General features: G+C 42.4%; 1 protein-coding gene and 1 pseudogene across 2 annotated transcripts; both read left to right on the forward strand.

Moving 5' to 3' along the window:
* The first annotated feature begins 3,024 nt into the window (after positions 1 to 3,024).
* Positions 3,025 to 29,123, forward strand: sparc (secreted protein acidic and cysteine rich). Of its 2 annotated transcripts, none has more exons than XM_033029912.1 (10): positions 3,025 to 3,181; positions 14,499 to 14,572; positions 15,230 to 15,277; positions 16,607 to 16,697; positions 17,775 to 17,896; positions 18,815 to 18,935; positions 19,966 to 20,102; positions 23,530 to 23,678; positions 25,252 to 25,400; positions 28,293 to 29,123. In XM_033029912.1, the coding sequence occupies exons 2-10, from the start codon at positions 14,516 to 14,518 to the stop codon at positions 28,319 to 28,321; spliced, it is 903 nt and encodes a 300-aa protein (XP_032885803.1). In that variant the 5' UTR covers positions 3,025 to 3,181; positions 14,499 to 14,515; the 3' UTR covers positions 28,322 to 29,123. The 2 variants fall into 2 exon arrangements, with proteins under 2 accessions (XP_032885803.1, XP_032885805.1); XM_033029914.1 differs by having other exon boundaries at positions 15,233 to 15,277.
* Positions 29,124 to 42,730: 13,607 nt separating this feature from the next.
* Positions 42,731 to 54,891, forward strand: LOC116978412 (annotated as a pseudogene).
* The last annotated feature ends 7,098 nt before the right edge of the window (positions 54,892 to 61,989 follow it).

Below are 61,989 nucleotides of genomic sequence, written 5' to 3' on the forward strand. Positions count from 1 at the left end.
ATAAAACTGTTCCTGAGTCTGGAGGTTCGGGCGTAGAAGGCCTTGTAACGTCTGCCGGAGGGAAGTAGTTGAAACAGACCGTGGCAGGGGTGTGATGAGTCCTTATGGATGCTGAGGGCCTTCCTGAGGCACCGCGTGTGGTAGATGCCCTCCAAGGCTGGTAGCTCTGTCCCGATGATCCGCTGCGCTCTGTTGACGATGCGCTGAAGAGCTCTCCTCTCCGCCTCCGTGCAACTGAGATACCACACAGAGATGCCATACGTTAGTATGCTCTCTGTGGTGCAGCGGTAGAACGTTGTCAGCAGCTGTTGGGGCAGACCAGTCTTTTTTAATGTCCTCAGGAAGAACAGTCGTTGCTGTGCCTTCTTGACCAGCGCGGCGGTGTTCGTGGACCATGTGAGGTCTTCTGAAAAGTGAGTGCCCAGAAACTTAAAGCTGGACACTCTCTCCACACTTTCCCCGTAAATGGAGATTGGGGCGTATTCTCCAGAATGGGACCTCCTGAAGTCAATAATCAGCTCCTTGGTCTTGGAGGTGTTTAGTGCCAAGCTGTTATTGGCGCACCAGTCCGCCAGGTTCTGCACCTCCGCTCTGTAGTTTGTTTCATCACCGTTGGTGATCAGCCCAATCACTGTTGTGTCATCTGCAAACTTCACGATGGTGTTGGTGTCGAATGCAGGGACACAGTCGTGAGTGAAGAGGGAGTAGAGCATGGGGCTTAGTACACAACCCTGTGGTGTGCCGGTGCTCAGGGTGATGGTGGAGGACAGGTGCGGGCACAGTCTCACTGCCTGCGGTCGCTCCGTGAGAAAGTTCAGGATCCAAGCGCATATCGGTGAGCTGAGGCCTAGCTGGTGGAGTTTGGTGATGAGCTTGGTGGGGATGACCGTATTGAATGCAGAGCTATAGTCAATGTAATAGTCAATGGGACCCTTCTTCAGTCAGATGCTGCACAACCTGCTGTTACTCCAGCACTGTGTTTTAGCCAAAATTCCAACATCTGCAGTTCCTTGTTTCAGCATGAATAAAGGACCCACTAGTTATGAAAAGTAGAATTTTGTTAAATGGGTAATTTTCAAGTTGACAATGTGTAACTAGTTGGATGCCATAGAGATCAGTGATGGGGCTTCAGCTGGTTTTCAAGTCATATTAATGAATGTATTATAGGGACATTTGCTCCTGATACAAAAATGCATTGGAGACCAGGTTTTGAGGAGGACATGAAGAATTTGCAAAGAGGTGCCATAATCTAGAACAAGGAGGTATGGCATTAAAGACTTGTCCCTTTGAGATGGAGATGAACAGGAATTTCTTCTCTCAAAGGGTCAAGAATCTTTGGAATTTTCAGCTCTAGAGATCTACTGTGGTGAGTTTGGAGTCAGAAAATCACAGTCATACATAACAGAAGCAGGCCATTCGGCCCAACTCACCTATGCTGACCAAGATGCCCCCAAATGACTTAGTTCCATTTGCCCACCTTTAACCCAATCCCCCTGGAACATTCCTATCCATGTACCTGTGCAAGTGTAATTTAAATTGTAATACCTGCCTCAACCATCTCCTCTGGCAGCTCATTCAATATACCTACCCATCCTTGAGTGATATGCTGCCCCTCAGGTTTCTATTAAATCTTTCTCTTTTCACCCTAAACCTCTGTCCTCTGTTTCTTGATTTCCATACCCTGCGTAAAAGACTGTGCATTCACCCAATCAATTACCCTCGTGAATTTATTCAAACTATTCATGGATGAGATGGGTAGATTTTTAAAAAAAGACACAAAGTGCTGGAGTAACTCAGCAGGTCATGCAACGTCTCTGGATCAATGGTCCCGAACCAAAAACGTCATCTGTCCACGTTCTGCAGAGTTGCTGCCGGAGCCAGAGTTACTCCAGCACTTTGTGTCTTTTTGTTGCAAACCAGTATCTGCAGTTCCTTGTATGAATAGATGATGATGATTAACCTACTCATTTGAGATGAGTAGATGTTTTGTCTCGGGAGGGATCAAGAGAATGGGGAATAAGCACAAAGTATATCTGAGACCCCATTCAGAACAGTAGTGATTTTATTGAATGTTGGAGCAAGCTCAAAATGTCATATGGATCATTTCAGCTCCTGTTTCTTATGTTCTTAATAAAACACTTCTGAAAAGTAATCCCTGTTGTAATGTTGGGAAATGCACCAACCATCTCAACACAGAATTATCACTCAGAAGGCAAGATGGTCATGCCAACATATATTTCTATGATGTTAGTTAAGGGATTAATATTGGCCAGAAAATGTGTAGAATCCATCAGCTCTTGTTAGTGCAGATAAATGGAGTATACTGTTGAATTTGATTTTAGTAGAAATGCAACCATGAGCTCAGCATATTCTAAAGAAGAAATAATCAGCCAAGAATCCAGGCTAAATATTAAGCAAAATCATTTTACAATCGATTAACTCCTTTATCGACATAAATTGATTTGGAACATTTCCCAATTTTTGATTTTACAACCCATACAGATATTTATTAAATATGTGTCTTTATTATCGAAATAGATAAAACCAATATTAATATTTAATTTCAATTAAAAAATCTAAATTTTTCTTGTCAATCATGAATGCTTTCCATTACTAGAAGGACACAGATGAGGGTGTACATATATCGAGATGGACTGTGCTAATTATCGGCAGGCCATCATCATTTGACTTTAAAAAAATAACTTGCCACGTAGACAGGTTTTTTCGCCTTACAAAACAAACCCAGATGTCTAGATAATCAGTCAAGGCACAAAGAACCGATTGCTGAACTAAAGGATGAACCTTTGCTAACAAATCAATACTTGCACATCTAACTTGCACATATAACTAAATGGAGTTAATTAAAGGCATCCACGCTTTTTCTTAAGGCCATGTCCAGTTTTAAACCTAGTGGGATAAATCTGTGCAGATAATGCTGCCGATAGATTGTTCTGGTCTGCGACTGAGGATGCATTCCACTAGTAAACTGTGCATTTGATTTTCCATCCAGAACAATTTGAAGAGGAGGGGGGTGGGGGGAGAGACTGCGACTGAAAGAGAGCCAACCCACCAGGGATAGCATTGCTTCATTTCCTGCGAGCTAGCTCTAAAGACTGGAACACTTGCACTGCCTCAGACAGCCCGGTGCTCTCTCCCTGCCGTTCAGACGTGTCCTTCTCTGGTATGAGTCTCATCTTGTCGTTTTCCTAATCTATTAAATTAGCTGTAAATGTGTATGTATGCAGGCGCGTTGCTAAAGTTAGTGTGCCGCGTGTTTCATTTTTTATAGCCTTTTTTTTGTTTTATTCTTTACTCAGTTTTGTTATTCATCTATTCTTACTGATGCTCAATACCTAACTATCACTCCTGCATTTCACCATTGCGTTTGCTTTCATAATCTTCGGTTATTTTTAAATGCCTTGTAACTGTTACCATTACTTATTACTGCTGCTCTTTATTTTTTATTAATGTATAAAGAAATTTGCTTCTAGGAAGGACATAACATTCCTTGTCCTTTGGTAGACTGGACATTGGGACCACATAGTTTTACGGATCTTTTATGAGTTTAATTGTTTATTTTTACAGCTCTGAAGAATCCCGTTAGGAAGCAGGTGGTTTAATTTATTGGAGAATCTGTGGTTCTTTTGTTTAGGGGGGGAAAAGGAACAAAAACTCTCAGAAGTGAGTTTTGTTCTACGACGAATAGAGAGAGTAAATCAGTGTGGATTCCAGGGCTGGGTCCGAGTGGGGGTGGAATCTGTAAATGAGATTGGGGTTGTGGATGGGGGCAGATCGACGAAGGGTCAATTGTAATCTGTTGCCACATAGACAAACAAGAGACCGGGGACGAGGAGAATGACGGACTCTTGTTCCTTACCTCCAACAACAAAGAGCCCCTCCCATTGTATCTTTGTAGAGACCGTCGGCTGCAATTAAAACTTCTTTTGATGTGTTTCTAGGCTTTCATTAGTGGCAGCGAACTCGGTAATCGCAATGGATCACCAGTCTTGCATTCAACTTTTTTTTTGTTATCGAATATTTCAATTTCCAACGCTTTGACTTTCCAACAAAATGCAGCGGTTTCTCGGCCACTGCTCCTTGTCAATGTTGAATTACTTAGATGCGCACGTTTAGAGAGAGATTAGGCTTTAAACGCAAGGAAGATTTCTAAAATGTCTCTGCAAAGCAGCTTTTAAATCTACGCCTTGTACGATGTAAAAGAAAGACGTGGTTCAGATGCATGGAAGCTCGGGTTCGCTCTGCACTGATGTGTCTGGCCGGTGGACGGGGACAGGGGGAGATTGTTGTTGAGCCCAGTGGCTTTGGGGTGCAATGTGGTTTGCTTGAGGCATGGAGGGGTCGCAGCAGGTGGGGCTTCCGCAGCTGGCGACCGGGACTCGTCGACATCACTAAATGGCATGAAAGGGTTGGGAAAAGATTCGCCTTATTCAGTTCATCGCGTCGCCTCTTATAAAGAGAGCCGCGAATCAGTCCAGTCCTTTGCTTCTCCCCCCCTCCTCTCCCTCTCCCTCCCCCTCCCTCCGCTTTGAAAGCCATATCCAATTTCCCTTTGACAAGCTAGTAGTGAATATTGAAAAGACACAAAACACTGGAAGACGGTGTATGGGTAATAGATGCGAATGTAATGGGAATGACCGAATGTTAAACCAAAATAGTCAACGCCCGGGTCAAACGCGCATTTACCACACTGACTGGGAATATCTGGAGTAGCTGTGAAGGAAGGAACTGCAGATGCTGGATCATGACACCGAAGATAGGCATAAAATGCTGGAGTGACTCAGCCGGTCAGACAGCATCTCTGGAGAAAAGGAATAGGTGACATTTCGGGTCGAGCCCCGTCTTCAGACCCAATTTTCAGTCTCGACCAGAGATGCTGTCTGTCCCGCTAGGTTACTCCATCATTTTGTACCTATCTTCGGTGCCATCCAGCATCTGTAGTTCCTTCCTTCACTACAAATGTACTCAACAACTGAATTCGCTTGGATATCGGTGCATCTCTAGGACATACAGCGTAGGATAGGGGAGGGGCACTACACAGTTGTTGAAGGTTAACTGATCGACGTGCGGTGCGAAAATGCAGGAGATGAGTTTCTGTAAAGGGATGGGGGGGGGAGAGAAGCACCAAATCCCGGTCTCAAAATTCGCAAGCTTGCTTTTTGTTGTTGTGCATTTGCTGTTAATTAGACAATATAATATAACGAGGTGGGACGAAGAGGAAATCAGGCTGAGACACGGGGAGATCATATGAGCCGACGGATGCTGCATTGCCGACAGCACAACAAAACGGAACTACTGTGAGAGGCGTTTCATGGCTTAATTCCTCTCCAATGAGCTCATCCATTTGCTCCTGTTGAGAATGGGAGATCCCAACTCTCTCTGCGAAAGAAGGAATTGCACAAGACGGCGTTTGCAATCTGTGAACTCTTGCAATGTCCTTAGCAGAACACAAAGTGCTGGAATAACTTGGTTACAACATCAGGCAACATCTGGCCGTGGGAAGTGGGCAGGCACAGAGAACCTTGCATAGGAAGGTACTGTAGATGATGGTTTACACCGAAGATAGACACAAAATGCTGGGGTAACTCAGCGGGTCAGACAGCATCTCTGGAGAAAATAAATAGGCGACGTTTCAGGTCGAGGCCCATCTTCAGACTGGTGTTTTGCTCAAGATTCCAGCATCTGCAGTTCCTTGTGCCTTGCAGTGTTTCTCTGTGTACTCAATCTGCCGAGCGGAACTACCAGCAGGGGTGGAAAATTTGTTCCCGAATCCCACGGGGTGAATGGGTTGCTTACTTTGGATTTGTATTATTGAAGTTTCCCTGTAATTCAGGCAGCATTTTGCTCTATCAGAGGTTGCAAGAACACGGCTGAATTTAACTTCTGTTCACATCGTGCCCTTGACTTCCGAAAGCAGCCAGGTTCATGTTAGCTCTGGGAGGGGGTGAGAGGAAATCAGCGGGCAAGGAGCGTTTCCTGTACCTTTCCGAAACTCTATTTTCACAAGTCAGAGGATAGTGTTTACTCAGTCCTTGATCTCAGACACGCTGTAGCCCGAGACTCGCGAATAAAAGCATGTGTGTCCATCCGTGGCGAAAGGGTTTGGACCTGAACGTATTAACTGTTTCTCTCCCCCCCCCCCCCCCCCCCCCCCCCCCAGATCTGTCTGACCTGATGAATGTTTGCAGAATTTTCAGATTTTTGTTTCAGATTTCCTACAGCTGCAGTTCTTTAAAACATTTTCATTTCTTCTCCCAACATTGTGCTCGCTTAATTCTTCAGAAGCGTTTGCAAATGAATTGACTCCATACAAAATGTCCTGTATGCTGGAGTATTTGCTTTGCACCTCTCGGTCTGAGAAAGTACAGGCAGTTACAGCCAATGCTCAATGACCTATCCTTGTTAAAAGGCTCTGAACTCAAATAAAGAACGATGTAAAGACGAGGATATCTCTGACCTTCGCTGTAAACTTGACAAGAACGTTTATGGCCCTTTCATTGGGATGCAAGGCACCGTGCCCACTTTCTTAAGTGTTGAGTCTAGGGTTGTCAACTATCCTGTATTAGATGGGACATCCCGTATATTGGGCAAAATTGGTTTGTCCCATACGGGACCGCCCTTGTGCCATGTTTAACTGCTGCTACTACTCGGGTCGAGGGGACAGTCGGGTCGGAGCGCCGAGTCCGGCCCCGCCTCACCCGTCCCGATGTAGTGCAGCCCATGGAGTGCAGCAGCAGCGCATCGCCCGTGGCCCCATCGGTCGGCAGCCCGGCCAGCTGTCTGACCTTCAGACCTTTGCTTACCACCGACACCACCACCCCTCCTTCTCAAGGCCGATCATCGGTTCATGAGTTGGATTGGGCGCTGGACTTTGCGCACGGCCCAGGCCAAAACTCCCTAACTGGCCTGCCGGCTGGGCTTTGTGTGCAGTCCAGTGCCTGGGCCAACTCATCATTCACCCAGCCTCGGTCGAGTCGGTCAATGAATTGCTGCCAGGACTTTTTCCCCTTATTTTGACCTTTTGTCCCTTATTTGGGAGTGAGAAAGTTGTCAACCCTAGTTGTGTCTCTTGGTGCCCCTGGTCTGGGAACACATAAGGAGATGCCTCTTTTGCTGTCCCGCACAATTAGTCTGGAAACTATATATTTTAAATTTAAAACTGTATTTTGTGTGGAAGTGGGAATTTGTTTTTGACATAATTATACCAGACAAGAGGATGTTCAAAGCATTGCATTATAGTTCTGCAGCTGCCACTGATGCATATAATTATGCTACACACAGCTGATTATTATAATCTTAAATACAAAACATGTCTTCATTGAGGCCATTGAACACAACAAACAAATAAACGCATTCATTGTGATTAATGATTTAACATTAGTAGACAGAAGTTATCTCTGAAACGTGACATTGTTCACTTTTATGAGGTGGCATTGTAGTTTGTGTTTATGCAAATTAAGGGCATGCATTAATCAAAAGGGCCAGAATAACTCAAACTCACCAATACCCCTGGTAGATTGGACTTTTGTGGCAAATGTTTATGCTTCATAATTTATATAGTCAGTGTGCCAAATATCCTCACTAACATCCACAGCAACATCATTGAATGGAGACACAGAGAACTGCAGATGCTGGGATCTTGAACAAAACACAAAGAGCTGGACTAACTCAATGAGTCAGGCAGCATCTGCGGAGGGGATGGACAGGCGACATTTCGGACCGGAGCCCTTCTTCAGACTATATCCGACATTAAAATGTTGTGTTAACATGAATATTAAAATCATGGCCATGCAGCGAAGTAAACATAGGCATTATCTTAATTTGAACAGTGAAATGATTTTGGGCTTTTCAATTCTTTCAACCCAGTAAAAAAATATTTTTGCCGTTTATGCATGACAATAAATCAAATCATTGAGCTTGTTGCTTCTGATGCTCAAATATTTCAAGTAAAATTACAGTACATCTGCCGAGTAAAAATGTGGACATGTTAGTGCATTCTCTTATGATTCTGCAAGTACAGGCCAGTTCTGTATAGAACTGCTAAAAGCAAACATTTCAGTTTAATTTGACTTATTGAATGTTACCTTTCCACTTGCAATGTGTTATTTTCACTCATGAATTAATCATCCAACATTGTTCGAATTCAGCTCACCGTGGATTTCTATGTTGATTTCCAAGACAAAATAGTTGTTCATCAACAGAAAAACTGAGATTTTCTTTAGCACTGGGTGGTGTGGACATTGTTCATGCTAAAGCAGCTTTCTACAGTTTTGGTGATAGCTATGAATTGGAATTGGTATCCGCTACATCTGTGGGGAAAGATCCATAGCTGTCAACGTTGGTTCATAAATATATTAATGGATAATGTAACAAGAGTTGATTGTCAAGTCACAATAACACCAATGCTAATGGAATTTCCACTTTTGAGATTCTTGTTCAATTCCCAAAGCGTATCTCCAGATACTGTGAATGCATTAATGAAACCTTAAGTATTACTGATTTTCATAGATTTAAAGTGCTGTAGCTGACAGTGGGCAGCAAGAGTCCAAATGGCAGTGTTTGTAATTGCTGCTTAGTAATAGTCTCCCATATGAAAAAAAAATCATATTTCCCAATATATTTCCTTTTATTTCTCATTTTCAATAATAATTTTATATTAAACCAACCACTGAGGAAAAGTGTGCCCTTACAGAATACCTTCCACATCATTGGATTGTTGCCAAAGTGCTTCAGAGAACTATACGGGCATTCAGATGGGCAAGGGTTGATTAGGGATTAGGTTGATCAGCATGGTTTTGTACGTGGGAGGTCATGCCTCACAAATCTGATTGATTTTTTTTTTTTGAAGACATGACCTAAAAGGTTGATGAGGGCAGAGCTGTAGCTGTTGTGTACATGGACTTCAGTAAGGCGTTCAACAAGGTTCCACATAGTAGGCTGCTCTGGAAGGTTAGATCGCATGGGATCCAAGGAGAGATAGTTGAATGGATAGCAAATTGGCTCCATGGAAGGAAGCAGAGGGTAATGGTGGAAGGTTGCTTCTCAGACTGGATGCCTGTGACTAGTGGTGTGCCTCGGGGTACGATGCTGGGCCCATTACTGTTTGTCATCTACATCAATGATTTGGATGAGAACATACAGGACAAGATTAGCAAGTTTGCTGATGATACAAAAGTTAGTGGTTTTGCAGATAGTGAAGATGGTTGTGAATGATTGCAGCAGGATCTGGATCGATTGGCCTGATGGGCGGAGGAATGGTTGATGGAATTTAATACAGAGAAGTGTGTGGTGTTGCATTTTGGGACATTGAACAAGGGCAGGACTTACACTGTGAATGGTAGGCCACTGGGTAGTGTTGTAGAGCAGAGGGATCCATCTGCATGGATCCTTGAAGGTCGAGTCGCAGTTAGATCAGGTGGTCAAAAAGGCTTTTGGCACTTTGGCCTTCATCAGTCAGAGTATTGAGTATAGAGGTTGGGAGGTCATGTTGCAGTTATATAAGACGTTGGTGTGACCGCATTTAAAATATTGTGTTCAGTTCTGGGCACCATGTTATAGGAAAGATAATGGCAAACTTGAAAGGATTCAGAAAAGATTTAAGAGGATGTTGCCAGGGCTAGAGGGTGTGATCTACAGGGAAAGGTTGAGTAGGCTGGGTCTCTATTCCATGGAGTGCAGGAGGATGAGGGTAGATCTTATAGAGGTATACAAAATCATAAGAGGAATAGATCAGGTAAATGCACAGAGTCTTTTAACCAGAGTAGGAGAATCGAGGACCAGAGGACATGGGTTCAAGATGAAGGGGGATAAGATTTAATAGGAATCCGAGGGGTAACTTTTTCACACAAAGGGTGGTGGGTGTATGGAACAAACTGCCAGAGGAGGTAGTTGAGGCTGGGTCTATTACATTGTTTAAGACACAGTTAGACAGGTACATGGATAGGACAGATTTGGAGGGATATGGCACAGCGCAGGCAAGTGGGACTAGTGTAGCTGGGACATTGTTGGCCAGTGTGGGCGAGTTGGGCCGAAGTGCCTGTTTCCACACTGTATCACTCTATGACTAAAAAAACATTAATGGTCAAATTTTGTGAGGAAAATGCATTTTAACCTTTTCAGCAATATTTCAAAAAATATATTGAGAAACTAAAATATTTTGATCTATTTGGTTAATGAATGTTAATTAAAAGATCAAATCAAAAGATTTCTCCCAGTTGCAAAGGGAGATGTGCCTCAAATGGCTAAGTTGAAAAATGGTCCTGCAGTAGCTGTCTAGCTTCTGTGACCAAATCCTGAACTGTGCTTAGAATTTATAGTTTAGGAACACAGTTTGGAAATGGACCCTTCGGCCCACCGAATCAGCGCTGACCAGCAATCCCCACACATTAATACCATCCTACACACAGTAGCAACAATTTACAATTTTACCAAGCTAAGTAGCCTACAAACTTTGGAATGTGGGAGGAAACAGGAGCTCCCGGAAAACTTACACAGGTCACAGGGAGAATGTACAAACTCCATACAGATAGCCCCCCACAGTCAGGATCGAACCCTATTCTCTGGGACTGTAAGGCAGCAACTCTACCGCTGCACTACCATCTTGCCCTGTTTACTATTTGAGGAAAGAATTAGGCTTCGTTATTAATTGGCCAGTTCAAGTCAGTTAATTACACATTTTATAAAACGGTTCCTGTAGGAGGGAGACTATTGAAATGATATGATTTAATCTTGACCTAAAATACTGCCAAGAAACTTATAAATCACCACACCATGTAACCCATTGTATGAAGATAATATGCAGTGTTTCCATCTCTTTCAGCTCCTTGATATAAGAAACTCTCTTTAATAAGTCACAATTAAGTTAAATATCAATAGGCTATATGAATAATTTGCTCTGAAGAGGAATTGACTTGGAAATATTGACTGCTTGTATTGACTGCAGGAGCTGCTTGATTTGCTGAGCATCTTCTGTTCCTATTCTATATTTATAGCGTCTGTAGTATTTTGATTTTGCCTCGATGTGCTACAAACATTTTTGTCTATTTTATTTTAAATAATTGAGAGTTTGTGGATGAGAGTTTAATCACAAAAGAAAATAAATAAGTAGAGATATCGATGTGAGTTTGAAGTTCATATAAGTTAAGGAGCTTGGACTCGGGGAGGGAATTTTATAATAGGACCCAAACAGCTCGGGTTCAGATCGAATGGACTAGCTCTAAATGTTTGCCTTGAAAGGATTTTCTGAAACCAGTGAAGTTGTAGATGTGGCGGAGTTTACCAGCCTATACAGCAACAGCTGGTGGGGAATTCATTTGATGTACTGGTCTGTAAACTCACTCTGACATTTTGTTATTCCAAGGTAAATACACCCAGATCTTGTTTTTGTGACTGCAGTAATCCTGTTAGGGTGGACCATTCTTGCATGTAAAATGCTGAAATAACACTCCAATGGTCAGCAGGAGAAGTTGTATAACTGAAAATAAACATGTCTGATCTGAACTGCTAAAACAACTGAAGTGCCTGGGTCTGGTCCACAATAAGCAACAAATCACATCCATCTGCATTATATGATTTTTCTTAACCAATCAATCATTAAAATTGTATTGATCTCAAGGAAGTCATTGGTCCAGTCCATGAGTCACCTTTGCATCTGAAAATATCAAATATGTCCCACCACATCCTGTGAATGTAATTTATCCACCGTTCTTGTATGTGTCTAGCTCTGCAATTATTAGATAGTCATACACTATGGAAACAGACCCTTCAGACCAACAGGTAGACACAAAATGCTGTAGTAACTCAGCGGGACAGGCAGCATCTCTGGAGAGAAGGAATGGGTGACGTTTCGGGTTGAGACCCTTCTTCAGACTTCAACTGCTCCCCTTCAGACCAACACGCCCTTGCCGACCAAGGTGCCTCATCTAAGCTAGTCCCACATGGCCAACATTTAGCCCATATCCCTCTAAACATTTCCAAGCCATGTACCTGTCCAAGTGTCTCATAAATGCTGTTAAAGTACCTGCCTTAACTACCTCTTCTCGCAGCTCGTTCCACATACCCACCAACATCTGAGTGAAAAAGTGGTCGCTCAGATCAGGTTCTATTAAATCTTACCCCTCTCACCTTAAATCTCTTTCTCACTGAGACCTATATCTGCTGGTTCTTGATTCCCTTCCCCTGCCCTGGGTAAAAGTCTTTATGCATTCACCATATATATTCCTCTCATGATTTTACACATCTCAGATGGTAAACCATTTCTGATATTTTAGATCGCAAATTATTTCTACCTCCTTTTGAAATGAGTTCATTTTTACACTTTTACACTTAACCGGTGAAAGCAAAATCATATAGGAATCAAGTACAAGGAACGTCTTAATCTGATTAATACCAGAATTACTCAAAATAGTCATGAAGGAAACATTGACCAGATGACATTCTGGGCTGCAAGCCATTTTATATGCCTCTGGATATCATGCATGGTGCCATTACTGTTAACTGTTTGGACTCTAGTGCCCTTAATTCCCCTTATGTCCCAGACTGCTTCTCTTGCATCACAAAACCTGCATTATGAATGTAAAACAAGCCATTTTTTTTAAAAGTAGGCAGACAAAACAGAGCAGAAATGGCCCCAGAGACACTCTGTGAATTCTGCCCTGAGGCAGTCTCTATTTAAACAGCTGATTCCAGGCTGAAAGAAGTGACCTTGCAATGACCCCCTGAAAAACCTTTAAATCACATAAAGAACCCATCAAAGTGCCAGTGCGCAGTGAGTTTATCCAAAAAGCTGATTTTATCGCATTGTATCTCCAGAGTTCCATCACTGAAGGGCTTTCCAAATCATTCACTTTGCTTCATATGGTCACTTTTTAATTTCTAAGGAATATTTTCCAAAACTCTTGCATGGAATGCATTCTAGGGGGATAAATCTTTTCTCCTCCCTTTTGTTTTGCTGGTGAAATTGCGAGCTACGCTTGTCCTGCTTAACATAATGCAAGTTTAAAAACTTGCCATCGAGGAGCTTGCCGCTGCTGCACTGTGGCGATTCATAAGTTCATATCATAGGAGCAGAATTGGGCCATTCAGCCCATCGAGACTACTCTGCCATTCAATCATGGCTGATCTATCTTTCCCTCTCAACCCCATCCTCCTGCCTTCTCCCCATAACCCTTTGACAGCCTTACTGATCAAGAATCTCTCAATCTCCACTGTAAAAATATCCAATGACTTGGCCTCCACAGCGGTCTTTGGCAATGAATTCTATCGACTCGCCACCGAAAACTTGTCTATCTTTGTAGACAGACACAAAAGACTGGAGTAGCTCAGCAGGCCGGGCAGTATCACTGGAGAAAAGGAAAAGGTGACATTTCGGATTGAGACCTTTCCTCAGATTGAGAGTCAGGGGAAAGGGGAACGAGGGATAAAACACCGTCGTAGATATGGAGAGCAGGAGGAATCACGGGGGGGGGGGGGGGGGGGGGGTGCAGCATGAGAGAGTGTCGCAGAACTCTTGTTGGAGAGAGGAGGAGAACTTCTTCAAAGTAAGCATGAAATGGTGTGCCATGAAAGACTGCAACAATATATGTTGCCTTCATTATTTCATAGTGTTTAAAAGCATTTAATGGAAAATTAAGATAATTATTTTGGTAAGAGAGTCTGGGAACTAAATTTGCTTGCTGTATGGCTCTGCAGATGTTAATGGGGGAAGTGGCTCAGTAACCAGTGTTATTGCTGTTGGCTGTAGGATAAATGATGGCTGGACCACTGAGGAATTCTTCAGTTATCCTTCAAATAGTGCAGCTTTATATCAACTTGACAGAACAGGCGTGGCCTTAAATTAGCCTTCATCTTAGTGACAATTACTCATTACTGCATGCATCTTCATTCTCTTCCCCCAGTAAGTAGTGCAAATTGAACCTTTGACTTTCTGACTCGGAGGCAAAATTACTTGTTCTCTATCATAGGTTGTCATCTGCCTTAAACAAGGTAATTGAAGGAAGAGATTAAGATTTAATAGTTCATTTGAAAGTGACACTAGGGCAGAAATTACATGTAGTGCATAGTGAAGGATTAACAGCAGAGATTTAAATCAGTATGTTTGACGTACATTGTGATTTGCCACAAACTTTAGAGCTTTGGAAAATTTAATCCTCTCCAAATAGAACTATTTCCCAAATCTATGAAAAAAGACCATCTCCTCAACTTGTTCTTGAACCGCGTCCGCATCTCACTCTCCAAATAATGTTTGGATATGTGCCACTGGCTATCCCAACTTCACCAGCCAATTTTTTTCCACTCTTCCAGGAAATAAATCTAACAATTTCTGAAATTTAGAATCAAGCCATAATTAAGCAAGGAAAATATAGAGCGATGGAAACATGCAAGATCCAAATTGTGACACATTTCCTCTTGTATTGCATTGCATAATAACATTTTTAACTGGCACGCATTGAAACCTAATATCTGTTTTTATTTCTCCTCAGATTTCTAAACCACCAAAATGAGGGCCTGGATCATTCTTTATCTATGCCTTGCAGGCAAGGCACTGGCTGCTCCTGTAAGTACCTGCAATACAGGACAAGTTCAGAACTGTTGTAATCAGGAATGCAGCACGTAGGATAAAAGATTGTGCAGTGCCAGCAAAGAGCATGTATCCAACAATGTAACCAATGGTTGGACACGCCAATTAACTAAATCATTATCTGTTTTCACTCCAACTGTAAAATCTAAACATTATGAGCTCCTTGTGCAACTTAGCAGGCATTCAGAACGACACCACAAGATAGTTCCAGATAGCTATACTCAATGCACTCTGACAGGAATTGCAGATGCTGGTTTATACCAATGATTGGTGCAAAATCCTGGAGTAACTCAATGGGTCAGGCAGCATCTCTGGAGAAGGTGGATAGGTGACATTTCGGAGTTGGGTCCCAACCCAAAATGTCACCGATCCATGTTCTCCAGAGAAGCTGCCTGACGCACTGAGTTACTCCAGCACTTTATGTATCTCCAATACACTCCATGTTTCTTTCCTTTTTCACCAGGAGAAAGGCAAGTAATGCACGTCTTCTTCTTCTTGAACTCTGCAATCCATTAAAGACATGGAAAGGCACATTAATTGGCATGTTGAGTGCAAGCAATAGAGAGGGTTTTGAAAGTTGCATATTATAGCTCTGACATGACAGTACTCTTTTTAATCTTCCTAATTTCACAGCAGGAACCTGCGGCTGAAGTGGAGGTCATTGAGGAAACTGAACCAGAGGTAAGACAATATTTAATGAAATGATGAGCTTGATAGTAAGTAATTCCCCAGAGGAAGGCAAAACATAGCCAGTAAACACTGAATAACTGAAGTATCTCATGAACAAATAGCTGTCATTAATCTGTTGCACCATGATGCAGTGAAACCTGTAATACAGTAGGTGTTTATAGGATAAGAACCTAATTTACACTACTTAAAGAAAACCCACTACTGCTTTTGTTATTGCTTGTTCAAATATAATTGACTTTAACTTCCTACCAAGTACCTTGCTATGCTTGATATATCTTAGTAGGTGGGATGTTAATACTAATCTCATGGTTCTGAAGTATTAATTTCAGACATTCAGTAAGTAATAAACATTGTAGAAGTTCCCTCCTTGGTTCTGGGAGAACACTTTATTCCTAAACAAAACAAGACCTTAAGAAAATCCCCACAATACAAAAATGAATGTCAATATTTTTGCCATCATTTAACTTTTTAAAAAACTTTTAAAACTTTGCATTTAACATTGAACTAATTGGAATATGGATTTTAAGAACATTCTGACCTCATTTCTCCTTGTGGGGAGACAGGGAATTTTTCTAAATCACGGTTGATTAATCTCATTTACTTGTGTTATCTCGAGGTTTCCTTTTAAGTTAGGTTTTTCTTTTACAGTTTACTGATTGGAGTTGCACAGTTACGTGCTTCAATTTCAAGTAGACAGTATCCAATAAAGTAAAAATGTAAGCACGCTGATTGAAGAAGAAGGCTGAATTGAAAGTGAGCAAATGGGAGAAAGAAGGAACTCTCAGATAAGAGTTTGCAAAAGGCTTGATTAATCTTCAACAGTGAACTTCATGAATAGATGTTGACAGTTTCTGGCATCCGTCCTGTGACTTTCAAGTAGCAAATGCAAAGTTGCACTTGAATGAACCACACAGAAAACTATTTATAACAGCTGATTTTCATTCCCTGTGCTTTCTAAAGTAGTCAAGAAGCTTCATGTTTGTAACTAAACAAGTCAACAACTGCCCCCCCAGAGTGAAAAATGAGCAGGGATTTATTTCATTTCATAAAACAAATGAAACATTCATTTCATTTATTTTATATACATATTTATGTATATGTAGCTGGTCTATAGTTTTACAATAACAGTTTTGCATCCTTTCCAAGTTCTATATTTCTGATCTTAAATCTTAGCTAATCATCCATGATCAACATTTAATGCAAAATTGGATGGATATTGTGTACTGATTTTATTTTTCTCTGCATTCTGAAAACTTTCCTCCCTTATTAAAGCGGGATGATAAAATCAAGTTTATTAACAAGCAATGTCTATTCAAATAGGCATTGCCAGTAGGAGCGAATCCAGTCCTGATATCCACAGGAGATTTTGAAGAAACTGAAGATGATACCAAGCAGGAGATTGATACTGAAAGTAAGTAAGGTTGTTTCCAATATCCACTCGTTGTGATGTTGCTTGTGTTGTTTCTGAAATTTAATTTTCAAACATTCCGACCTGGTCTCTGCTGGCTAACAAAATCTAAATTGACCAGATCGCATTGGATTTGAGGCTTGAGATTCAGAATATAGGGTAACACTGCATGAGTATCACTACACTTTACTATTGACACCGACCCACTTCCAACTCCTTTATCTGTATCTTTCCATATATTTAACCGCATAGTGCATAACTCTGCACATTACTTCTCTAGTTATTTTATAATGTGTTTAGTTTAGAGATACAGTGAGGAAACAGGCCCTTCGGCCCACCGGGTCTGCGCCGACCAGCGATCCCCGCACACTAACGCTAGTTCTGGATGCACTAGGGACAATTTACAATTATACCAAGCCAATTAACCTACAAACCTGTGCGTCTTTGGAGTGTGAGAGGAAACCGGAGATCCCGGAGAAAACCCACGCAGGTCACATGAAGAACCTACAAATACCGTACAGACAAGTACCAGGAGAAAGGGTCGAACCCGGGTCTCTGGCGCTGTAAGGCAGCAATTCTACCGCTGCATCATTGTGCTGCCCAAGTTTAAGTGTAATTTATTTACGCACTGATGGGAAAGGGAGAAGTGGAAGAAAGGAGAAGAAATAAAATGAAATTAAGTCAGAAATCTGCTCAAGGGCCACAAACCACTTTGATTCATCAGAGTAATGCCCCTGTCCCACTTAGGAAACCTGAACGGAAACCTCTGGAGACTTTTCGCCCCACCCAAGGTTTCCGTGCAGTTCCCGGAGGTTGCAGGTGGTTGTCGGAGGTTGCAGGTAGTGGAAGCAGGTGGTGAGACTGACAAAAACCTCCGGGAACCACACGGAAACCTTGGGTGGGGCGCAAAGTCTCCAGAAGTTTCCGTTCAGGTTTCCTAAATGGGACAGGGGCATTAGACACAACGTGCTGGATTAATGTAGTGGGTCAGCCAGTATCTCTGGAGAACGTATATATGTGACACTTCGGGTTGGCATTCATCCTTTATCAGTGTTTATTTAGTGTAATGTGATTTCCTAGATCCATGTGAAAACATCCACTGCAAGCGAGGAAAGGTTTGCGAGCCTGATGAGAACAATGAGCCCATGTGTGTCTGCCAGAATCCAGCAACTTGTCCACCCAGCACAGTTGAATTTGAGAAGGTCAGTTTCAAACTATTCCCAACAGAATAATGTTATAGTCACTGAGAAAGCTGTCAAAGAGGTTCGGCAGGGTGCAACACAATTGATAAGGGAGAATCAAAATAGCCCACATGTCAGAGGGAATTACAAAATGGGACGTTACTGAAGTTGTTTGCTACAATGAGCTGGAGATCGTAAAGGGGTATTGAGGACAAATGACAGAATAATTATCGGCAGAACAGATCTTCCATAATGTATCTAACTATTCAAAGCTAGACATTTTGCTTCTCGTCAGCAACGGTGAAGACATTGATGGTTGTGCAAGTCTGCATGATGGACAAGTTTAAATAGTCAGCTTATATAGTCAGTCTTTAGTTGAATAGTATACCGTTTCTGTCATTAAATCTAAAAGCTTGACAATATTTTACGAAGTATATCAGTAGCAACATTTGGGAAGAGTAAACATAAATGGACATGAGTGATGATTATTGGAATGTCAAAACATAAAACTGCACGATTCACTTAATAGCCATTAATTATATTTGTGTCTACTGTGCCCATCTCATTTATACATGGATTCCTAAAGAGCATGTGAAGTAATTTACAGCCAGTAATTCTTCACCACTTGATTAACTGTAACATTTAGGCACTGCCACTGATGGTATATTTTGTATGGGAAAGGAGTAATCATTTAAATCAACAACCAGTTGAAATGAAGCAAGATCATGTTGGATCACGGTTATGCATCCCAGCCTATAATTTATTTACTGCAATGAAATCAAAATGCAAGATTAATATTTGCATCATTCATTTTGTAAGGTATGGATTAGCGATGCAGAAATCATGAAAGCATAAAAAGGATGTGTTTTGAAGCAGAGGGGATTAATTTTATATTCTATTAAAACCAGTAATATTTTTATATTTCTACCCTTTCCCCAGGTGTGTGGTACTGATAACAGCACCTACGACAGTGCCTGCCAGCTCTTTGCCACCAAGTGTGCATTGGAAGGCACCAAGAAGGGCCATAAGCTGCACTTGGACTACATTGGACCATGCAAATGTATGTGAAGTGGATACTTTCAGTGAATAAATAGAAGAGGGAGATAACAATGTGCAGAAAGTGAAACGCATTTCTTAGCCGTGTTATTCTTCATTATAACTGTACAAACCCGTCATTAATACCGTCATCTAATTTAGCTTGTTTATTCCATGCTGCATTCACATGGCTAATTATATCTTGCACTTTGCTCTATTATACTTGAGTTTGAATAGATTGTACCCCGGTACATGTGACAATAATAAACCTAAACCAAAACAGAGAACGAAGGAGAAGATCACACTTAAACTGAGGAGAGAGCAATAGCATTCACCGGATGCTCAATTTCACCCTTTCACCCACAATACTTTTTTTAAAGAAAAGGGTTAGATTCATCTTTTAAAGGAGCGCTGCTTAGATCAGAAGATGTTTTATTTTCATTAGTTATTGTTAGTACGAACTAAACTTTAAAGCATCTTTTATTTCACAATTGGGGTATACAATTGTTGTTAATGGTTTATAACCCCATAAGACATAGGAGCAGAATTAGGTCACTCAGCCCATCCAATGTACTCCACCATTCATTCATGACTGATCTATTTTTCCATCTTAACCAAATTCTCTCGCCTTCTCCCCGTAACCTTTGATGCTCTTCCTAATCAAGAACCTGTCAATCTCCGTCTTTAATTATATCCAATGTCTTGGCCCTTTACAGCATCTGTGTTCAAAAGTTTATTTTGTGTTATGTATACAGAGATAGTGAAATGCTGTTATCCATCAAATAATACCGTACAATAAATCCACTTCTAGTACAGCACGCAGAGAGTCACCACATTCTGGCGCCATCTTGCAACTTCAAAGTCTCTGAAACATCCGCTCTAGGCCTAAGGAGACCTTTGATTCGTTAATATCTCACTTCAAGGCCCAGTGTCTTGGTTGTCCAGGTTTAGGCAGCATGGGAAAATAAATATTCTCCGAGTGAATGCTTTGAAGCAACATGCCGAAAGAATATTTCTAACATCTCTAAATGAGCACTTTTGTGATTACTTTGCAGTCATCCAAGTATGCCAGGACAGTGAACTGACTGAGTTCCCACTGCGCATGCGCGACTGGTTGAAGAATGTCCTGGTTACCCTTTACGAGCGCGACAACGAGGAAAACAATCTCCTGACTGAGAAACAAAAGATGAAGGCAAGAAGCATACAACCTTTTCAATCCATTAGAAAAAGATTGAGTAATAAGACAATGTCAAAATTGATTTTGTTTATTTCCTCTTCGGCCTTTAATCACTAGAAGGTTTTATTTTTGTTATTTTGGCTTCTACTCTTTATATATCTTTTCAAGACAGTAAAAATGGAGTCCAACACAACAGTCCAAGTAGCATCTCTGGAGAACATGGATATGTGACGTTTCTTCAGACTGGGATAGATACATAGAGAACAGGTGCAGGAGTAGGCCATTCGACCCTTCGAGCCAGTACCACCAATCAATGTGATCATGGCTGATCATCCACAATCAGCACCCCGTTCCTGCCTTCTCCCCAAATACCTTGATCCCACTAGCCCTAAGAGCTCTATCTAACTCTCTTTTGAATGCATCCAGTGAATCAGCCTCCACTGCCTTCTGAGGCAGAGAATTCCACAAATTCACAACTCTCTGGGTGAAAACGTTTTTCTTCGTCTCAGTTCTAAATGGCCTACCCCTTATTCTTAAAATGTGACCCCTGGTTCTGGATTCCCCCAACATCGGGAACATGTTTCCTGCATCTAGCTTGTCCAATCCTTTAATAATTTTATATGTTTCTATAAGATTCCCTCTCATCCTTCTAAATTCCAGTGAATACAAACCTAGTCATTCCATACTTTCATCATATAACAGTCCCGCCATCCTGGGAATTAACCCAGTGAACCTACGCTGCACTCCCTCAATAACAAGAATGTCCTTCCTCGAATTAGGAGACCAAAACTGCACACAATACTCCAAGTGTGGTCTCACCAGGGCCCTGTACAACTGCAGAAGGGCCTATTTGCTCTTATACTTAAATCCTCTCGTTATGAGGGCCAACATGCCATTAGCTTTCTTCATTGCCTGCTGTACCTGCATGCTTACTTTCAGTGACTGGTGTACAAGGACACCCAGGTCTGGCTGCACTTCCCCTTTCCCTAATCTGACACCATTCAGATAATAATCTGCCTTCTTGTTCTTGCCATAAAAGTGGATAACCTCACATATTTTCAGTAGGTCAGGCAGCATCTGTGGAGAGAGTAATATGTATTGACAATCCAGGTCAGCAGAAAGGATGGCACTTGGCCCAACTCGTTTCTATCTGAGTGTGTGTTATTCTTTCAACATGTTCTATTATCCTATTAGAAACAGAATTAGCAATCACTTGCATGTGAGTGAAGTAATTAAAAATCATTTGAATAGATTTATTCTAAGGCAAAGTGACAATGGAAATAATTGAAGTGAAATAATCCATATAGAAAATGCAGTTTATGTGAATCAATGAACTTTCAAGAGACCTGACTTCAGAGGCAAAGCATGGAAACAGGCCTTTCGGCCCACCGGGTCCACGCTGACCAGCGATCATTCCCGTACACTAAAACTATCCTACACACTAGGGATAATTTACAATTTTTACCGAAGCCAATTAACCTACAAAACTGTACGTCTTTGTGTGTGAGTGTGAGAGGAAGCGGAGCACCCAGAGAAATCTCACGAGGTCACAGGGAGAATGCCCGAAATTCCATACAGACAGCACCCATAGTCAGGATCAAACCATAGTCAGTCTCTGGTGCTGTAAGGCAACAACTGTACCAAATGAACCACTGTGTGCCACTGTGCAGGCATCTAATAAAATGGCACATAATGGGTTTGTCATTGAGATTGAAGCCAGCAGAATAAAAAGGGCTTTCATAACATCGATGGAAATTGGCAAAATAACAAGAAACAGAGAAACGTTGAAAGGTTGTTTTTCAGTCTGGAGTGAAGCACACAGAGGAGCCCTATTGTGATTGTACCGACGAGTTGCTTTTTTTTTAATAAACTGGGTATGGAGATGACAACTGCCCAGTTTGCAGCTAACACAAAACACAGAGGACTATAACTATTGTGAACTATGAAGTGAATAATAATAGACAAGATATTGGCAGGCTGGTGGATGGGGTGATTTTCACTTCCTTCCTACAGATAAATGTAATGTTGAGAAATATAACGTTATATTTTGGTTGGAAAAAAGACAATATAAATGAGAGGGTACAATTCTAAAGTGGATACAGCAGATGAAGGTATATATATATATATGAAAGTGGTAGGGCAGTATGAAGAAGATGAGATACTGGGCTTTATAAATGAATGCACTGAGTGAAATGACAAGGATGTCACAATGAAACCTTATAACATTGTTTTATAACATCAGCTTAGCCATGGTGTGTTTCCAGCTCAGGGCACTGCATTTAGGGTTTAGGTTTAATATTGGCACAGGTACAGTTGAGGAAAGATCACAGTGGCGCAGCAGTAGAGTTGCTGCCTTACAGCGCCAGAGACCTGGGTTGAATCCTGGCCACAGGTGCTCAGTCTGTACATAGTTTGAACTTTCTCCCTGTGACCACGTGGGTTTTCTTCGGATGCTTCAATTCCAAACCTATATAGGTTTGTAGGTTGATTGGCTTCTGTAAATTGTAAATGGTCCCTAGTGTGTAGGGTAGTGCTAGTCTACCGCTGGTCAGCGCGGGCTTGGTGGGCTGGAGGGCCTGTTTCCATGTGGTATGTGTAAAGTTTGCTCAATTTAGACTTTAGTTTAGTGCAGGGGTGTCAAACACGCCGGCTGGATGTGGCCCGTGAAGGGATCCGATGATTTCCCCGATGCTAGAGCGGGCTGCAGCTGTCCGCGGTGCCGGATCGGACTGCGTTTGCGTGTGCGCGGCACGATCCGGAGAGCATGAAGTCGCATTTTGCCCGTGACCTAAAATGAGTTTAAATCAGTTTGACACCGCTGGTTTAGTGATATTGCATGGAAACAGGCCTTTCGGGGCCCATCGTCAATGCCAACCTTCAATCGCCAGTTCACACTAGTTCTGTGTTGTGCCACTGTAGTGTGTAGGAATAATTTACAGAGGCCAATTAACCTACAAACCTGCTCAACTATGGGATGTGGGAGGAAACCGGAGCACCTGAAGGAAACTCATGTGATCACAGGGAGAGTCCAAACTCAACATAAACTGCACCCAAGGTCCAGATCGACCCCTGGGTCTCAGATGCTATGAGGCAGCAACTCTGCCAAAAGTGCCGTTGGGCCGCACTGATAATCTGTCTTTAAACTGAAGTGGCAATTACTTCTCTTTCCACAGATGCTGCCTGACCTGCTGAGTTTTACCGCTATTATTATCTGTTCTCACGTCAGATTTTCAGCATCTGCAGATTTACTTTTTGATTTTCTTCCTGACCACAGCATGACTGACTGTTGTGTAGGAACTGCTGATGTTGGTTTAAACCGAAGATAGACACAAAAAGCTGGAGTAACTCAGGCAGCATCTCTGGAGAGAAGGAATGGGTGACGTTTTGGGTCGAGACCTTTCTTCGGACTTCAGACTAGTCTGACTGTTCTTCCCTTCAACAGGTTAAGAAGATGTATGAAAATGAAAAGCGTCTGCTGGATGGAGAGCACTCAGCGGACCTTCTGGCTCATGACTTTGAGAAGAACTACAACATGTTCGTCTTCCCCGTTCACTGGCAATTCGGACAACTTGACCAACACCCAGCTGACAAGTAAGCTTCACCAGGAACACAGAATATCTTTTGATCAGAGGTTTAGTTTGGCCCATCAAGTTTAGTTTGGTCCATTCAGCCCAACAAGTCTACTTCGCCATTCGATCATGGCTGATCTTTCTCTCCCTCATAACCCCATTCTCCTGCCTTCTCTCCATAACCACTGACAGCCATACTAATCAAGAATCTATCTATCTCTGCCTTAACAATATTCACTGACTTGGCCTCCACAGCCTTTTGCAGCAAAGAATTCCACAGATTCACCACCCTCTGACTAGAGATTTCTCCTCCTCTCCTTCCCAAAAGAATGTCCTTTAGTTCTGAGGCTATGGCCTCTAGTCCTGGACTCTCCCACCACATCCCTTCATTCCCTGCACATCCATGTACTCATCCAAAAGCCTGTTAAACACCACTATCATCTCTGCTTCCACCAGCACCCCTGGCAGTGCATTCCAGTCACCCACCACTCTGTGTGAAAATTAAAATATGGTTGTACATCTCCTTTAAACTTTACCCTGAGAGATTTCTTTCTTACATTTGTCAACAAAAGATATCCAAAAATGAAGGGATTTTGCTGAAAACGAGCTGCTACCTGGTTGGTTTGGAGTCTCCAGTGGAGGTTTGTTCAGCTTCTCCATAAGCTGACTGATATTTATTTTCCAGTAATTGGACTGATTATTTAACTCTAAACTGCCTGTAGATGACATATGTAAATCAAAATTAGTGGGAGCAAAAGAGTAGCAAAGTTTGTTTTGATATTACTTGTGCATCTTCAGGGCGTTTCTGTGACACCACAAAATGTCCCAGATGACTCGATTTAAGATTAATAAATGTCACGAAGGAGCAGGAGGTAAGCTTTATAATGTCCATACCCACCTTTCACAAAAGTCAAGAGTGTTTTATTGTCAGATGTCCCGACATGGAACAATGACATTCTTTCTCAACAGCACTACAGATATGTAAACATATTAACATGTAAAACCCATAATAAACAACAACAAAAAGTTCAGTATATTTAAAAAAAAAACAAATAAATAGACAATAGTAATGCAAAGTCAAAAAATAATGTCCCCAAGTATATGCAGTTCAGAGCCTTTTTGGAGGTTGTAGTGTTTAATAGCCTGAAAGATGTTGGGAAGAAGCTGCTCCTAAACCACAATGTTACAGTTTTCCGGCTCCTGCACCTTCTTCCCAACGGCAGGAGTGAAATGAGAGCGTAGCCAGGGTGTCTGATATTGGCTGCTTTTTCTGAGGCAGCGACTCTTATACGTCCCTTCAATGGTGGGGAGGTCAGTACCCATGATGGACTTTTAATAAAATTATCCAATTACTGTTGATCACAAGATAGCCACAAAAAGCTGGAGTAACTCAGTGGGTCAGACAGCATCTCTGGAGAAAAGGAATAGCTGACGTTTCGGTCACATGGTTACTTTAATTTGTGGAAACTAAGTGGAAAGTCGAAAATTGATGTCTAACTCATTTAGTACATTGGCCGTATATTGTGTGTAGAACAGTTAGATTTTGTTATTAAATGAATCTACACTTTGTAAATGTGCCTTTGCTTTGACTCCAGGTACCTTTCTCACTCTGAGTTGGCTCCTCTCCGTGCCCCCCTTGTCCCAATGGAGCACTGCACCACTCGCTTCTTCCAGGAATGTGATGCAGACAACGATAAGTACATTGCCCTTGAGGAGTGGGCCATGTGCTTTGGTATCAAAGAGGGTGAGTATCTGCAGGCAACAGCTACATACACTGTGTAGGAAGGAACTGCAGATGCTGGTTTAAACCGAAGATAAGACACAAAAAGCTGGAGTAACTCAGCGGGTCAGACAGCATCTCTGGAGAAAAAGAATAGGTGATGTTTCGGGTCGAGACACTTCAAAGTCGTGTCCCGAACCGAAACGTCACCTATTCATTTTCTCCAGAGATGCTGTCTGACCCATTGAGTTGCTCCAGCTTTATGTCTATCTTCAGCCACATACACTGCCCATTGTTAGTAGTTTAGTAGTTAAGGTTGAAGTCAACTTTCATGTTAGCAGCATTTTGATTTTGAAAGGAGATTAAAGCAATGTTTAATGTTGATAAACAGTTCATAACCTTGAGGCAGTTATTTACAAAAATGACTGAAGAATATTTCTGGCAATCCATTAAGGATAGTAAATGTATAAAGTAAACTGTCCAATGAAGCTGATAACATAAACAGGCTTGGGTGGGAGCTTTATATCAGGAGGGCAATGTTTACATGTGATGCTAATCATAATTCCAATCATATTGATAATAATATTCCTATTTCCACTGCATTTTGCACCTGTATGGTGGTTTTGCTGGTGTTAAACTGTAGTTAAGTGTTAAACTGTATAATTAAATAGATCTATGTAAAAATACCAACTACAGTTTTACTCCAAGGTATGAATTTTACCGAAGATCTGTCTGCATGATCGCAATGTAACTGAAATTAGGGAATATCTGAAGAGTAACATAAAAACTAAAACAGAATCACGTTTTCCTCATGTCTTTTATGAGCCTAATCATCCCAAAGAGCCAATTATTCATTTCTCTAGTGGAACTACTGCCGTACTGTATGGGATATGGAAGGCAATTTAGAAACATAGAAAATAGGTGCAGGAGGAGGCCATTCAGCCCTTCGAGCCAGCACCGCCATTCATTGTGGTCATGGCTGATCGTCCCCAATCAATAACCCGTGCCTGCCTTCTCCCCATATCCCTTGATTCTACTTGCCCCTAGAGCTCTATCTAACTCAATTTGCAAGCTGCAAGTACCTTAAACAACTTTGAATTGCAATGTGATAACTGAAAATCAAAAATCTACATGATCAAAATCTGAAATAAACATTAAACGCTGGAGACTCAATAGCTCAACCAGCATCAATGGAAAGAGAGGCTAACATTAAAGGTTGAAAACTCTTTGTCAGAACTGGGAAGGAGAAAATCTAAATTGCTACTGTATTATATTACATGAAGGGAAGGATAGGATTAAGGAAATAACCCTGTGGTGAAGCCAAGGTTGCTATGACGATATGCTGTTTTTGCAAACATCTGTTTGACAGATTATTGATGGTGTATTGATCTGTCAATTGGATAGTTTTGGAAACCATGTATTGGTAACCTTGGCCTCACCCTAATGGGCCTGTCCCACTTACGTGACTTTTTCAGCGACTGTCGGCACTCGTCATAGGTCATTGCAGGTCACCGAACATTTTCAACATGTTGACAAATCCAGCGGCGACCAGAAAGACGCTATGACTCTTTGGGCGACTAGGAGACTACTCACGACCATACAGGCGACACCCTAGTGACATGTCGCGGGGTGAAGCCTGTATGGTCTTGAGTAGTCGCCCAAAGAGTCATACCTTGTTCTGGTCGCCGCTGGATTTTCAACATGTTGAAAATTTTCGCCCACCTGCAACGACCTATGACGGGTGCCGGAATTTGCCGAAAATTTTACCGTAAGTGGGACAGGCCCATAACAGTACAATTCCCTTTGTCCTATTCATCACTCCCCTACCCTCTCTGCAACTTAAGACTATTTGATTTCTCTTTTTTCCCATTCTGATGAAGAGCCTTTGAGCTGAAGAATTGTACTCACTTTTCCTATGCAGTCAATATTGTATGGCCGATTTACAATTTTTGGGTTGGGACATAATGTTAAGCAGGTGTAGTGGATAACCTTCCTGCTTTTTTTAATATAAAAGGCTAGTTTTGGTCAGACTGGCACAGGAGGTATAATGCCTTGTGCATAGCCTGTACCTCTCAACAAGCTGAACACATTCCATTTTGCACAGAACACTCCCTTTCTGGAGTGATGCCTTCATAAGCTCCAACCTTCTGACCCAACCTAGCCCACTACTGTTTATTACATGTCAGGCTTCCCCTTGGAGACTAAAATGCACAATTTTACACATAATTTCAAAGTATTATTGGTAAATTCTTCTGTGCTTGCTCAGCTATCAATAAGCATAATTTTGTTATGTTAAGCTGCTTAAAACAGGCCCTTCATAAGGTCATAAGGAATTGGGCCATTTGGTCCATCAAGTCTACTCCACCATTCAATCATGGCTGATCTACCTCTCCCTCCGAACCCCATTCTCCTGCCTTCTCCCCATAACCTCTGACAGCTGTACTAATCAAGAATCCATCTATCTCTGCCTTAAAAAGATCCACTGACTTGACCTCCACAGCCTTTTGTGACAAAAAATTCCACAGATTCACGCATTCTCAGTTCTACGTAATCCCGCTTTTGCGTCCACTCTCTACACACTGGGGGCTATTTACAGAGGCCAATTAACTTACAAACCTGCACATCCTTAGGTTGTGTGGGGGAAAAAAACAGAGTACCCAGAGGGAACCCACACAGTCACAGGGAGAACATGCAAACTCCCCACAGACAGTACCCGAGGTCAGGATCGAACCTGGGTGTCTGGCACTGTGCAGCAGCAGCAGTACCAATGTGCCGCACTTATCTTTATTAAATATTAAATTATTTTGTATTTTTCATAAATTAATATTAGATTATTTTGTATTTTTCATAAATGTAAGATATTATTAAAATATTAATGAATTCTAATTTTCATATGATGTTTCTTCTTTCTTGCAGAGGATATTGATGGCAACCTTCTAATATAATCTTTGCCTATTGCTGTCCATTGCTACCTTTTGGTGGTGGTGCTAACTAGAGACTGACTACATTAATGGTGCTACTCATTTATTATCTCTACCACTGTAACACAGTGCATATGCTTTCAATAACACTTGTTGGCAAAGAAAGACATCTTCCTTCAATTATTGAAATTTCGATGTGTTTTTTTTTGCTGTGTTTTTAATTATCCTTGTCAATTAAAGGAGTAACTTGCATGTGTTAGCAGTATTGTCTGGATCCTTGCCCATGTAAAATGAAACCCATGTATTAATGTCCAGAACCCTGGAGGTTCGTAGCTTCTCTCTTTAATGTACAGGTAGACAGTGAATGCTGTGGTTTAATGGCTGGGTGTGAGGGAACTACTTTCAGTATGCTGTCAAAAGTGAATATGGATTTGTGTGAAGGCTGGAGTGCTAATATGTGCTTTGCATCTGTAAGGGGTTGCAAAGGGAAAATAGGGACATCTCGGATGTTAATCAGAAAGTGTACAATGTGGAAAAGGAAGATGCGGTCGTACAAGTTGATGGAAGTCTACCTCGAAGTCCCTTTACGCTATCCACTAACACAGGATAAGCACACTTTCCATATTTCTTTCTAATAAAAATAATTAAAACAAATAATTTCATGCATGCAGTTGCGATGTTAAAGGTGTCTTTATTCATGGCAAATATCATTCCAAATTTTGTAACATGGTATTTTGTGCCTGGTCACTGAGCTAACCATTTTCCTGTTATGTGCTTCATAACTGTTCACCGTACAATGGAATAAAACAACATGATAGTGCCACAATATATTGCATACTCATGCTTCTTAACCCACTTTGCACAGGGCAATGCAGCCACCAATTACACAGCAATCTTGCTTTGTTTTATAAGGATGCACAATGACACACAATAACAAGTGTATGTGATTTGTAAGAGCACAATAATTCCAGAAAAATCATGTGTCAACATTCTTGGATTAGTAGTTCATAAATTCAGTTTTGAGAGCTGGATGTTCCTGCCAAGGGTGGTCTTTATTGCTTATCCCTAATGACCATTAAGTTGAAGGTGGGCTGCTGCTTTCAGCCCCAGCAGTGCATCTGATGAAGCTGCTACTTTGGGGTCAGGGGTGCCAGGATTTCAATTCAGCGACAATGAAAGGCGGTGTTGTATTTCAAGTCAATATAATGTGGGGCCAAGGGAACCTGAAGAGTACCGGTATGTTGGGGTTGTGATATAGTAGTTAAATTAAGAGTTGTATGATCTGGAGATGTGGCAGATGTGGAATTTAAGTTCAGTTACTAAATTGGAATTAATGGGGGGTTTTTACAATATCACCATTTCTATTTAGTAAGGATGAACATTAAAACTATTGGGGTTGTTGTAAAATTTCATCTGGTTCACATATGTCCTTAAGTCTACACGTGACATCAGACATACCCCATGAGATTAACTTAAATATCTTCTGAAATGGCCCCATCACATGAGTTCTCTGAAGTGGCCCTCTACCAATACTATAAAGATCAAACACAGAAGATAGTAAATTTTCTGCATAATGCAAACAAGATCCATTCAAGCAAATTTATCTCTCCATTGAAAATGGTACAAATTGCACCCCACACAATATTGATGTTGGTTTATTATTGTCACGTGATAAAACATGTGTTATCTCAAATTATACTATACATGAATACAATCAAGTCGGTAGTGCAAAGAGAAAATTAACTAGTATAAGAAGGAACTGCAGAGGCTGGTTTAAACCGAAGATAGACAGACACAAAATGCTGGATTAACTCAGCGGAAGTCTAAAGAAGGATCTCGAACTGAAACGTCGCCCATTCTTTCTCTCCAGAGATGCTGCATGTCTCGCTGGCTTACTCCAGCTTTTTGTGTCTATCTTTGAGAAAAATAACAAGTCAGGATATAGTGTTACAGTTGCAGAGAAGGTGCAGATTAAAAGTACAAGGGCAGCAATGAGGTAGGTTGGAAGATTAGGCTTACACCCTAAGTTTATGAGAGGTCAGTTTGGTAGTCTGATATCCAGAGAGAAGAAGCTGTTCCTGAATCTGGTGGTGCATGCTTTCAAGCTTTAGTATTACCTGCTGGAGGGGAGAGGAGGCAATGACCAGGATGAAAGAGGTCCTTGATTATGTTGGCTGCTTTCCTGAGGCACCATGAAGTGTCGATGGGAGAGAAGGGGAGGCTGGTTTGAGTGATGGACTGGGCTGCATCTGCAACTCTGCAATTTCTCACTATCTTCGGCGGACCTGTTCCTAAACCAACTTGTGATGCATGAATGTCAAACAGATCTAATGCAATGCCACAGGTTGACAATTGAAACCCATGCTTGCACGCTATAAACTACATATGCATTGTTATAAACAAGTACAGCATGCTAAATGTAGCATATAATACTGAAATTATCCAAGCATTATAAACCCATCACACGTGCTACAATATTCCAGCTTCAATGTGTCTGATCAAGGATACATTTCTAATCAAATGCTGGTTGATACCTTCACCTTCCACCACTCTATGACAAAAAATTGTGGTCACCTGTAACTAATGCAGGATCATTTCACAGTCATGGAAACTTGTAACACAAGAGGGAGTCATTTACCACCTGTGCCAGTGTGGGTGAAAATCCTTCAATTCTTATCTGACATTTGGTTACAAAATGAATTTGTGAAGACTTGCAATCACAGTAACAGGATCCAGTCAACAGTTGATGCAGATGAATGATGCTGATGTAATCTAGCATGAATGTCTCTATGCCAATAATGAATGCTTTTGCAATCTCATACCAAGTCTCTGCATGCACACCATTACTCCCACATTAGAGGAAAGACAATAAAATGCTTTACAAATATTTGGCAAGGTTCTGGTTTTGTTTCTAAAGCCAAGAACTATGTTTCTGTTGAACAGAATCCTTCCATTCTATGGGTGCGACCATCTGTAGAAGCCTGGACAATATAACATGGAAAATAAATCATCGTCAGTGCAATAGTTTGAATATACTATCTCTCTGGAGACAGAGTTGGCATACTATGGCTGCTAACACATCCTAAGCATCCATTTGCAATGTTCTATTTTTTATAACTAATGATTCAAACCCTATTTTGTCTTCTCTTTGGTAAAACTTCATATTTCCGCAAAGACTATAATTTTCAAATGTGTTATCTTGATTAAACCTCAAGTAAATCACTTCCCAGCTGACATACATTTTTAGAATGGAAAATTATATTTGTTGCTGATGGTGTTCCCCTATTGACCATCTTACCAACTCATAGTGAACTAAAATCTATTGCACACATCAAATCCATCCATGGTTTTATTAAACTGATACAGGCAGTCCCAAGTTGTTGAGAACTGTCTGCATATTAAGTTCTCCATTTTTTGCAAATGTCCCGTTTCTATAAACACAAGGAATTGCAGATTTACACCAAAGATAGACACCAAATGCTGGAGTAACTCAGGGGAACAGGCAGCAACTCTGAAGAGAAGGAATGGATGATGTTTCAGGTTGAGACCCTTCTTCAGACTGAGAGTCAGGGGAGAGGGAGACTAGAGATATGGAAGGGTATGGTGCGAAGATGACAGGTCAAAGCACTTTCCTCTCAGCTAACAAAGAACCATTCTACATTTGTTTGACCATTGTCTGCTTTGATGTGTCGTTTTCACACCTAACCCATCCATATCTCTAGTGTTGGAGTAATCAGATGGGTTACAAGAAGGGTCCCAACCTAAAATGTTGCCTATCCATATTCTCCAGAGATGCTGCTTGATCTGCTGAGTTACTCCAGTGCTTTGTATAGTTTTCTGTTTTCTATAGTAATCCACATTGTATCACAGTTGATATAATTACTACAATTCTTTAATTTCATTTAATACTCACCCGAACAATAACCATAATTAAACTAATAAAACATGTACAGTATCCAGTCATTAATGAACACAATTAAATCTTTTACATATTACTAGCTTGAAAAATTGTTTTATAAATGTATGGGAGCATTGGTGTACAGTCAAATTTCCATAAAGTAGGTCATTCGTAACCTGGGGTGCCACTGTATAAGGCAATTCATGTAAGTTCCACAGAATAGACACAAAATGCTGGAGTAACTCAGCGGGACAGGCATGATCACTGGACAGAAGGAATGGGTGACATTTTGGGTTGAGACCCTTCGTCACCCATTCCTTCTCTCCAGTGATGATGCCTGTCCCGTTGAGTTACTCCAGCATTTTGTATCTATCTTGAGACTAAACCAGCATCTGCAGTCCCTTCCTCCACATTAATTCCTCTGTAGCAAGTTGAGGATTGTGGAATTCTTTGTTACATAAATCAGACAAACAGTGCACTGTTACTGGCAGTTGAGAATATATGCAGCCGCAGTATATTTGGAAGTGTTGCTAACGGCAGCTATTGGTGGTAATCTTTGCTTAGCCTCAGGCGAATGACACCATTGTCTGTTTATGTCTGAAGCTCATTATTAGAGCTGGAAAATTCCACTCATTAATTTGTCACTGACATCTTACTTTGCAAAGTGGATGCACTAACGCCACTTCAATTTATTATCATCATATCATAATATAAACAGTGTGGGGGCTTATTCGATGCCTTTGTTTAGTAGAAGTCTCTGACCCTGAATCAGTCCTCACTTCGCCCAGTGGGAAGATTTGACTTAAACCTGCCTGCCAAAAATTAGAAGGTTCAGTGTTCCTACTTATTTGCCATGAAGGTAGTGGGACTCCAGCATTGAGATTTGCGCTCCCCTCTCCCCATCCCCTCTTACCCCCATCTCTCTGTTAAGCAGTGGCAAGTATGCTCAGCTAAGCCTGCAAGGTTTTTTTTACAGTACCAGCTTGCATTTATAAATCCCTTAACATAGATGGATATCTCAAGATATCCATAAGAATGTAATCAGACAAAGCTACAAAAATGAACGTGCTGGAGGACAGACACATAATGCTGGAGTAACTTCGCGGGTTAAGCAGTGTTACCGGAGAACACGGTTAGGTGATGTTTTGGGTGGGGACCCTTCTTCGGACTGGTAGCAAGAAAAAATCGGAGGCAAGGAAAACTTCAGGCAAGGAGGCTCCCTAATAGGCCGATTATTGGCTATAGGTGGTGTGGTCCCGAGATTTAGCTTAGTTTAGTTTAGCAATACGGTGCAGAAACAGGCCCTTCAGCCCACCGAGTCTGCACCAACCAGCAATCCCCACACATTAACACTACATTACATACACTAGGGACAATTTACACACACACCAAGCCAATCTACCTACATAAACTGTACGTCTATGGAGTGTGGGAGGAAACCGAAGAGCTCAGAGAAAACCCACACGATCACGAGTAGAACGTACAAACTCCGTACAGACAGCACCCATTGTCAGAATCAAACCCATTTTCTGGCGCTGTAAGGCAGCAACTCTACTGCTGCACCGCTGTGCTGCCCTTAACTGTGGGTGCCCAGCGAATGTGTTTTGCCCCAGTATGTAGGTGAGTGGTGGAATCTGGGGGGACTTACGAGAATGTGAGAAGAATATAAAAAATAGGATTGATAAAGCATCAGTATAAATGGGTCAGATGCAGATTTATTATCATATACACCAGGGTGTCAATCAATTTATTGTTCAGGTGAAGCTCATAGAATATGCAGTATACATGACAATGATAGATATAACAATAAATGTAAGAATAAGGCGTAGGCCATTTTGAATGGAGATGAGGAATAACGTTTTCACCCAGAGAGTAGTGAATCTGTGGAATTTTCTGCCTCAGAAGGCAGTGGAGGCCAATTCTCTGGATGCTTTCAAGAGAGAGTTAGATAGGGCTCTTAAAGATAGCGGAGTCAGGGGATATGGTGAGAAGGCAGGAATAGGGTACTGAATGTGGATGATCAGCCATGATCACAGTGAATGGTGGTGCTGGCTCAAAGGGCCGAATGACCTACTCCTGCACCTATTGTCTGTTGTCTATTGGCTACATACAAAGATGCAGATGTATTCAGGAGAGTGCTGGGTGGAGCTCCTAGGGCTAACGGAATCAAGGGATATGGGGCGAAAGCAGGAACGAGATATTGATTCTGGATGATCAGCCATGAGAAGAAGAAGCCAACACATAACACTGGTGTTGAGGATTGACACCCGCAGTGAGATCCTGCATTGCTGGAGTGAGATTGCCGAGTCAGCCACCTGGAGAATGGGTGCACCACGCCGGGACTGTTGCCTCTGGCCTATTACGTGAACTAGGCAGAATATAAAATGACATAGGACTTATGTAATCATAACGTGACAAACCTTAATGTAACAGAATACCACACAGCAGCTGAGATATGACCTGGTGTAAAGGCAGAATTGGCATGGTGCAGATGAACTACAGAGCTGCCTTTGTCAATACTACTGGCTAGTCATTTTATACATTTGTCCAATGTTTTTTTTACAAGCTATGTGGTCGGATTGTCAGTTAATCCCACTATATTTTTCAGTTTAACATCTGTCACTAATTCCTGGAAAAGTACATTTTCTCGGATTCAAGTTCAAGGTTCCTGTAAATGAAATTAGTCCATGGCAATTGCAAATTAATTAACATTGTGCAATGCTTTCCAACAGTCCTTTCTCTGGAATTACTATTCCATGCCTCTCTGGCACGTCGCCATTAGAGAGCTTGGCCATCTGTTTAATCTGTTAATCATCTCTCATTCCCTCCTGGCAGTTCCAATTTGGCTTCCTAGCTTATGACCGACTTGGTGGTAGACCTAGTAGACCTGCTTCCTCACCAAACCGATGACCACAAATTAAATCTATGTAGAGTTCGCATGTCCTCCCTGTAACCATATGGGTTTCCTCCAGATACTCCAGTTTCCTCTTGCATCTCAAAGACGAGTGGGTTGGTAGGTTAATTGGGCCGATATAAACTGCTCCTATGTGTAGAATCAGATGGGTGCCCCCGCGTCATGAAATCAATGGGAATATGGAAATAAAGTGGGATGGGTAAGATTAGTGTACAGAATAATGCTTGATGTTTGAGGTCACTGATATTTCTCTATCACTCTATAATAATGAGCATTGAGATATTTTCCTTTGTTAAAGTTAGTTTATAAATATGCAATTACATCTAATTGTTTTTTTTTTTAACTTAGAGAGCGCATCATTGAAACAGACCAGTTATCCTATCTCTGTATATTTTTGTCGCACTCATGGATAGCCTGAAGGTCCTTCAGTTCTTCCTTGAATAAAAACCTAACCAGTTCCTTTCCATCATCCACCACTTTCACTGGATATGTCACGAAAGGGCCACAACCTGAAATGTTGTCTGTCCATTTCCCTCCAGAGATGTTGCCTGACCCACTGTTCTTTCCAGCACTTTGTTTTTTTAATCTTTCTTTTAACTCACTCATTTCCTCCAAGTGAAAGGTGAAGCTATGGGAACAAGCATGGACTCAAGTTATGCTTGCTCTTTTTTCCGAAACGTTTTGGGTCCTACTTCCTGCACTTGTATAAAACTCAAAATTGTCATTACCCTTGTTGCCAATTTCCATCCAGTTACATATGGTCCATCTCTGAGTTTTTCCTACACATCTCCACTTCCCTGTCTCCATCTAAGGAGATAGGTTTACGATGTTATCCATTACAAACATGTAGAATCACACAGCTATCAAGGAGAACTCCTCTCATTCTTCCGGCAAAGACTACATTTCATTCTGCCATTTACTCCTATAGTTCTCAGTTGACTCTCTGCACGGCGATCCCCTCAGTCTCGGACCCCTTGCTCCCTCTTACATGCCCATCAACTACTCTTTGATTTTTTACACCACTTACAATAGACAATAGACAAAAAACAATAGACAATAGTAGGCCATTTGGCCCTTCGAGCCAACACCACCATTCAATATGATCATGGCTGATCATCCACAATCAGTACCCCGTTCCTGCCTTCTTGCCAAATCCCCTGACTCCACTATCTTTAAGACCCCTATCTAACTCTCTCTCGAAAGCATCCAGAGAATTGGCCTCCACTGCCTATTTTATCTTCAGAGAATTCCACAGATTCACAACTGTGGGTGAAAACATTTTTCCTCATCTCTTCCCACAGTAAGGAGAAATTTACAAAGTCAATTAACTTACATCTTTGGTATTGGAAGGAAACCAGAACATCCAGAAGAAATCCAGGCAACCACAGAGAAAACATGTGAAACTCTGCACAGGCAGCACACAAGGCTCAAACCTGGGCTCCTGGTGCTACGGTGCAGCAGTGTTAACCACCGCATCACCATGTCAAATGAAAATGTAAACAAATGCTCACTATAACATCTTGGAATATCCCTATCCTTTCCTCATGTGCAATCACCCATCTTCTTTTTTCAAGCATCTAAGAGTTTTGCAATAAATATAGAAAATAATGGAAACACGTGGAAAGTCAGACAGCATCTGTAGAAAGAGAAAGTTAATGTTTTACGTAGGAAGGAACTGCAGATTCTGGTTTATATCAAAGATGGACACAAAATGCTGGAGTAACTCAGCGAGACAGGTAGCGCATCTCTGGAGAGAAGGAATGGGTGATGTTTCAGATCGAGACCCTTCTTCAGACTCCCGCTGAGTTACTCCAGCATTTCGTGTCTATCTTCGGTTTAAACCAGCCTCTGCAGTTCCTTCCTGCACTAGTTATTTTCTTCAGTCTGATGCTGAACTCTCATTGGAGAGAGGAGGAGAACTTCTTCAAAGTAGACATTCCTTGAGGAGATTTTGCAGTGGAGCGGACAAAATGTGTAGGAAGGAACTGCAGATGCTGGTTTAAACCGAAGATAGACATAAAATCCTCAAGAAACTCAGCGGGACAGGCAGCATCTCTGGAGAGAAGGAATGGGTGATGTTTTAGGTCGAGACCCTTCTTCAGACTGATTGAACGTTTTAGCTTGAAGACACTTTGCAAGCATTTTCTGTTTCCATTTCAAACTTCCAGCTTCTAAAGGTTTAAAAATTTAAATTATTGTTTAATTCACTGCCATTTGTCATCCAGGAAAGTCATGAATGCCAATCCTGAAGACGTTCTGCTATACTGTACTGTGCCGTTCTATGTAATATGTTCTCCAAATGGATACCTATCTGTCACTCAGTTTAGCTTGCACATGCGTCCCGACCCAAAATGTCACCTATACATGTTCTCCGGAGATACCACCTGACCCGCTGAATTACTCCAGCACTTTGTGTATTTTTTTTGTAAACCAGCATCTGCAGTTCCTTGTTTCTATTCTTACCTTGTTGATCCTCGGTGTTTTCCATCTTCTGTACGAAAAGGTGTTGATTAAAACCTGCTTCCAAAGTATATGGCAGGTTCTCTGGAGAGCAAGGCAGAACAAGAGACCTAGGAGTACAGTTATATCTTTCCCTGAAAGTGGCGACAGAGGTAGGGAGGATGGTGAAGATGGCGTTTGGAATGCTTGCCATCATCGGTTAGGGCATTGAATACACAGGTCGGGGCATCATGTTAAGATTGTACAAGTCACTGGTAAGACTACACTTGCTGCATTGTGCACATTTCTAGTTGCCCATCTATAGGAAGGATGTCAATTAGCTGCAAATAATGTAGAAAAGATTCACATAAATGTTAGCAGGACGTGAGACTTGTGCTATAAGGAGAGCTGTATATTCTGGGACCTTTTCCCCTGTAGCATCGGAGGCTGAGGGAGATCTTATAGATGTTTATAAAATAAAAAGGGGGCCTAGATAAATCTTTTTCCCAGGGAAGGGGAGTCTAAATCTAGAGGACATAGATTTAAAGTGAGAGGAGCAGGATGTAAAGGAACCTGAGGGATACCTTTTTCACACAGAGCGAGGTCGGCGTACGGAATGTGCTGCCAGAAGAAGCTGCAGAGGTGGATACAATTACGATGTTTAAAAGATATTTGGGAAGTTCATGGATAAAAAAAGTTTAGAGGGATGTGGGGCATAGACAGGCAAATGGGACTGGCTTGGATAGACATCTTGGTCGGCATGGACGGGTTGGGTCAAAGGGCCTGTTTTCATGCTATATAATCGCCATCTTCACCATCCTCCCTACCTCTGTCGCCACTTTCAGGGAACGGTATAACTGCATTCCTAGGTCTCTTGTTCTGCCTTGCTCTCCAGAGCCCTGCCATATACTTTGGAAGCAAGTTTTGATCAAGACCATCATATTTATTTACTCTGAAAATTATTATTGTTCCAACTCATCCCACATTAATTCCAAATGAAATTCCACTTTTCATAGTTTGGGTATACCCAGGATCACATACAAGTTCACACGACCCACAGTTCTCATTGACAAGTCTGACAAAAGATCTTTGACCTGAAACACTAACTCTATTCCTCTTTTCACAGATGCTCCTTGCCCTGTTAAATGTTTCTCAGTCAGAAGAAGGGTCTCGACCTGAAACTTCACTTATCCCTTTTTTCCAGAGATGCTGCCCGACCCGTTGAGTTACTCCAGCACTCTGTGTCTTATCTTCGGTTTAAACCAGCATCTGCGGTTCCTTCCTACAAAAATGTTTCTGATCTGCAGTTTTTTTTAAATTTTCATCTAAGATGCTTACTCCATCTGCTTTCTGTGTGGCAAGTTCTACATCTTAACCTGTGTAAAGGAATATCTCTTTATTAGATTCATTAACAACTATTTTAATGGGATTTCAGAACCTCAGTTGCAAAATGCCTGCTCCCCATGAAGAGTTGTCGGCTGGCTTTAATCAAAGTTATCTACCCATGATATCAGCCCATGGTGTAGTGTGCAACCAAGTAACAATATACAATGACTCCATGCTGTTAATAATATACTTAGAAAGCAGCATGAAACTGGTATGATGTTTGTGTTGCAATTAACTGGTATGAGTTAATCGTGAGCATAAATTTTAAAATATAGTAATTTTATGAACTCTTCTAATTAACTTCTTGGATTGTAATGAAGGGATTAAAAAATAGGAATCTCAGCATAAACTCCCAATTTCAGCTGCTCCTTAAGTGACCTACAGCAGTTGTTGGTCGTTGATAATCTAAAGAGAGATTCACTGAGGAGTTCATTGCCAGAGGCCATCTATAAAGTTCTACTAACTTCACTTCCATTGACAAGTGAGCAACATTTTGGAGTTCAGTGTCCTACTGTTACCATACAGAATATCTAACATTCCCAACAGGGATACATTTATGGCCATTTATATTTTATGTAGCGCTCTTCAATATCTCAGGATGTCTGAGAGCACTTTGCAACCAAACAAGAAGAGTCTTGCGTGCAGAATCAAGAAGTTAACTTGAAAGAAATGTCAAAATATTTATCCTTTTCATTCCGAATAATTATGGCAAACAGTTTATTGAGGCAACAAGGAGGCTGAGTGCTTTTAAAATGGGTAGCCTGAAATAGGAATGATTGTTCAAATACTGACAGAAATGCCACAAAATAACAGCTGCGTTATCTTTCTCTCCCTTGTGTGTCTTTAGTTTTGTTGGCTCTGAAATGTCTTTGGTTGATTTTATCTCACACCCTATTCCTCATACCTCCACTTTAAATATTTTTCTGTTCATCCCACGTCTTTCTAGCTCGCTACAAGAGAGATAAAGTTTAAAGAAACATGGATGGTGGAGATGTCAGAAAAAGGCTTAGTTTGAAAGTTGGATTCAAAAAAGGAACTAATCTTCTGCAGGGTTAATGGTTATGAGGGGGTGTGTACATGTAGCGTGTGTATGGATCTGCTGCCCACTCTGGAGTTAACATTACTTTATCAATTCCATGTATCTAAAATGCCACATTAAAGAACCACTACCCAGCAAGCTGCTGATTACTTTGACATAATCAAAAGCTGTGAGCACCAAAGATCCTATAGCAAGCAAGATAGATCACTCGACGAAAAAGACGTAGTACGGTCATGGGCCGATTCATGGGTAATTTTCGGCCCCATTTCCGTAACCGGCTTCCGTCTCCGCACCAAAGATCCCATAGCGGAGCAAAGATAATAGTGCGGATATGGAAGCCGGTTACGGCAACATCCTCGTAAAAATAAAAGTTCTTTGGTAAAAATCTTCTCCTTTTCAGAATTATAATTTTTTAACACAAACTGTTCCCCCGCAACGTTGATTACACTGCGAGTCGGGTCAGGTCGGGTTACTGAAATGGATGAAAAAAAGGCCCACGTTCCGCTCTGTTGCGTACTACACGTCAGCCCATTGCATTTAGCAGGAGAGGTCTATCTTGCTCCGCTATAGGATCTTTGGTGAGCACAGCTCCCTTGTAGTATCAACAACACCAACCATATCCATGGTAACTCCCCAGCTTCTGCCTCACCAAACATTCTGAAGCACAAGTCAATGTTATTGCACAATTGAGGTAATAAAGTGCATCAGATCCTCCACTAATGTGTGTAAACATCTCCTAAACAACCTGGAATGAACATACCTCCCTCACTGTCTCTTGTATTAACAAACACACTTTGACTCAACTCTGTTCCCTTCAATCACTAATTAGACTTTAGACTTTTGGACTTCAGAGATACAGCATGGAAACAGGCCCTTCAGCCCACCGGGACCGCGCCGGCCAGTGATCACCCCATATACTACCACTATCCTAGACACTGGGGACAAATTACAATTTTACCGAGGCCAATTAACCTACAAACCCGTTCGTCTTTGGAGTGTGTGAGGATATCGGAGCACCCGGAGAAAACCCATGCGGTCACAGGGAGAACGTACAAACTCCGTACAGACAGCACCTGTGGTCAGGATCGAATCCGGGTCTCTGGCGCTGTAAGGCAGCAACTCTGCCACCGCCCACAATTATTCACATTGTGGTGATAGATCATGCTATTTCATGACAAATCTTGACACTCATGGGTATATGGAACTAGCTGCCAGATAAAGTAGTTGAGAGTAGTTAACAATATTTAAAAGACATTTAGGCAGGTCCATGGATAAGAAAGGTATGGGCCAAACGCAGGCACGGGGGATTAGTGCAAATATAAGGCACCTTGCTGGGAATGGGCGAGTTGAGCTGAAGGGCCTGTTTCCATGCTGAATAACTATGACTCAAAGATAGTATCACACTGAATAAAAGTCTAGTTATTGTACGGTAGGTTTAATTTGAATCTATAACACCTAAATATGAATGTATAGAATGTCTATATGTTTATATGTCAATATGTCAAATAAAATAGCATTGTTACAATACATTATTTATAACGAAGACTTCCATAATTCATGGCAACCTTATCATTTATTTATATGATTTAAATGTCAATACACAATGGAACAGAAATGATTTTCTTGCCTGGTTTACTTATTAAATATTACAGAGACAAATATCAGAGAGGGAAGAAATGTGTCTTGTGCAATTTCATTCTAGAAACACAGAAATGCCCAACTGTATCAATGGCCAGTAATTCAGCAACACATTTGGAAAGCAGTATTGAGGACACAAGCTAAGAACATATAATTTTTCCAATAAATATTTCTGTCAGCAATTGCAAAAGAGCATTTAGACTTTTCATATATTGAGGCCACAATATCATTCCAGATCATCATTTTCCAGTCAAGAATATTTCAAGTAAAAATTGGTTGAGAATGTAACTCAGTCCTCAGCTTTTCAGTAAAACCCATTATTTTTGCATGATTGACTGATGAGATTTAGTTATGTATGTTTTATGTTTTATTAATGTTAGCACCAAAAAAAACATACTTCAAACTTTCCAATTACTTTTCCAGCTCCTGCATTCTAAAAACTATTGAGATCTTTTGATTTTATATCAAATTTGAAACAGAATGACTGTCAAGGATCTGAATTGAACGTTTTGATAGTACAGGTCAAAGATAGTACACTGATCATCCGGCATCCTTGGTTCCAGAGTCTTTCTGGATTAGGGTCATAAGGAATATGACTGGAATTAGACCATTTGGCCCATCAACAATTATACATTATGCTGGACCAACAGAGGTCACAGCCTCAGAGAGGAGTCCAACGGTACTGGAACGGTCCACCTACGCAGCCGAGGAGACAAGGTGCCGGCCCAACAAAGTCGGCCTCGGAAGTCGACTAAGGGAACGGATCTGCTGGCTCCAGCCGGGCCTCAGTTCCAGAACACCAGCCGCAGGAGGCAAATTCGACCCGTCGATCGGGCTCAGAAGTCCCGATGAGGTAGAGATTTGCTGACTCACCCAGCAAATTTCAAGAGCGTTCTTGTAATTTTGTCCGGATTAAAGGAGGCGGCATACCAGCAGTTGCCGACAAATCGGTGGTGGACCTGTGCCTTAATGAACAATTTTAGCTTCCTTGGGGCATTATGGAAACTGTACTTACGAAAGAATGAAAGCCCAGTTCCCTATCCTCTCCTCCAGCCTTGTTCCTCACCCAGCACGTAAGAGTTTGCTAGCTCCACCCTCCTGGTTTCTGGTGTTCTGGGGATGAGCTGCGGCTCCTCTCAGGCTGGCGGTCCACTGGGGCCAACTAGTGGAGGACCAACTCACGATGTCCTCCAGCAGGCCGGGTCTCCGCCGGGTCTTCCGTTCAGACGTGGGGAACCAGCTCGGCAGCAGAGGTTTATGGGGTAAATTTGGTGGGGCTGGATTAAAAAAGGTCACAGGATAGACAAGCTTCAATGGTTTCTTAATGGCTGGAAATATAGTGTGTGGATATCTGAAGAGAGCAGGGTTTTTTGCCATCTCAAGAATCCTTAAGTTTGCAACCTTGCACTTCACTTACTCTCTCTTGGAATTACAGAATATTCTCTCTCTGGCAGAAATAGGAATTCTCTTTTGGTCTCCTAATTTGAGGAAGGACATTATTGCTATTGTGGGAGCGCAGCGTAGGTTCACGAGGTTAATTCCCGGGATGGCGGGACTGTCATATGATGAAAGAATGGAATGACTGGACTTGTATTCACTGGAATTTAGAAGGACGAGAGGGGATCTTATAGAAACATATAAAATTATTAAGGGATTGGACACGCTAGATGCAGGAAACATGTTCCCGATGTTGGGGGATTGCAGAACCAGGGGTCACAATTTAACAATAAGGGATAAGCCATTTAGAACTGAGGAAAAACCCTTCACCCAGAGAGTTGTGAATTTGTGGAATTCTCTGCCTCAGAAGGCAATGGAGGCCGATTCACTGGATGCATTCAAAAGAGAGTTAGATAGAGCTCTTAGGGCTAGCGGAATCAAGGGATATGTGGAGAAGGCAGGAACGGGGTACTGATTGTGGATGATCAGCCATGATCATATTGAATGGCGGTGCTGGCTCGAAGGGCCGAATGGCCTACTCCTGCACCCATTTTTTATGTATCAAGCTCTCCAGTACAATCAAGATGCCAGGGAAATGACAGGCATATACAGTAAAACACAAAGTGCTGGCGTAACACAACATTTCGGGCACTGTCTGTGAAAGGAATAGACCAGTGACATTTTGAGTCGGGTCCCTTTTTCAAACTGATTAATGTAAAGAGGGGTCCCAACTCAAAATGTCACCTGTTTATTCCTTCCACAGATGCTGCCTGACCCATTGAGTAACTCCTGCACTTTGTGTTTTAATCGAGATTCTAGATCACACAAACCAACCTCCCTTCCATTGACTCCATTTACACCGCACACTGCCTCGGCAAGGTCACCAGCTTAATCAAGGATGAGTCGCACCCCAGCCACTCCCTCTTCTCCCCCTCTCCTATCAGGCAAGAGGTATAGAAGTGAGAAAACGCTCACCTCTAGATATAGGGACAGTTTCTTCCCAGCTGTTATCAGATAACTGAACCATCCTACCAACAACTAGATTGCAGTTCTGAGCTAATATCTACCTCATTGGAGTCCCTAGATCTATCTTTGATCGGACTTTACTGGGCTTGCACTAAACCTTATTCACATCTTTCCCGTTATCATTAATCTGTACACTGTGGATGGTTCGATTGCAATCATGCATTTACTTTCTGCTGACTGGTTAGCACGTAACAAATGCTTCTCACCGTACCCCTCAGTACATGTGACAATAAACTAAACTCAAACTCAAACACCTGCAACAGTTCTTGTGTCTCCAGGCATACACAGCAAATTGGTTTTGAAATGTGAATAAGAACAGGACAAAAAAAATCAAACTCTTGAAGGCAAGTAAAATGAAGGTTGATGGTCAATTATTTTAGGATAATAAGAAAAGATAGGGAATTGTCTAAAAGGGATACCCATTCCTCCAGTGTGTGTAGGATGGTGTTAATGTGCGGAGATCGCTGGTCGGCGCAGACTCAGTGGGCTGAAGGGTCTGTTTCTGCACTGTATCTCTAAACTAAACTAAACTAAACTAAACTAAACTAAACTAAACTAAACTAAACTAAACTAAACTAAACTAAACTAAACTAAATTAAATGTCCAGATATTTTTCAATCCACAAAGGCCAGATCCCATTCAGTGACGATGTCCATACTTAGAATTCCTTCTACTAATACAAGTATTTTAACGTTTGGAAGGGGTTTAGTGCATTTGACAGCATTCTAATCTCGCTACACTTGTAGTCTGTGCATATAGCCCCAACAAGGACGACTCACCCGCATTGTAGCCCTCTTAGATTCATTATCTCTTGGGGGGGAAGGAAGGAAAAAAAATATTATGCCTGTTGAAATATGACTATATTTCTGAACATTTATCTTTTTATTTTATAATTAAAATGGCATTAAAATTTGGACAGAAACACTGAGAAAATCTCAAAAAATTGTACTTCAAAATTCATTGATTTATAATGCTGTTTGCACAATATCTTCAGCAGCAGATGGTTTCAATCATACATAAGTATTACTATCTCAGTAGAAATTCCACAGATGAATACTTCAAAGGATTTATTGAAGCACTGGAATTCCTGTGGTAAAGGGGGAAAAAAAGAATGTATTTAGTTATGGAACAGGAAGGTTTGATACTTGAAACCGAGATTTGATGGAGTAAAGAGAAACTGAACGTTATATTGAGTGTCAGAATCTGAGCCCTTAAAACAAAATAAAACAACACACTTTAAATGTGGGAGGAAGGATTAAGGTGGAATACTTTCTGGCTCACTAAAGCGATATGCAGCTAATTTACTTCCCAAGCTTCATACCAAGAGATACCACCAGGGGCGCCGTACGGTTGGTTGCCTTGCCAATCTTGTCTGTTTTTGCGTCTTTTTTTGTTATTTTTAGTGTGTTTTGAAAGTTTATGCAAATGTTCTTTGGTTTGTTTTATGTGGGGGATGGGGATGGCGGAGGGGGTCGGGGGAAACTTTTTTTAATCCCTTACCCTGCCGGAGATGCGATTGTTTTCCGGAACGTGTCTCCGATCGCTCTGAGGCCTAACATCATGGAGCTGGAGGCTCCCTCGGGATTGACTTTGAGCCACACAGCGGGGCATGGACTTACCATCGGAGCCGATTCCTTGCCTGGGATCGATGCTCTAACCACGCGTGGCCTGCGGATTTTACCATCGAGAGCTCGCAGTCTCAGGGGAGACCGAGTCGGTAGCTCCAAAAGCCGCACGGTGTTCGCAAGCCCCAACCCGCGTAGATCGGCCCAGCGTGGGGGAGCTAAGATTCCCCCACAATGCAGGAGCTTGATCGCCCCGACGAGGAGGGCTCGACAGCCCGCTACGGGAGTAAGATCGTCCTGTCAACGGAAGGTTAGAGGTCCCCGACCGCTGGAGGACAAAGAAGGGAAGATTGAACTTTGTTTCATCTTTCCCCGTAGTGAGGAATGTGGACGATTCATGTGGGTGTTTATGTTAAAATGTATTTTGCGTATTCTGTTGCTTTGTATGACTGACTTGGCAAATGAAATTCCTCGTATGTCGACTCGCAAAACATACTTGGCTAATAAAGTATTATTGTATTGTATTGTACTGTATTTTAATCCAGGCTCATCTCTGAGACAGAGTTGTCAGAAATAATGCAAAGGTTTATTTAAATAAAGGAAACCGGTGCACCCAGAGAAAACCCACATGATCACAGGGAGAATGTACAATCTCCATACAGACAGCGTCTGTAGATGGGATCGAACCTGGGTCTCTGGCGCTGTAAGGCAGCAGCTCTACTGTGGGTAGTCTAACCATACCGGTTAATCTTAAGAGAGAAAATATGTTTTGGAAAATTATATTTTCTAACATAGAGTCACAAAAGGTGGCAACACTATTCTCATCTAAACATAAATTAAAGGATAAAGTATTAAAGTATATTTTTTTAGTCGTGTTATTTAGTTAAGGTGTTTCAGATGTGAAGAAGGCTTCTGCTCACATGCCGAATAAGGCTTGGTGATTTACACATTCTGGTGTAAAGCTGTTGCATAAACTGTGTTTGTTGTGGTTTCTTCTGTGCTTTTGGATTCACAAACAGTGAATGGTGTTTTGGATGCTTTGAAGAAAGATGCATTCATGTAATGCTTTGTAAATAACGTGGTGCTGTGGTCACAGAAACATTTGCAGCTGAACCTTCAAATGTGTGGGTGTTATATAGAGTTCCTAGCTTGCATCATGGCTTTCATATTTCACAAGAACAGTATTCCCAGGCTGCAATGATGCACATTTGAATTTCAACCATTTTTCTGCATTTGCTTTTACACTGTCCTTGACATAATCATACTCATAAATGTAGAGGGCAACTCCAGAAGAGAAGATCCCAAAGGTCCTGTTAAAATGACAACTCACTCTATATATGTTGATTAATGCAGTGTTGCTCATTCCAAACAATAATATTCTTGCTCTTGGGATTTTTCTGAGTTATCTTTATTTACGAATGTATCAGCAATGGCTATAATATGTTGCAGCGGGGGTTGTGGGATGACAATGAAGCACTTTATAACACAAGGCAAGTGCAAACCTGAATTCATCAGTTTGCAAATCTTGCAGTATATGTGTGATGCTGCATGATGTGTTTCTACTTTTGTAGCTAAATTGCTGTCCTACATGGTGATTAAACGTTATCTTGTTATGTTGCAGCTTCAGTCTTGTCCAAAGCTCTGCTCTATGATATTTGGTCTTGTCCACTAGTTTTAGGCACTGTGCTCATGCTCACATAACCTATATGATGTCCTTCAAAACCTTCTGCATGAACAGTGGCATTAATTGTACGTTACTTTTTACAATACAATACAATACAATTCAATTTATTGTCATTTGGACCCCTTGAGGTCCAAACGAAATGCCGTTTCTGCAGCCATACATTACAAACAAATAGACCCAAGACACAACATAATTTACATAAACATCCATCACATTGCTGTGATGGAAGGCCAAAAAAACTTCTCTCTCCACTGCACTCTCCCCCCCGATGTCAGAGTCAAAGTCAAAGCCCCCGGCGGGCGATGGCGATTGTCCCGTGGCCATTAAAACCACGCCGGGTGATGCAAGGTCGCACACCGGGTCTTGGTGTTAGAGCCCCCGGCGTGCGCTCGCAGAGACCCGCCGCCATTCCAAGCCGCGCGGGGCGATGATGTAAGGCCCCGCTCCAGGAGCTCTTCAACCCCGCAACGGGAGAAGTCGCCGTTGCGGAAGCCCCGAAAAGCGGTCTCCCTCCAGGGACCCGCGGGCTCCCGGTGCCGTCCGCCAAACCCGCAGTTGCAGCCACCGAATCTCCGGGGGTCGGGCCGCAGCAGCGTCCACCACAGTTCCACCCGCTCTGGACTCGGCCAGCTCCGCGACGGTGAGGTGAGTAGTCGGCACCAGAGCCCCCGGTCTTCCTGTTGGAGGCCGCTCCTCGTTGCAGCCCCAACGACAACGGAGACCCGACAAAGAAAAGGTCGGGTCTCCCGTGCAGGGAGAGATTTAAAAGTTACCCCCAACCCCCCAACACCACCCCCACCCCCCCACACACATACCCCAACAAAATTAACAAAAACTACATAAAAACATAGACATAAAATAATAAAAACGCAGACGGACTGCAGAGGCCGCTGCTGACGAGAGTCGCGCCGCCTACCGGATGCGACTCAATCACCCAATTATACCTGCATGCCAACCCCTACTGTGCAGTGTCTACCATTCAGTGGTGGCCAGTGCTCTGTTTTTTGCTGTGGCCTGTTGGGGAGATGGCGCCCGTATAGCGGATAAAAACAGACTGGACAAACTAATCAGGAAGGCCGGCTCAGTGGTCGGGGCTGAGCAACGAACGGTCCAGCAGGTGGCAGAGGCCAGAACTCTAAATAAACTAGGTTCTATAATGACAAACCCCACTCACCCACTCCATGCCCTGAAGGTGATCAAGAGCAGCATCTTCAGTCAGAGGCTGATTGCACCAATGTGCAAAACGGAGAGATACAGGAAGTCCTGTTTACCAGCTGCTATAAGACTTTATAATGAGCATAAATAACTGCACTTTTTTTTAAATTAATTGTATTTTAACTTGTATTTTAACGTATTTTAACTTGTTATGTATGAAAGCGTGGTGTTATGTTTGTCTTGAAGCTGTCGTGGCACTGTAATTTCCTGAAAAGGATTATTAAAGGAATAATCTAATCTAATGTGTCATCTCTTTAATATAAAGAGTTGATGCTACGTCAGAAGATTACCAGTCACCTAAGGTTATCTAGAAGGCCATGTTGATGCGATTGGATTTAAGCATTATTTGCAATGAAAACATTCGCAGAACGGTCTAAAGGAGTTGTATATTGCATGGAAACATCCAAGCATTTACTCAGAGACAATAGAGTTCAAGGATTGTTGATTCATCATATTGGACAGATGCTCCTGTATCAACCAGCACATTAATTCACAAGTTGTTAATGTTCTCTTCTCTTTGTGGCCAAGTAACTCATACAGGTGGTGAATAATTAATGTGCATTCAGGATCATTAAAAATAGTCAATAATCTCTGCATTAGCTTCAACCCACTGCACAGTATGATCACTTCTGCTGCTTTGGATTTCCTTTGAAACTCGACCCGAAATGTCACCCATTTCTTTTCTCCAGAGATGCTGCCTGTCCCGCTGAGTTACTCCAGCATTTTGTGTCTATCTTCGGTTTAAACCAGCATCTGCAGTTCCTTCCTCCCACATAGCTCCCACATGCTGTTTCCACCCAGCAGGGCATTCCATTTTGAGTGGGCAGTTGCCACTATAATAATGGTACTGTTTTGAATTCTGTTTTTCAGACAATTTTTCACTGTTGATATTTTAAGAGAAATGTTCTGGTGTTTATTTTGATTTTGTTTGTAGCAGTATCTTGGGGACCTTCTAAATCAACTACTCTGTTCGTTGAAAGTGACAATGGTGTTCCTCACTCAAACAACTAGTTCAAGTTCAAGTTCAAGTGAGTTTATTGTCATGTGTCCCTGTATAGGACAATGAAATTCTTGCTTTGCTTAAGCACACAGAAAATAGTAGGCATTTACTACAAAACAGATAAATGTGTCCATATACCATGATATAAATATGTACACACATGAATAAATAAACTGGTAGTGCAAATAACAGAAAGTGGTTGCTAATAATCAGAGTTTTGTCCGAGCCAGGTTTAATAACCTGATGGCTGAGGGGAAGTAGCTATTCCTGAACCTGGTTGTTGCAGTCTTCAGGCTCCTGTACCTTCTACCTGAAGGTAGCAGGGAGATCAGTGTGTGGCCAGGATGGTGTGGGTCTTTGATGATACTGCCAGCCTTTTTGAGGCAGCGACTGCGATAAATCCCCTCGATGGAAGGAAGGTCAGAGCCGATGATGGACTGGGCAGTGTTTACTACTTTTTGTAATCTTTTCCTCTCCAGGGCGCTCAAATTTCCGAACCAAGCCACGATGCAACCGGTCAGCATGCTCTCGACTGTGCACCTGTAGAAGTTAGAGAGAGTCTTCCTTGACAATCCGACTCTCCGTAATCTTCTCAGGAAGTAGAGGCGCTGATGAGCTTTTTTGATAATAGCGTTCGTGTTCTCGGACCAGGAAAGCCGACGGGCTGGATCTCCCAGCAACAACGGAGCTGCAGTTGCCGACTTTGAGGGAACCCCTGTTCGTTACGGAGCTGCCGTCTGTGAGGGAATCCCCGTTCCAGCGCAGGTCCGCAGAAACAGCAGGTACAGCAAGTACAGTATCTGGAAACAAAGGGGAAGCCTCCATTGTGTCCGGAAACGTGGCCGTCGGGCAGGACTTCAGGTCAGAATGAAGCGCAGGGGCCTTCGGCCCCCTCTCCCAACTATCCTACTGGCTAATGTACAGTCCCTTGAAAACAAAGTGGAGGACTTAAGGGCAAGACTGCTTTATCAAAGGGAGCTGAGGGAATGCTCTGTGTTCTGTTTCACAGAGACATGGCTCAACCCCCAGCTCCCCAGACTCAGCAGTCCAGCCTGAAGGATTCTCCATCCACCGCATGGACCGTACCCTGGCATCTGGGAAAGGGAGAGGAGGGGGCGTCTGCCTCATGGTCAACTCTGCGTGGTGTTCCGACGTGGCAGTCCTGTCCAACTCCTGCTCTCCACACCTCGAACATCTGGCGGTGAAGTGCCGTCCCTTCTACCTCCCGAGAGAATTCACCTCCGTTATCCTGACCGCGGTCTACATCCCACCCCAGGCAGACGTCCGTCTGGCACTGGAGGAGCTGCATGCCGTGGTCAACAAACACCAGACGTCTTACCCCGAGGCATTTACCACCATTGCTGGGGACTTCAATAAGGCGATGTGTTCTGTATTTTGTTATCCTACTCAAGGCTTTCTCGTGAAGTTGCTTTGATATGCAACTTTCAACAATCCATCATTTGAGCTTGTTCAGAAAAAACTCATTTTGAAGCGTGCAGAGTTTTTAATTGTTGCTCTATGCAATAAATCATAACATAGAAAGATACTACAGCACAGAAACATGATGCCAAGTTAAATTAATCTCTGCCTGCACGTGAACCATATTATTCCTTTCCCGCATTTGCCTTTGTCTTTTTAGCACACTCCTGAACAAAATATACATTCAGTTGTAGTTTTTGTTCTCTTGTCGTTATTAATTGTGGATGATAACATTTTGTAAACATGACATAATTCTTCATCACCAATGGAGGGTGTTTATTCTTCTGCACCTGTGTTCCCAAATCTTGCCACCTGTGCTGAGTCAACAGTGGTGAAATAATTAGTCGGAACACCGCCAACTGGAAGTTGCCTTCCAAGCTCCACACAATCCTAAGTGTAATTAATATATATCACTGTTCCTTCACTGCTGCTCAGTCAAAATCCTGAAACTCTCTCTCTAAAGCATTATGGGCATACCCACATCTCAAGAACCTCAGTGTTATATGAGAGTTTTGCCTGAACAGTCTATGTCCCATAGCACTGTGGCCCATAGCGCTGTGACCGGTAGCGCTTTGTTTAAATTCCCACACGCTAAACCGATAACGCACTGTTTAAACGTTTGCACACCAAACCGGCAGTATTGAGTGTGTTATCTTTACCCCAAGTCTGTATTGCTGTGTATTGCTTGATGCGCCAGTCTGCAACTGATAGCATCTTGATTCCAAAGGGGCGGGGAGGGGGAGGGGAGGGGGGCCTTGCTCGGATGCAGTCCCCTGCCATTGGGTGCAGTTTAAATTTGGGAGCAGCGCTATTGGCCAGGACTACCCGGCAGTTATTTTAACACCTGATTTCTTACCTGTTCCCTTGCAACAATTGGCGTAGTCGGCAGGATCTGACGGACAGAATAGAAAATGTTTGGTAAAAAGAAATACTGTAGCAAACAAGATGGTGCTGGTGCACGCCAAGCATCCTCCATAACAAGCTGCTGCCATCGGTACAGGGGAGTCCGCAGCAGGCCGTGCTGCAGGCAGGACCAAGAACCTTGAGCCTTCAAGCTCTTCTACTGCTGTTAACGGGTCACGAGGGAGAAGTTTATTGTTGTAAATTTCACCTGAATGGATCAACACTGGCATCTGCAGGATTTGATCAACTCGTATTGTTTTGGAATGTATATGGCGACTGCAATAATGATGTTACATTCTTCATTCGTGTCCTTGTGCTATATAGTGGCTCGCCACTGCTGTAAACATCATTGCGCTATTGGAGTGTTAAGTGCAAGGTCTGCAGTAGTACATGGATTATCCAGCAATGGGCATTGCAGTAGGTGTTGCATTGTCTGGGTCTGTGTGCCACAGTCACAGGTTGTTGTACGCTCGATGTAGCCCCATTTGTGCATTGTCACCCTTGACCACCCGACCCCGGTTCGCAGTCGGTTGAGACATCTCCAGTTCAGCCAGTGTTCATCAGCATCAGGTGGTAAACGCTCTGCTGCTGGTATGTGCCCATCTTGGTGGAAATTGTGGCTAGCTGGCATTCAAGGATGAGTCAATCATCTTTGCATGTGTAGATTTCTCAATGCTACACTGAATGGTCACAGTGGAGCAGTGATGGAATTGCATTATACCACAGATGGCAGCACGCGTTTTCCAGCATCAACAGACAAAACTGTAATGGTGTGGGCACAGTGAGCTTGGAGCGGTCAGTGTGACAGTGTGGACACAGTGGGCTCTGAGTGCCCGACAGGGACCACTGCTGGTCTGTACAGGAGGCAACGATGAAACAGTAAAGCTATGGGACATTCGGGTGAAGGCTGCTATCCATACGTTTCAAAACACTTACCAAGTACTGGCAACAACGTTTAATGACGCACGCGATCAGATTATCTCTGGTGGTTTTGAGGACGACATTAAGGTTTGGGACCTCTGACAAAACAAGTTAATTTGTACCATGCGTGGTCATACAGATTCGGTGACTGGTTTGACCCTGAGTGGGGTAAAAGAGAACATCATCAACCACATCCAGAAAACCGTGGGGAAGATTCGAAGGGTGGAAGAACAATACCATGACTATACCCCCTGGGAGGATGGTGGCCTATCGGGATGTTTGGAGGTTAGTGGACAACAGTGGTGTACTGGGGACAGAAACATTGGGTCAATCGTATTGCATAATATTACTGTGTGTATGTGCGGATTGGCATCACGACCGTGTGGACTTTCCTACAGCCTGTGAGTTGGATGTAACGAGGAAACGCCTGTAGGTCAGATGTGACGGTAACCAGACTGTTCAAAGAGTGGAATGTTATACGAGAATTTTGCCTGAACAGTCTGTGACCCATAGCACTGTGGCCGGTAGCGCTTTGTTTAAATTCCCACACTCTAAGCCGACAAAGCTCTGTTTAAGCCTTTGCACGCCAAACCTGCAGCGTTCTGTGTATTCCCTTTACCCCAAGTCTGTAGCAATGTGTGTATTGCTTTATGAGCCAAGTCTAGCTCTGTGTGTATTGCCTTTACCCCAAGTCTGTATTACTGTGTATTGCTTTATGCGCCAGTCTGCAACTTATAGCATTTTGATTCCAAAGGGGAGGCCGTGCTCAGATGCAGTCCCTGCCATTGGGTGCAGTTTAAATTTGGGAGCAACGCTATTGGCCAGGACTACCCGGCGGTATTTCAACACCTGATTTCTTACTTGTTCCCTTGCAACACTCAGCGGGTCAAGAGACACCTCACACCACCTTCTTAAGAGCAATTAGGTTTAGCTTTAGGTTTATTATTGTCACGTGTACCATGCTAATGTGAAAAGCTTTTGCTTGTGTGCTATCCAATCAAATCAGATAATGCTATACATGAATAGTATCAGGCCAAACACAAGTGCAAAAGGGAAAGCAAACAGAAAGATACCAGAGTAAAACATGTGCTTCTCGACAGCTGCCTTCTTTTCTGATCATCTTACCATTTGTTGTGTCGGGGATGACGCCAGGTTTCATAGTGACCACACCGACACTCGCTGTAGGGTGAACCTAACATGACATATATTATTTACATTGGAAAGAGGTCCAGGATCGCCAGGGCTGTCCTGCGCCATAAGAGCACATGTGCGATGATGCTGTCAATCTAGTGGTTGTCCTGGCAGCTCAGTCCTGGTCTTCGAAGGAGGCAGCGTGGCACATCTGCTCTTGAAGATAGTAGATCAATTGGTGCTATTTCAAAGAGGAGCAGGGGATTTCTCCATATTTAGAGATAGGCTCACCGAGTCCACGCCGATAAACGATCGTCCGTGCACACTTGTTCTATCCTCCACACTGGGGAGAATTTATAGAAGCCAATTAACCAACACACATCTGGAGAAAACCCATGGGGCCACAGGGAAAATGTACAAGCTCCTTGTCTCCTGTCTATATTTATCCTTCCAATATGAATGAATGCTACAATTGTCACATGTGACAAGTCACAGTGAAATTCTTTGCATGCGTACCCAACGTATGCGATTAGTCACCACATAAAGGGTGCTGACAAAGTTACAAAGTATCCGCGCCAGGTTCCCCTTTGTTCTCCCCCTCTTCCCCTCCCTCTCTGCACGGCGGTCCCTCCACGCCAGGTCCATTGTTCTTCCCGCTCCCTCACGGCAGTCCCTCCACGCCAGGCGCTCCTCTGTTCCTCCCCCTGGCAGTGGCGTCCTCACTCCCGTCCTCCTCGTGATCCGTCCTCGTCCATCGGTCAGCGCCCTCATCAACTCCACTAACGCCGCCAGGTCCTCTCCAGACGCCTCTGTGGTGCCGACCCAGGCCCTAGCCTTGGGCTCTGCCGACCCAGGCACCGTTGGCCACCGGTCCCGGCTTTCCCGCGGACTTATGGGAGGTGTTGATATTGCCAAATAAGATTGTCTGGTCTTTGTCAGTGTTGTTTCTGGGACGTTGCTGCATCCAAATTGGTTGCCTTGTTTCTGACATTGCCAAAAGCAAAGACAATAGGTGGTGGTTAACAAAAATGCTGGAGAAAATCAGCGGGTGAGGCAGCATCTATGGAGCAAAGGAAATAGGCAACATTTCGGGTCGAAACCCTTCTTCAGACTGATGTGAGGGTGGAGGGGGGGAGCGGGAGGAATAAAGGAAGAGGCGGAGCCAGAGGGCTGAGGGAGAGCTGAGAAGGGGAGGAAAAAGTAAGGACTACCTGAAAGTAAGGACTACACTAGATGGTGGGGCTGTAGAGGTGGGAGGAATGCTTTTGCCATGATGATCAAGAGTAGTGTCAGATAAAACCATGGACATTGAATTGGATCCATCCAATTTTTTGCCATCGTTTGTTCAACTAATTACTTTTTGAAGGCTGCAACTCAATATCACCCGTCAAAAAGTGATTGGTTAAATAAATGATGGCAAAAAATGTGGAGGAATTTGAGGAAGGGAGGCTATTAAATGCCGAGAGGCAGAAATGGAACCTACAAGGGAAATAAACTTTTTATTTGAGAACCAATGTTGCTTAAATAGCTCTGAAAATCAGGAGAATGAATGAAAAGAAGAAAAAAAAAAAAGATAGTCTCCTGGGGGCTCTACTGTATAGTACTATCAATTTCCTACACCTGGTTCCACTAAAGTTAATGCACTGAATGTCAGAAAGTGAGTATAGCCCACAGCTGTACTCAGCCACACCAAATGTTTGCAAGCCAATATGGCATTCTTCCCTCCACTTTTCTAAATACATCATAACATCTCTCAAGCTAACGCATCTAGTTTATGTAACTCGTCCCGACAATTTAACTCCAAAAGTTCTGCTCTTGTAAAACCGGGTTCATTCTTTCCTCCTTAAGTGCAACTCCTAAATTAGAAATGTGTAGGAAGGAACTGAAGATGCTGGTTAAAACCGAAGATAGACACAAAAAGCTGGAATAACTCAGCGAGGCAGGCAGCATCTCTGGAAAGAAGGAATGGGTGTAGCTTTTTGTGTCTACTTAAATTAGAAAGCCATGTTGCTGCAATGATACAAAGCTTAAGGATCACAGATGATCTCTATACCGAAGTAGGAACATTCTTAACTTGTAAACCAAATGCAATATAGATGAGGCCCTCACTCATGTCTCTTTGGTACCCCACAGCTCCACCTCCCCCTAATCACAATGGAGAGTCCCCCTAGACCTTTCACCCCATCAGCCGTCGCATACAACACATAAGCCTCCGATATTTTCACCACCTCCAACGGGATCCCACCACTAGCCACATTTTCCCATCTCCACCCCTTTCTGCCTTCCGCAGAGACCATTCCCCCCCGCAATTCCCTGGTTAACTCATCCCTTCCCACCCAAACTCCCCCCTCCCCAGGAACCTTCCCCTGCAACCACAGAAGATGCAACACCTGTTGCTATACCTCTTCCCTTGACTCTGTCCAAGGACCCCAACAGTCCTTTCAGGTTAGGCAGAGGTTCACTTGCACCTCCTCCAACCTCAGCTACTGTATCCGTTGTTCAAGATATGGATTCTTATACATCGGCGAGACCAAACGCAGATTGGGTGATCATTTCGCGGGACACCTTCGCTCAACCCACGTGAACCAACCTGATCTCCCGGTTGCTGGACACTTTAATTCTCCTTCCCATTCCTACACAGATCTTTCTGTCCCCAGTCTCCTCCGTTGTCAGAGTGAGGCTAAATGTAAATTGGAGGAACAGCATCTCACATTTCGCTTGGGCAGCTTACAGCCCAGTGGTATGAATATTGATTTCTCTCACTTCAGGTAGCCCCGGCATTCCCTCTCTCTCTATCCCTCCACCACACAAGTCACACTAGCTTCTCGTTTTCACCCGGCAAACAGCTTACAATGGCCTGTTTCCTTTATCATGGTTACTTTCTTTCATTCATTGTTCCAGATCTCTCCACATTACCGTCTATATCTCTCGTTTCCCTTATCCCTAACATCTGCGGTCTCGACCCGAAATGTCACCCATTCCTTGTCTCCAGAGATGTTGCCTGTCCCGCTGAGTTACTCCAGCATTGTGTGTCTACCTTTGGTTTAAACTGCAATTCCTTCCTACACATTACAAAGGCTAAGTTATACTACTGAATACCGATTATTTAAACAGTTTTATAAACATGCTTAAAGTTAACAGGGAAGCGGTGTACACATGTAGCACCTTTCACAAGCGCGGAAAACTCAAGAGACTGCAGATGCTAGAATCTTGAACAAAAAACAAAGTGCTGGAAGAAATAATCAGGTCATGCAGCAGCTGTGGAGGGAAATGCACAGATAACATTTCAGGTCAAGTACCTTCTTCAGACAAATGGAGGAGGGAGGGAAATTTAAGGAGTACTCAAAGCATTTTACAGCCAATTTTACTCTTGAAGTGAAATCACCATTGTTGTATCAAAATATAGCAAACAATTTCCATCCATCTGGTTCACTACTAAATCTCACAGACAATCTGCCCTCCTCACATCCAACAATGTGGTTACCTCCTGCCTGCCCACACCTGTATAAAATAAACAACATAATGAGTGATCTAACCTTCATAGCCCTATTAGATAGAGAATACCTACTGGTGATAGAGAATACACTACCTACTAGTCCAAGACTTTTCTTCTCCTCTCTAATCTGACAAAGGTATTGATATTAGTTTATTATTATCATGTGTACCACGATACAATGAAAAACATTGTTTTTGCATACTACCCAGGCAAATCATACCATACATACAAGAGCGGCACAGTGGCTCAACGGTAGAGTTGCTGCCTCACAGCGCTTGCAACGGCGGAGATCCGGGTTCAATCCCGACTACGGGTGCTGTCTGTACGGAATTTGTACGTTCTCCCTGTGACCATGTGGGTTTTCTCCAAGATCTTTGGTTTCTTCCAACATTCCAAAGGCGTACAGGTTTGTAGGTTAATTGGCTTGGTGTAAGTATAAATTGTCAGGATGGTGTTAATGTGCGGGGTGATCACTGGTCGGCACGGACTAGGTGGGGTGAAGGGCCTGTTTATGCGCTGTATCTCTAAACTAAACTAAACTAAAACTAAACATGAGTATATTGGGTAGATGAATAAACAGTGGGAATATAACATGACAGCTACAGAGACAGTGCAGATAAAAAAAAAGGCAAGATAACCTTGTTTGGAAGTTGGGGAATTCATCCCAAGCATATGAGAGGTTCCTTCATGAGTTAGGTATAAACACGGAAAAAATCGTACTCGAATCTGGTGGTACGTGTTTTTAGCCTTTTGTATCTTCTGCCCAATGGAAGAGGAGAGAAAGATCAGGTTATGAGTGGACCTTGCTGATGTTGGATGCTTTCCCAAGGAGCATGAAGTACAAATGGAGTCAAGAGGGGAGGCTGCTTTGTATGACGGACGGGGCTCTAGTTTTTTTTATTTTCTAAACCATTGCTGTCCTGAATATCTGATTTCATATTTTGAGAGAGTGGGCCCCTGGTTCTGGAGATTTAACCAAAGGACATGTTAACTCTGCACCTATTAAAACATTCTACTAACATTTATTTATCATTCTTCTCCACTCTGGAAGGTGTAGGCCAAGACTACTTAACTAGTCCACAGCTTAAAATGATATGCCAGAATCAATCAGGTGAATCCCTACCTGTGGAACATATATTTGTGATTGAGGGAACCTCTCCCTCAGTTACGTACAGTCATAAAGTCATACAGCAAGGAAACAGGCGCTTTGGTCCACTTGCCCATGCTGACCAAGAAGCCTATCTACACTAGTCCCACCTGCCCGCATTTGGCCCATGTCCTTCTAAACCTTATAGAAACATAGAAACATAGAAAATAGGTGCAGGAGGAGGCCATTCGGCCCTTCGAGCCAGCACCGCCATTCTTTGTGATCATGGCTGATCGTCCCCTATCAATAACCCGTGCCTGCCTTCTCCCCATATCCCTTGACTCCACTAGCCCCTAGAGCTCTATCTAACTCTCTCTTAAATCCATCCAGTGGCTTGGCCTCCACTGCCCTCTGTGGCAGGGAATTCCATAAATTCACAACTCTCTGGGTGAAAAAGTTTTTCTCACCTCAGCCTTAAATGACCTCCCCTTTATTCTAAGACCGTGGCCCCTGGTTCTGGACTCACCCAACATTGGGAACATTTTTCCTGCATCTAGCTTGTCCAGTCCTTTTATAATTTTATATGTTTCTATAAGATCCCCCTCATCCTTCTAAACTCCAGTGAATACAAGCCTAGTCTTTTCAATCTTTCCTCATATGACAGTCCCGCCATCCCTTATCTATCCTTGTACCTGTCAAGATGTCTTTTAAATGTTGGTATGGTACCTGCCTCAACTATCTCCTCTGGCAGCCTGATCCATATACCCACAACCCTCTGTGTTGCACCTCAGTTATTTTTAATTAAATCTTTCCCTTCTCATCTTAAACCTATGTGCTTGATTCACCTGCTCTGGGTAAAAGAACCTGTTCTTCTATCTTATTGTTCCATAAGTAGGGACAGCTGACCTGTACACAGTATTCCAAATGCAGTTTCTATGTAATTAGAACAAGATATCTTACTCTTATACTCTAATCCTCTCACAATAAAGGCTAACCAAACACTTACCTCACTAATTTCTTGCTGTACCTCAGTGCTTATGATTCACGACAATTACGTGATCCTTCTGAACACCAATACCATTATAAATAGAACTGGTTTTCTATATTTTTTCGATTAAAGTGAATTACTTCACTCTTTTTTTACATTGAATTTCATAATTCCAAATGCCCTTATGACACAGAGGAGGACATTTTAACCCATTGAATGTATGCCAAGTTACAGAGCAAGCCCATTCACTATATTTGTTTCCATAATTCCATCAACTTGCCACCGATTCTGTCACTCACCTACATGCCAGAGGCATTTTAGTGACCAGTCAACCTTTCAATCCACACAAACTTTGGAATATGGGAAGGAATCAGAGTACCTATGGTTAAACCCACGATCACAGGAAGAACGAGCAAACTCCACAAAGCCAGCAGTGGAAGACAGGACTGAACTTGGATCTCTGGACCTTTGAGGCAGCACTTCCATTGGTTGTGCCAATGTACCGCCACATCTTCATTCACTCACATGACTTGTTGATAATCTCCTGAAACCCCTCTGCATTCTCTTCACAGCCCACACTGCCATCTAGCGTTGCATCTTGGTATTATTAATGATATTCGAATCATCATAAGCAAATGCATTAAAAAAATAGAATACACTTCCGAATTAATTACACGATGCTATTCTTGGTTATGAAGAATTTTCCGCGTCTCCCACTTTAATTCAAGTATCTATTTTCCTCGGGTTTGTTGCCTTTCAAAACATTATAGTACAGGCCGTCTCCGGTTTATGAACATCCGACTTATGTGCACCTTCATACACAATCGAGCTTCCATAATATTAAACTCCAAAGTCTATGTATGTATATATTTTCATTTCATGAGGGGCAGAACGAGGTTCCTCTCTGTCACCTTAAGTAATTATTCTTTCATATCAGTCTTATGAACTTTTGGTGCCATTCATTACAATACTGTGGAGGTACAATTGCTATATCAAGTTAGTTTGTAACCTGCAGGTAAAATCAACTTATGAATGTTTGTACAAACGTAATCCGTCTGTTACCTGGAGACAGCTTGTACTTCAATTAAACTGCAGTGTTGCTGCCACCTAATGTGGGAACGTGCATTTCTGAAACATCCTTTTCTGTTTCTTATTGGGAAATGAAACACAGATTTTTGTACTCAATTTTCAGTTTGCTCTCGACACTTAATAAAAATCTAATAAATAAAATAAATGCATTGACACAAGAGCTTAACTTGGGTCCATGTGTGGTAATGTACATAAACTATAGAAAAGCAAATGAGTTATACCAATTGTTCTATTTCTAAATTAATCTCACTCCACAAGAACATAACAGTTTACAGTTTAGTTCATAGTCACATGTACCGAGGTACAGTGGAACTCTTTCGTTGCGTGCTACGCATTCACGCTGCCTACCCATCTATCTCTATGTTTGAGAATCCGTCACAGTAGAAACATCTCAACATCTACTCCGTCATGTCCTCTTTGGCCCTTTCATGGTTTAAAAATACCACCCCTCATTCTACTGAAATCCAAGCTATACAGATCCAATCTCTTTACCTTCTCCTGATAAGACAACCCTGCCATCGAGCCTAATGAATCTCTTTTAGAGTATCTCTAGTGTTAGTATATTCTTCCTTAAACAAAGGAAATAAAATAAGATTATACCTTACATCATCTCACTTCATTGATATATAATTCTACTTTTTGTTTCCTCTTGATATCTAACTTCTTCTTAAATACATTTATGTTATTCATCTTAACCACATCACCTTATAGATCACCTTGGGTGGCAGAGGCGCGGGTTCGATCCCGACTATGGGTGCTGACCGTATGGAGTTTGTAGATTAATTGGCTTGGTATGAATATCAATTGGTCGGTGCGGACTTGGTGGGTCGAAGGGCCTGCTTCCGCACTGTATTCGCTAGAATTTAGGAGATTGAGGGGGGATCTTATAGAAACTTACAAAATTCTTAAGGGGTTGGACAGGCAAGATGCAGGAAGATTGTTCCCGATGTTGGGGAAGTCCAGGACAAGGGGTCACAGCTTAAGGATAAAGGGGACATTCTTTAGGACTGAGATGAGAAAAACATTTTTCACACAGAGAGTGGTGAATCTGTGGAATTCTCTGCCACAGAAGGTAGTCGAGGCCAGTTCATTGGCTATATTTAAGAGGGAGTTAGATGTGGTCCTTGTGGCTAAAGGGATCAGGGGGTATGGAGAGAAGGCAGGTACGGGATACTGAGTTGGATGATCAGCCATGATCATATTGAATGGCGGTGCAGGCTCGAAGGGCCGAATGGCCTACTCCTGCACCTATTTTCTATGTTTCTATGTATCTCTAAACTAAACTAAAAGGGTTAAATTATGAGTTTTAATAACATTGTTCCTTGAATTAGCTGCGGAGAACAAAAGTGAGAAATAT

This window comes from Amblyraja radiata, chromosome 11 (genome assembly GCF_010909765.2).
Source record: "Amblyraja radiata isolate CabotCenter1 chromosome 11, sAmbRad1.1.pri, whole genome shotgun sequence".
Lineage (NCBI taxonomy): Eukaryota > Metazoa > Chordata > Chondrichthyes > Rajiformes > Rajidae > Amblyraja > Amblyraja radiata.

Excerpts from the sequence above, each read along its gene's own strand:
- sparc (XM_033029912.1), top strand. The coding sequence starts at position 14,516 with ATGAGGGCCTGGATCATTCTTTATCTATGCCTTGCAGGCAAGGCACTG. Across the intron at positions 15,278-16,606 it reads TTGAGGAAACTGAACCAGAG|GCATTGCCAGTAGGAGCGAA; the intron begins GTAAGACAATAT and ends CTATTCAAATAG. Across the intron at positions 23,679-25,251 it reads GACCAACACCCAGCTGACAA|GTACCTTTCTCACTCTGAGT; the intron begins GTAAGCTTCACC and ends CTTTGACTCCAG.